The sequence below is a fragment of the Lonchura striata genome, chromosome 2 (assembly GCF_046129695.1).
Source record: "Lonchura striata isolate bLonStr1 chromosome 2, bLonStr1.mat, whole genome shotgun sequence".
NCBI lineage: Eukaryota > Metazoa > Chordata > Aves > Passeriformes > Estrildidae > Lonchura > Lonchura striata.
Genome location: NC_134604.1, coordinates 38,880,531 through 38,952,619, shown reverse-complemented (window position 1 = coordinate 38,952,619; position 72,089 = coordinate 38,880,531). Strand labels below are relative to the sequence as shown.

General features: G+C 40.2%; 1 protein-coding gene and 1 long non-coding RNA gene across 2 annotated transcripts; one reads left to right on the top strand and one right to left on the bottom strand.

Moving 5' to 3' along the window:
- The first annotated feature begins 13,681 nt into the window (after positions 1 to 13,681).
- Positions 13,682 to 16,944, top strand: LOC144248883 (uncharacterized). The gene is made up of 4 exons (XR_013342056.1): positions 13,682 to 13,744; positions 14,327 to 14,429; positions 14,556 to 14,605; positions 16,906 to 16,944. It is a non-coding gene; the product is annotated as an uncharacterized LOC144248883 (long non-coding RNA).
- A 28,446-nt stretch (positions 16,945 to 45,390) lies between these two features.
- Positions 45,391 to 71,400, bottom strand: MTNR1B (melatonin receptor 1B). The gene is made up of 2 exons (XM_021544992.3): positions 71,147 to 71,400; positions 45,391 to 50,636 (listed from the first exon to the last, which is right to left on the bottom strand). Exons 1-2 carry the CDS (start codon positions 71,361 to 71,363, stop codon positions 49,768 to 49,770), a joined length of 1,086 nt encoding a protein of 361 aa, XP_021400667.1. The 5' UTR covers positions 71,364 to 71,400; the 3' UTR covers positions 45,391 to 49,767.
- Positions 71,401 to 72,089: the final 689 nt, after the last annotated feature.

The window sequence follows — 72,089 nt, the reverse complement described above, 5'->3', positions numbered from 1 at the left end:
TCAGAACAATAAAGTGCTGATGAGCCATAGAAAATACAACTAACACTGAGAGCCAGAAACAAAACATATTTATAAAAACATATGACTTTGACAAATGATTACTTGATCTGGTTCTGAAAATCCAACACCTACCCTTAAAAGATGCTTTAAATGCCCAATTCCTACACTTTGCCAATATAGAAGTCATTAAAAAGGAAAGGGCAGCCAAAATTGGGGTTGCGGGTTTTGGACTGTATTTTTTCCAGAAAATGTAATCGCAGACTGAGGACAAAAATTTTCTAAATATTACAGGAGGAAGAAATTAATGCCTTAAGCTGTAGGAAATTTGGACATAAATATCTTGTCTTGTGTGTAGCATTCATCTGCATTGGGTCCAGGTTTCTGTAGCCTCAATTGGAACTGGAACACTACAGAGATGTGAAGCTTCAGCATGACCGTATGCTTTGGGATAATCGCTGGCACCATGTGTAAGGCTGCAGCCTTTTTTAGTCCAGAATAAACCACAAGCTCAGGATAAGACTGATTTAGAGCGTAAAGGACTGTGAAATATTTGCTTTGTTCTCTGGTGACTGGGGTTATAAGAAGACTTTAATTGATTAAGACCTCTTTAATTGCTGAATAAGCAAAGAACAAAAATATTATCTCTTCCCAGAGGAGAGCGCAGCTGTTGCCTGCATACCTTTAATTCTTTACTTATTGTGAGGTAGATGTTTTTAAAAATTACCCTGCACAGGTATTTCAGATGTCTCTTAAATATTCTTATTAAATGACTAATCTATTTCAAGTAATCTCATATATTAGTTTATCTTGGTAGATTTCCTACACCCTTCAGCTTTCCTTTCTGGGGACATACATCAAGAAAAAAAGTCCTGAATATCTGAAATTTGGGCTAGAATTAACTTGTATGATACACTGCAGAAATATGCTTTAGATAAGGGGAAAATATCCAAGAATTAAGTCTAGGTTTCTGTATATGTGGTATTTACTCTCCATCCTGCTCTAAGCATTGAGGTATGGAAACTCAAAGAATGGTAATTTTTAAGAAAGTCTACATTGAAAATACAATTTTCATTTCAATCACTGTCCTGCTCCAGATATAATTGGCTTTAAAATTCTTGTTTCCTGGAATGTGGCTAGTTTTGTAGTTAAAATAATCAGGAAAATGCACATATATAATAAGAAGGAATAAATAAAAGTAGGGGAAAACTGCTGCTGCTGTACTGCTGTCAGAATATAGCCATAGAAATTTCACAGGTAGTTATTATTGCATTTTACATTCTGTTGGAATGAGATAGTTTTGAAATTATAATGACGCTCAGATAGTAAAACTGTGTAGAGCTCCAGCTTTTTTAAAGCAGGTAGTAATCTTCCCTTCACTCTCATGGTGTTTGCAAAGTTGATCAACCCTCCCAGAACAAACCACTGGAAAAAGCTTGTCTTTCACATTGGCTCATTTTCAGTGTGGCCACCACTCTGGATGGTGCAATGGGAGGAGCAAAGGATAAAGGAGGGATAGGGAGTGTGTAGGACAGAGGAAATTTCAGAATAAATATGTCTAAAATAAGAATTTATTGCTGGTGTGATTGAAATATTAACAGTCTAATCCAAGAAGGAAATAATAGTTCAGACTAAATAATTACATAAGAAAGAAAAATGATTCAATGCAGAAAAACTTCAATAATAATATAATAATGATAACTATACAATTACAATTATTGTTCTCACCCTGTTTTGTTTTTAGACCCCTTCTGCCTCACTCTTTCCCTGCTCCTCTGGGTCCTAGGTTTGGTGGTTTTTCTTTAGTGGTTGGTGGTGAAGGGGGAGCTTTAGCCCACTACCAGTGTCTGGAAGAGCAGGATGTTCATGGTGGTATTTTCCTCTCCTCCATTTCAAGACACACATGGGGCCACATTTATGTATTTGCTAACATGTTTTTACACTTTACTCTTTTTAAATTGCTCTGCAGCTCCACGTTATATCTGAATATACAATATATGATGCATTTTATATATATTAGAAGTACTCACTCTTTGTTCTCTCTGTTACCCCTAAAGCCAGGTTTGGCTGGCTCCAGCTTGTCTACCTTGTGCAGGTTGCAGAGGTCAAGGAAAGCTTATCTAGAGCAAGCCCTTCCTCTGAGGCTTAAAGAGCTCAGTCCAAAGCTTTTGCTTTCTTAGTGACAATGGCAATACTGTATTACAGGTTTGCATGGTAATAACCTGTCCATTTTCTGCAGTCCATTTCCCTTGTGCAGCCTTCAGTTATAGAATTAGGGATGTTTGAAGACACATCCTGCCCACCCTTTTAGTATCCCCCTGTGGGTCTGTTGTGAATTTCCTTTGTAAGAAATCTTTGTATCAGACATAATTCCAGAGAAGAAAGAAATCTTTCTGAGAAAGAGGACTTAAACCAGTCTTTATCTTTGTTCCTTAGATCTCCCAAATTAACCATGTGCTCTGTCTCTTAACGACCAACTGAAAAAAAAAAGGAAGAAAGGGAATTCACTATGCTTGTCACATACGACAAAATCCATAGAAAGGACAATCTTCTTAAATGTCTGTAGGAGATCAAGCACATGAAGGTGTTCATGTGGTTGGAATATTATCCGAACTAGTTGGCAGGGGAACACTAATAAATCAGATTAGACAGGTAAACCTATTGTTCCTGTAATTTCAAATTAAATTATCTTTCTTTCTGTCTGTTGAAGGTGTTTCAAGATGTCCAGTGGTGAGTCACTTCATCTCAACCACCAACCCAAAGAAGAGGAAAGACAAAATGCAGATGAAAGGGAGCACAGCTTAAAAAGGGCCTGCGAGTATTGAGCAGGGTTTATGTGATAAGCCCTCATAAATATATCTTTATTGTAGAATGATTCTCATAGAATAGTCTAGTTTGGGGAGAAAATTGTCAAGTTCAACTGTAAAATTATGCTGAGTTTTATTATTTCATTATGCCTGTGGTCATCTCTCAGGGAAGCCTATACTAATTCCAGCACTGGAATCTTGTTCCTGCACTACCAGCAGAGCTGGGCTGTCCTGATGGTGTGGGCTCCAGGGCTGGCTGTGCACACACACACGGGACAGGGGGCACCACCCCACCCACTCATGACTGACCCTGTTCTCCCACCACTTCCCCCCCTGGATGCTGGCAGCCAGACAGCCATTCCTCTGGCATCCTGCAACAGCTCAGTACTGCCAGCTTTACCTAAATAACTTGTGTCCTAACTTTACTTGAGTATTTTATTAAAGATGGCTTTAAAAAAAGCACAGGGTTGTCTATAGGAAGAAAGGGACCCAAATCAGGAAAGTGTCTTGGGTAGCGGCACTTCCTCTCCAAAATGTCTTTTCTTGTACACTGGTGGAAGGAAAGTGCTGTGAGACTGTGACCTGGCCCTGAGGAGGTTTGCAATCTCCCTCTCTGCCAAGCTTCTGTGAGCTTTTCTTCTTGGGACTGATTCTGGCTGAAAGGCAACTGCACTATTTATCCCACCAGCAACATTAGGGTACTAATGTTCTTTAAGCCTCAAACCATGGAGGTAAGCACATGATGGAAGTTCCTTCATAAACAGAATTTGTTGGAGGAGACAAGATGTAGTTAGCAGCTAAGGAGTTGTATAAAGGAGTATGTAACAGGCTATGTCCTGACAGCAAGCATCTCTCAATGGTTGTGCATCTCAGGGAGGCCTGGAATAGAGGGATCCCAGCCTGCACAGTTATTATGATCAGATAATTCAAAAGCCTGAGAAGAAATGTGAATCAAGAGGGTGGATAAAAAAACTAGGGGCTAATACACAAGAATCAATACACTATTGGTATGCAAGTGATGAAAAATACTAAACTATCATCTTACTTTTGTCTACAATTAAGAAAAATATCAAGGCTGATTTTGTGCTGTCTTTAGAAGCTTGGTACTCTGTGGATGGTCCCAGTAGAACTTAGGGTGCAAATTTCAGAAGAAAATGCATTTCTGGAACGAGGTGAAAAAGGATTTTGAGGGATAAAAGAGCAAAAAAAAAAAAAAAATCATAGAATTGATTACTTCTGATGCTCTGAGAATAATAAATACATTCTCTAATCAAGAGTAGAGTAATTCCAGTGCACAGAACTAATCTGTTCATTAAGCAGAATGAAATCTAACAATCACTAAGAGATTCAGGTGATGACTGGGAGCAAACCCTGCTGCTTTCTTTGGGCTACACCAGTGAATAGTGGCAAACAATACTGGTGATGGGATGCACTGTTAGAATCAGGGAACTTTACATACAGCAGGTTTGTGAGAGCAGGTTTTTTTTTTTTGCCATGTGTTAATATGAAAATTCCTATGTTCTTACACAATACCCAGTGACTATGGTGGAAGTTTGATAGCAGTATCCTGTTACTTGCACATCTAAATTCTTTCAAGTCATGGTAACAGTCAGGTGGAATGGCCTATGCCACTTCAGGTGTCTATTTTCCTGCATGAAACCAATTACGTGCAGCAGAGAACCACCATGTGACCCACAAAAATCATGAGGAGGCATTAATTGGAGTTTTTTCTTGCTATTTCAATTAGCCTACTTAATTCTGAATGCTGCATGGAGAGTGTGCTGGGATAGCATCAAACACAGCATTTGCAAAACTGCGCTTTATGTTCGGCTGTGTGAATGAAATGCAAGATTGAATGAATGGGATTGCCTCTAGGCTGGATAATTATTGCAGCACTGTTTATGGCATTCAGTGAAACAAGATTGTATTTAGATGACATTTTGGCTCTGGCAGGGTATCTCTAGGGGACACAGAATAACAGCCATTGCAGTGGGGTGTATTTCTCTATACTGCTTGCTGATACAATCCCTAAGTGTGATTCTATTACATCCATTAGAACAACTTCTACTGGTGTAACAGGTGAAGGATGAATCCATGCAAGTAAAAGACTCAGTTGGTATTGTCTCTTCAAGCTTTTCAAGAAGTCTTTTTTCTTCAAGCTTTTGAGAAGCTAGCATCCAAAGTCTATGCCTTCTTTTGTTAACAGTTAAGTGCTCTGACTTTTATCTATGTAGTCAAAATCTGGCTCCTGATTACTTGTGAATGTAAATTGTTCCTTGATGGTAAGTTACTAGGAAATTCTTTTATTAATTACCAGTGGCCTAACTCATTCCCCTTCCTCAGTGGGAACCCTTGCATTTGGCTGTAGTGAATTTTTACCATATAATTTGAAAATCAAACATGAATGGATGAGAAAAAGCAGATATATTTTCCCTATTAACAGGATTTAGCAGTTAGGTATTAAAGTAATCGATACTTTAATCTTTCATTTATATTATTATAATCTTTACAATGATCTCTGAGGTGAAAAAAAAAAGAATATAAATATAAATGTCTTTTTCTTCAGGAAATAATTTGTTTTCTCTTTGTCTGTGCATATGTAGTGAACAGCCCCCCTCCTGCTCATGATAGAGGGCTCAGAGTTTTTGCCTCTGAAATGAGGTATTTTAATGCCAGATTTTTTAAAAGGCTGGGAATTTGGGGTGCTGAATTTCTTGAAAATCTGACTTTACAGTTTCTATAAAAGTGTTCATGGCCTTAGTTGACTCAGCTTATTTTTTGAGTTCTTGCCAACTGCTAGAATGGAGTAGTTGAAAACTCATTTTCTAAATTACCCCTTTTTAAAGGCTGCCCAAACCACCAGGAATTTTGTCTCTGTTATTGATTTCTTTAAAATGAACTTAATGAGTCTAACTCTGGTGTTCAAAGGAAGTCATTAATTAGCCAATGTTTTAACATAAAACGATCAGTGGATTGAAGAGGATAGAAATGCAATTAACTATTGATCGCTGGGATTAGGATGTGGTAAACCACGGGAGGCTTCTAGCCTGCTTCCTATTGAAAAGCCTTGGCTGAGAGGAAGCTTGGACAGACTATTTCCAGAACGCTGTCTGCCGAGGGGAAAACACTGTCTCCTGGGAACCAGCAGTATGTCCGTTCTGTTTGTTTGTTTGTTTGTTTTGTTTTGTTTTGTTTTTCATCTGGGATAACATTCTTCATTATCCTAGCTCACGCTTCTTCAGAATGTCTCGAAAGGAGGAATTCTCAGGCTGTGATTTTGATCCTCCGGTTGTCCCAGGTGCCGCGCTCCCCGCCGGAGCCGGGCGTGTCCCCAGGTGTCCGTGTGTGACACCGGGGCGCGTTCCACGGTCGCCGTGCCCCGCCGGGCGCCGGCCAGCCCCCAGGGCTGGCTCTGCTCGGACCTCGCCTCTCGGATCTGCCGATCCCCTCCTCGCCCGGGGCTGTGTGTGCTGGGCCCAGCCCAGCCCGAGCCCAGCCATGGTGCTGGCGGACCTGCACAGCGCGGCCGCCAGCGCGGACCTGGCCCGGCTGCGGCAGCACTGGTGGCTGAACAAACACCGCATCAATGGCTACAACCGGGACAAGCAGTAAGGACAAACAGCAGGCCCTCCGCCTGTTCAGAATTGTCAAAATTATCTGAGTCGGGGTAGGGTTTTTTTATGTATGTATTTGCTGCTTTCAAACCTAAGCAGCAAGAAAGGAGACAATCAGTGGAACAGCAGCTAGCATCCCTTAGCCAAGGACATCCTGGAACTAACAAGCATTAAAGATGTAGTAAATCAAGATATTGTCTCAGTAGAACAGACAGCAGAAGCATCTCTTAGTGAAGGACATCTGTAAAGGCTGTTGTAAATCAAGATGTTGATGCATTTCTATGTCTATACATTGCCAGTTTGGCAAAAGACTCAAGGTCTGTGTATACCATAGATGTATTTTCTTCATTATAGTACTGAAAACCACACCTACAGGTTAAAAAGACCAAGTGAAGGCCCCTCCCCTAAGCATGCATAGAAGTTAGCTGTGGTTATGTAACTTGTGTGGAAACTATTAACCAGTCATGGTAGAGAGGCAGTACTAGGGAAGCTGTTAATTCTGAACTTCTATGTATTAATAATAGCATGGAAAGACTAGTGGGGTGTGCTTTATTTATATATTTATATTTATATAATATATTTATATGTTTATGTCAACTCATTGAGCACTCAGGCACGTGTAACTCTGAAACACATAATCCATGTCTCTCACAAGTGTGTAATTATTGACTTGCTGCACACCAGGTAACAAACCCAATATTGCAGAGAACACACCCACCCTGTCTGGAAGAGCCAGCCAAGGCCAGAATTGTGCCTGGCAGCAGGGTCAGCCCCAGAGCACCAACCTTACAGGAGCCCTGCCTGAGCTGTAATAGGAGACAGTGAAAGCTCCACTCTGCTCTGGCTTGCCCTGCCCTGCTCTGGAGCCTGGGCCCTGTACTTGATCATCTTTTTGTCCCATCCCTGTTTATCCAAGTCAGGCTGGATGGGGCTCTGAGCAACTTGGTCCAGTGGAAAGTGTCCCTGCCCATGGCAGGGGTTGGAATTAGATGGTCTTTAAGATCCCTTCCATCCCAAACCATATTAAGATTTGATGATTCTGTGGGGCTCATCAGCTTCCTTTCCAGGTGCCAGACTGAGCGGCGTGGTTTAGCAGGGCATGGATTCACAGAAAGCCAGAACAGCCTTCCTAATGCTGTCAGAAGTCCCATCCCATCAGTCTCTGGGACAAAACTGATGTAGGACTGATGGGGGGGAGGGGGGGTTCTCAGGGGCTCACACTGGTTCTGCACTGTCTGTAGATTTAAACAGCCTCCATTGCTAAGCAGTGTTTACCCTAAGTCAAGGGCATTTTCAGTGTCTCATGCTCTGCCAGTGAGAAAGTACACAGAAAGCTGGAGGGAGCTTAGCCAGGTCAACATTCTGAAATGGGATTTGGCATCAGTCAGTGGGTTGTGAGCAACTGTATTGTACATCACAGTTTTTTCTTGGGATTTTTTATTTGCTATTATTATTATAATATTTATTTTATTTAAATTTTTTCTATTTATCAATCTGATATAATTTAATTGTTATTTTAAGTCTTAATTTTGATTCTTCTCCCTGTTCCACTGTGGTGGAGAGGGAGAGGATGTGAACGAGTGGCTGCATGGTGCTTCTTTGCCATCCAGACTTAAACCAGGACAACAGTATATGTTTAATTTCTAGGACTCCTCTGCATCTTGCTTGTATAAATGGCCATGCAGATGTTGTTCAGTTTCTGGTAGAAAAGAAGTGCAAGCTAAACCCTTGTGACAGACTGGATAAATCACCACTAATAAAGGTATGCAGAAGGGGTATACATTCTCTAATCTTTGAAGACGCTCATACTTTCCAGTGTTGGGAAGGTGTGGGAGTTCTGACAGTGAGAAACACAGATGCTGGAAGTTATTTCTACTTTGTTTCTTGTTTCCAGGCAGTAGAGCACCAGCACAGGGACTGTGCAGCTATTCTGCTGGAACATGGTGCCAACCAGGACCACAGGGCTGTAAACGGTAACACCGCCCTTCACTTTGCTGTCATGGCTTCTAGCAAATCTCTAGTGAAGCTGTTACTTGAGCATGGTGCAGATATTGATGCTAAGAATAAAGTAAGCTTGGACTTTGGGTAAAGCTGCTCTTCCCAGGTCGACTTGCTCATCTTCTCTCTGTTATTCTAAGAGAGATGTTTTCTCCTTTTAGTGGGGATACACTCCGCTTACTCTTGCAACCGTTGAAAACCGTGAAGAAATGGTCAAGCTCCTTCTTCAAAAAGGAGCTAATGTGAATGCTCAGGACAAAGTTTATAGGTAAAGGGTTTGTGAAAAGTGCACATGGGGCTCCTTAGCCCTGTTTGATTTGGATTGATGGGAGACATAAGAATGAACTTTGAAAAAGGACCAGGAATCACCCAGAAGTATTTCCTGTGTGGCTTGTGAAAGCAGTCCTGGGCTCAGTTGCCACTTTCTTCAGGGGGTGATTTCCACACTGAGGACTGCAAGAAAGCTCTCTGCCATGACACACGCCCACATGTGCGTGTACATGCAGGTGCACAGGCCCTGCATCTGCTCTGGGCAGGTGGCTGTCAAGGAGACCTCCCGAGGTCCCACATACCTGAATTTTCTAACATTTGTAGGCATTTGGCTGTCCCTCCACTCTGCCTGTAGGAGAGGGGAAATGAATTGTTTAAGGAGAAAAGAGGAATTAAAGTATTGGCTTTGTTTTGTTAAAGAATTGGCAGTGTTTGCAAAAGCTGACATATTTACTCTTATCTCTTGGATGCCCTAGGACCCCTCTTACAGTTGCTACTTCTTCTGGGAATAAGAAAGTAATACAACTCCTTCTTCAACATGGTGCTGTTTTTCTTGAGCCAGACAAAGAACTCTACCCATGTCAATCTTTCACCAAAATGGTTCAAGATGATCTGTGAGTGTTTTACACCATTGTTAAAACAACCACATTCTCCTAATGTCTGGGCTGATGTACCTCCCTTTTTGGTAACAGCAGTAGGGTTTAATGAGGCGCTGAGAGCTTTGTAGAAGCTGAGCTCAGTGATGTCACCTCTTTCCATGTCAAGAGTAGATTTAGAAGTTGAGGAAAACTTTGTCCCTTCCCCTGAGTTGTCTGAGAATTCACCTGTGTGCTTCCAAGTTACACCACATTGGCAGCAACTACTTGCCTTTTGTTTCAGAGGGGATCTAACTGATATCCCCTGTGTGCTTTACTAGGTTGAGGAAAAAAAGCCCTCTTTCACAGTGATGGTAGCCAAGGGATGGGTGAATGGCCTGCATTATTCCTTATGCCTTTCCTAGCTCTAAACAATTCCCCATTAACTCATGCCACTGGATCTTGACTTCATTTTTTTCTTCCCCTGCCCTTCTGGCAGTCTTTATCAATGGGAAGCAGGAAAGAAGGGAGCTTGTGTAAACTGTGGTGTAAAAACCCTTTTAGGGATAAAGCATGTTTGAAGATTGTTCTTACAATATGTGGCACTCATTCCTTCCCTCCAGGCTTCTGGAACAATATAAATGTCATGATAATGCACTATTCTGTACAGCAACCTCGACCTGGAGAACATGTTTAATTTGTTTTCTTATTTTATTGTTCTTATTTCCTGTTTATTGAACAAACCCAAGCCCCAGTCAACTCAGGCTTGTTAGAAGACAACACAGGTCTTGGAATGCAAGCACAATATTTGTTGGCCTGTTGATAACCCACTTGAGAGCTTTCTAAATTCTGAGGTCCTCAGGCTAACCATGGGAATTTCTGAAGGCCTTCAAAGTGAGGACCTGGACTGAGGAGACTTCAAACCATCTTGCTGTGGAAAGTAGCTGCACCATTAGCATAACATCTAGCTGAGGTAGAGGCTTTGGTGATGTCAGTCTGCTAGGAAGCTTGTTAAATTCATTGGCTTTTGAAATGGAGAAGGGATTTATCAGATGAGACTGTAGGCAGACTGTAGCAGGGATGAGTTACTCCACAGATAAGACTAGGCACCTGTATTGTCGGCATGCCTGTAATGAGGATTTCAGTCTCCATTACTCTGGGACTGCAGTACGTTCTTTGTGTGTGTGACCCTTTAGCAGTTTAGTTCTGTGTGTGTGTGTGACCCTCTAGTCTATGAATATGGGTAGAATGGAGCATGCATGGCTTTTACTCTTCCTGCAGAGAGTGCATGGAAGTCTGGGGGGATTTTACCTAATGCATCTTCTTCCTTTCTATATTTAGCATTGCTAATGAGCAAATTGAGAGTTCCTGCTATGAGACAACTCCTGTCATTCCCTTGGAAACAGCTGCCTTGGCAGAGTCATGTAAGACACTTGTCTATCAAAGAGGTCATGAGAAAAATTACCGTGGCCTGTAGCAGAATGATACCAAATCAATGGAAAGCTGGTCGGGGGGATGGGTCAAAGATCTGGAAAATAAACACTCAAGGCAACAATGTGCTTCTTATCTTATTTCTTAGGTGATGTCCCAAAAGTAGAAGCAGCAGAAAAGAAAAGCAATGGTCCAGCTGCAGACCAAAATAAAGTGTCTAGGTGCTCTAATAGAGTGCAGCCCTACAGAGGTAATTTCAGAGGGACTAGATGGTTAACTTCAGAAGCCTCCATGGAATGAAGCAAGTGGAGAAAAGCAGAGTGAAATAAGCACTCACAGAAATTATGCATTTCTTAACTTTTGTTAGGAGAGTACAAAGCAGAAGGAGCAGAGAAAAAGGAAGACAAATACTCCCTCTGCAATCCTGAGGTACCTTCTCTGAGGGAGGCAATGGGGTTCCTCTGACTCCCTGGATTCTGGGTTTGTTTGCTGCTTTTGTCACACACTCGTAACTTGACCTTGACATGCTGCTGCTTCAGACAAGCTGTTCAGCTGGGACTGGGACAAAGTGGGGGTCCAGCTTATGTCCTGGGTCTCCTTGCAGCTGGCCTTCAAGTGGGATTTCTAGTATAGCACAGAGCAGTGAAGCTCACTGTTGGTTACACTCCTCTGAAAACTGAAAGGCTTGCACTGTGAGGATTGCTGTTTTTCCATTACACATCTCGCTTCCCTAGATGCATGCAGTATCAGCTGGTTTCTATATGATCTACAGTCTGGAGATTAATTCCTTCTGCCTAGGTTCTCTCCAGACTGAGCAGGTGGACTTGGTCCTGTTTTGAAAACAATGCTCAGCAGTGATCTAAATGCACTGGCTGTGCATGCCCTTTCTGTCCTTTCCATCACCTTATCCCTCTCCTTAGGCCTGCTGGCTGAAGCGAAGGATTTGAGCAGGGAAGTGGGTGTGGATTTTGCCTGTGCCAGTTGTTATGTGTGTCTTTTAAATTACACAGACTGATCCTAAAGGTCGAGGGAAAGTGCGGGCCAGAGCGTGGCGTCTTGCTGCAAAGAGCACCAGGTTGGATGCGCGCTCTGCTGCAGTGGAACACAGCAAAGGTAATTTCAGAGGGACTAAATGGTTACCTTTGTAAGCCTCTCTGCAGTGAAACAGGAGAAAAGCAGAGTAAAGTAAGCATCCACAGAAATGACATGCTACTTATCTTTCTTAGGTGTCTTGCCAGCAGCAGCACCAGTAGAAGCAGAAAAGGAAGACTGTGATTCCTCCTGGGATTCTGAGGTACCTTCTCTGAGGGAGGCAGTGGTGTTCCTCTGGCTCATGTGCTTCTGAACTCATTCTACTTTGATGCTGCTTCTGCCACGCCCTCCTTACTTGGACTTTAACCAGCTGCTGCTTCAGATAGTCTTTTCAGTTGGGACTGGGACAAAGTGAGGTCCACTAAAGTCTGGGGCCTCCTTGTGGCTGATCCCCAAGCTGGATTTCTAGGACAAAGAAGTAATTGTTCCTTCTGCTTACAGTCCTCTGAAGTCCTAAAAGACTGGCATTGTGAGAGCTGCTTTTTCCCTCCTCGCAAATCTCTTTTGTGAATTGTCAATGTTAAATGGTTGTGTATGACCCACAGTTTAGGATTTATTTCTTCTGCCTAGGTTCTTTCTAGCTTGGGCAGGTAGACTTTGTCTCTTTTTAAAAATCCTGCTCAACAACAGTGATGGCTCAACACTGGCTTTGTTTGCCCTTTTTGTTCTTTTCATCACCTCATCCATCTCCTTAGACGTGTTGGCTGAATCAGAAGATTTGAGCATAGAACTGGGTGCACAAGTCACCTGTGCTACTTCTTATGTGTTTTTTTTTAAATCACACAGCCTTTTTCTGCAATTGTAGAAGACGTGTTTGCCAGTGGGCGGCGTCCTGCTGCAGACCACAAAGGAGTGGGTGTGCGCTCTCTTGCAGCAGAGCGCAGCAAAGGTAATTTCAAAAGGACTACATGGTTACCTTTGTAAGCTTCAGTGAAGTGAATCAGATTTGGAAGAGCTTTGACAAGTCTCTTATCTTTTCTTAGGAGTCTTGCAACCAGCAGAAAAATCAGGAGAGGATGATAATTCTTCTTGGGATTCTGAGGTACCTTTTCTGAGTGAGACAGTGAGGTCCCTCTAAATAACTGGCTTCTGGACTCATTTTCCTTTGCTGCTGCTTTTGTCACACACTCATACCTTAGACTTTGATGACATTCTGCTGCTGCAGACACGCTGTTCAGATGGGACTAGAACAAACTGAGGTCAAGCTAATGTCCTGGGCATCCTTGTGGCTGATGTCCAATCTAGATTTGCAGTAAGGATAATGTAGTAAAGTTCCATGTTTGTTACAATCCTGTGAAAACTGTGCAAGGCTGGCATTGTGAGGATTCATTTTTCCATCAAACATCTCTCTTCTGTACATGCAGTTAACATCAACTGGATTCCCATATGACCTACAGTCTATAGATTTATTTCTTTTGCCTACATTCTCTGTGGCATGGGCAGGTGTACTTGGTTTCATTTTAAAAACTCTGCTCAATAGAGATGCTGGATATGCTTGCTGTGTTTGCCCTTTTTGTTCTCTCTATCACCTGATCCCTCTTGTTAAGCCTCTTGGCTGAAGCACAGCCTTTGAGTGTGAATGTGGGTGGAGAAGCAGCCTGTGCCAGTCCTCACGTGTGTCTTTTAAATTACGCAGACTGATTCTGAAGGTGAAGGGAAAGTGTTGGCTGCTGTCCAGCTTGCTGCTGCAAAGGGCAACAGGTCGGATGTGTGCTCTGCTGCAGTGTTACACAGCAAAGGTAATTCCAGAGGGACTAAATGGTTACTTTTGTAAGCCTCTCCAGAGTGAATCAGATGCAGAAAAGCAGAGTAAAATAAACACTCATAACTATTGTGTGATTATCTATTCTTAGGGGTCTTGAAACAAACATGGAAAAAAGCAAAAAAGGAAGACAGCATATTGCAGCCAGGAGGGAGGGAAGAAAAACAGGAATACAATGATCTTCCCTGGGATTCTGAGGTATCTTCTCTGAGGAAGAAAGTGGGGGTCCCTCTGACTCACCGGCTTCTGGGCTCACTTTTCCTTTGCTGCTGCTTCTGCCGTACGTTCATAACGTGGACCTGGACATGCTGCTGCTCCAGACAAGCTGTTCAGACGGGACTGGGACAAACTGAGGTCCAGTTAATGATCTGGGCCTCCTTACAGCTGAACTCCATGTGGGATTTTTAAGGCAAATAAGTAAAACTTCCTTCTAGTTACAGTTCTCTGAAGTCCTAGAAGGCTGGCATAGTGAGAATCTTTTTCTCCCACCTCACAGATCTCTTCTGTGGATCCAGTCAATGTCAAATGGTTGTGGATGACCCACAATTTCTGTTTCTTATGCCTAGGTTCTCTCAAGCTTGGGCAGGAGGACTTTGTCTTGTTTTGAAAGATCTACTCAAGAGAGATGCTGAATATGCTGATGTGTTTGCCCTTGTTGTTCTTTCCTTTACCCGATCCCTCTCTTGTTAGGCCTCTTGCCTGAAGCAGAAGCTTTAAGGGTGGAAGAGGGTGTGGAAGCAGCCTGTGGCAGTTCTCATATGTGTCTTTTAATATATGCAGACTGATTCTGAAGGTCGAAGGAAAGTGTTGGCAGATGTGCAGCTTCCAGCTGCAGACCGAAACAGAGTGGGTGTGAGCTCTGCTGCAGTGGAGCATGGCAAAGGTAATTTCAGAGGGTCTACATGGTTACCTTTGTAGGCCTCTCTGGAGCGGATCAGTTTTGGAAAAGCAAAGTGAAAGAAGCACTCACAGCAGCAACTCTCTTACTTTTTTTTCTTTCTCTTATCAGCTGAAGGAGCAGAACAGAAGAAACATTATATCTCCACGTCTGAGAATAAGGTACTCAGCTCTCTTCCTGAGCTCTTACACTACCCTTGGCAGAAGTCATGTTTCTTCATGCTCTCTACTTGAAGGCAGTGTTGATGCTGCCGAGGATTCATTTCCCAGCTTTTTATCTTTTTTCTTGCTTGCTTAGCTCCCTGCATTACAGGGAGAAGATCTTCAGCTAAAGGTTGAATCTTCAACTCAAACAGATTCTGAGCAGGACAAACAAGTGACTCTTAGAGACAGATGTAATATCCCTAAATAGAACCTATCAGTGTAAGCACATGTGTTCTTGCTAGTGAGAATATTTTGAAATAGTGCTGAGAGGAAGTAATTAATCTGGACCTGAGTTGTAATTTAGACCTAATTTCATATGCATTTGAAGCAGAAGGGCTGCAAAAAGAGGCTGCTTGAAGTCCCATTCAGCTTCATTTTTAACACATCCAGGGATGAGCACAACTCCTCTGGACAACCTGGTTCAGTGTTCCATCACAATACTTGGAAAATTTTCCTCCTTATATCTAATCTAAATCTACTGTCTTTTAATTTTAAACCATTGCCCCTTGACCTGATACTACAATCCTTGGTAAATATATCTCTCATTTTTTTTATGTCAAAAGGGTGCAATAAGATCTGCTCAGAGCCTGCTTTTTCCCAAACTGAAATATCCCAGATCCCCCAACCTTTTTCCATGGGAGAGGTGTTCCAGGCCTATGAATGTCTTTGTGGACCTCATCTGGCCTCCTTTCACAGGTCCATGTCTGCCTTGTGCTGGGGGTCTCAGAAGGTGACACAATACTTTAGGTAGGGTGTCACAAGAGCAGAGTAGAAAAAGATAATCACCTCCCTCAACCTGCTGGTCAGCCAATATGTAGACCAATCTAATGATGTAATTTCATCAGTAAAAGCATTCTTGTTGTCATGTTCACACTGATTTATGCACACTTATGAAACACCATTTTCCTAGCCATTAGCCAGGCAGAAGCTTGGTAAAATTCTCAAAAAGGACTCCCTGGAAGGAGCTCCACTTTGAACTGTGAAGATCAACAGCAGGAAGGAACAGAAACTGCTGTTGGAGAAACTGGAAAGGTGTAAAATTGGGGTGTGGAAAATGCCAGTTTCTTGGCAGGGTCCCAAGCCTTCTTTGTAGTAAACAGAGCAGGGAACTGACTGTTCCTTAAGATTTTGTGTAGTGGGGTGGTGCAGGGGAAGGAACAGCACTGCTGCCTTTGATGTTTGCCTGTTGACATCAATTGAAGTAACAGTGGAGGGCTGCACTGAGGTGGTCTTAGTACACTGTACAACTTTGCAACAGGAGTAAGTTGAGTGACAAATAACTGACTCAACTTGTTTTATATAAGTCTGGCGACTACAATTAAAGAAACCACTAGTTGTGATGTCACTATGTCCTTAATGGGAGAAGGACGTGTATTCCTTTCAAAAAGCTGCTTCCCAAGCTTCATGAAGCACACAGAATTTGCTTCTCCTCTGTGGTTTCATAAAGTGGACTGTGTGTTGACAGAGAAAGAATAGGCCTGTTGGAGGGTTGTGCTGATGTTTTGTAGTATTTCTTCCTGCCATCACCATTGCAATGGTGTTGTAAAGTCACTTTAGTAAGAGGAGTAGTTTCTAATCACAGTAGCCAGGAGGGGGCATGGCTAGGGTCCTGAGGTTATTCTGTACCACCTCAGGTCATTGTCAAGGACAGAGGATGGAGGAAGCAGAGTGGGGTGGGGAGAGGGGGGAGGGAATGCAGTGAATGGGGAAGGGGAAAGGGAAGGGAGTCTATTCCCTTGTGGTTGAATAAGTGTGGAGAGGTTGGGTAACACTGATGCTGAGCATTTTCATATGGATCTCTTGAACACTCTTCTTATGAATATTGTTGCTGTTACTGTTTTCTTATCTCATTGCTGTCTGCAGTAAATTGTTCTTAACTGAACTCATGATCTTTATCTTTTGTGTCCCCACTTCTCCTCTCCTTCCTGTCACAGGGGTGAAGGGGAAAAGAAGGAGGGAGCAAAGGAGCAGCAGTGTGATTTGGAGAGTCTCAGTGGGAGCACAAATTTGGGGAATAGAATTCCTGAACTGTAACACCAGAACAGACTACAAAGTCTGTTCAGAGTCCTTGAGAGAGGAGAGGAGAAGTGTTGTGCCAGTCTTTAGGAAACACTCCAGGGAATCAGTGTAGGAGATGGTTTTCTATAAAAGATGAAGAAGTAGCACAGGTTTTGAAAGTTAACATCAGAGACAAAGCACTCTACTATTTTTTAATATATAAAAGCTTTCTATTGGGGATTGTTCTTGTGGTTTGACAGCTCAAGGACCTGAAAGAACCTCTTAACAAGAAGGAATATTATGCTGACTCAGGGAAGAATGCCCAAAAGGGGAAGGTAATAACAATTTTGAGGAACATGCAAGGCATCCTGGTTGATTCTTTTGATTCGTCAGCTGCAGCTATCCCCCAGCTGGAAGAACGCATTCAACGGTAAGACAGTGGAGCAAGGCCTCACTTTGTGTGATTCTGTGAAAGCAACAGGGCTGTCTTCTTGCATCCCAGTGAGATACTAATACACGATTTTCTAAGATGCTATTGTTTTAGATGTGTTCTTTCAAGCTGTTCCTTTGGGATATGTTCTCTTGTGGACTTTGTGCTAAGGCCTGTACTTTTTTTCAGGCTCCAAATGCAAATGGCAAGGCTGGAAACCACAATCCAGCAACAAGCCAAGACTATTGAAGTCTTTGAGACGATCCAGCAATCTCTTACCTCAGTAAGCTATTCAGAGCCTTCCCTGTTCATAACCCATAGAGCCTAGTTCCATATTCATGTGGGAAAATTTAAAAATTTTCAGGTTTTCCTAGAGGGAGTCTAGGAGAGATCAGATCATATAACTAGATAACCTGAAAGACCCAATAATATTCTAGAAGAATGGGAGTGGGGGTACATATTGGAAGGAAGATATGTAGTAGGTGGTTTGGGAAGTTTGTACATTCTTATTATCTCAGCCAATGGGGAAAAAGAAGGGCAATATGCAGTGGGAGTTTAGGATAAAAGGAGACTGGATCCTCCAAAAGCTCAAGAGACCCCACAGAGGTATGGGTCACTAGACTCTCCCTTTATTCAAATAAAGTTTCTTTTTTGCAGGATTCCTCTGTGGACACAGGTCTTTGTCACCATGATTTTCCACACACTATCAAAAACTGTTTTGGAGAGAAGTTAGCAAAGCAAGCCAATCCCTGAGGCTGGGTCACCCTGCAAGTTTTTCCACCATTTTGGGTGTCTCTTTGTTGCCATGAGATTTGTGAAATTTAGCAATTGTCTATCTAGTGATTACTTCTGGTTATTTTTTGCCTGTTGCTGTTTTGCTTGTCAATAAATTGTTATCTATTCTCTTATATCTACTTGTATTTGTTCCTTATGTGGAAATGGACTGGATGGAACTAAGGGGACGTAACTCATTTTACAGTGTTCACCTCTAAACTGTCTTAAATCAAGATATATTTTTTAGAACTACCCTGGGAAGATGGTTATTGATGTTCTTCTTGGTAGATAGCTTTTCTGGATGGCTTTTCAGAAGCCTTTGTCTGTTGCACCAACAAACAGCAAAAAGTAACAGAAGTCTTGTTAAAGAAAATTATACCCAGATTTGGGGTACCACTGGGCCTGTCTTCAGACAATTTCATTCTGTAGCTGAAAGAGTTTGAAGTTTATGCAAAGTGCTTGGGAGTTACATGGAATTTCCACACTCCTTAGAGATCTCAGTCCAGTGGAAAAGTAGAAAGGATGAACTGGGACTTGAAATGGCAAATAAGTAATAATTGTCAAGAAACCTCACTAAGATGGCCTCAGGCTTTTTCTTTAGTCTTATTAAGAATTAGAACACAGCCTAGATCTAAAGAAATATTAAGTCCTTATGAAACTATTTAAGGCAGACTGTATCAAACGAACTATCTCAGGAGAAAGCCGTGTGGTAGGAAATAGTAATTTAAAAGAGTATGCATTATCTTTGGGAAAAGAGGTCTCAGTTTTGTATAGGTTTGTTGTTTAGCATCCTCAACAACCTTGGACATTCAGGTACATCTTCATCAACCCAGGGATTAGGAATATGTCCACATGGGGAATGATGAACCACTTAAGGAAAAGTGGAAAGGACCATTCCAAGTTCTCCTGGATACCCACATGGCTGTGAAAACTGTTGGCTGAGCCTCCTGCATTCACTACCCCTGGACAAAAACCAGCCCCAAACTGGGAAACACTTCATTGGGCTGTTCAGCAGACAGCAAATCCTTTACTGATAAGACTGCAATGAAATATTTAATAAACTGTACTTTAGATCAAGTGGATTATTTTGATGGTTATAGAGTGCATGATAGTGTTTATCTGAAATTAAAAGTTAATGAAGATCATATTTCTATACTTTGTAGAATAGTAGCTCAAAGGGATATAGCTTCTTCTGGAGAAATGGGAACCTCATAGTATATTTAGTTAAAGGATTTAGAAAAATGTGCAAATAATATCACCACCTGTATACCTATCACCGAGTCAGTGAGCCAGACAATTCCCTGAGGAATTACAACACACTGCAGAGACTAATCAGCTAAACAAAATTCTGCAGGAATTTGGGAATTAGTCACTGAAGGGTTAGCTACACTTCTTGAGGCCTTAATCTTTATTATAATTATCACAGTCATTATCAAAATTTGTTTAGGATCAATTCAGTGTCAGACATGAATTGAAAGTAATATATGGAAGTAGAGAGAGAAAACCTCTCTCTTTCCCAAAATGGGAAATTGGCATAAATGCTCAAGAGCCAGGAATATAGTCAATTGAAAAAGCAAAGCTGGAATACAAGATCACTAAAAGTACTCCTTGGTAGGATTGGCTTACCTCATGGCTAACAGATCTTAGATGGCTTAGAAAATTTTTTATAACATGTTGGAATTGTTGCAATTTAGACCAAGCTTTAATCTCAGCTTCAAAAAAATTTAAAATACTTAAATATTCAGTGTTTCATAAAAGAATGGGCTGAAAGTGGAAGAAAGTATGTTTGTACCTAGTCAGTAAACTCTTACACATGGACTTTGAAAAAGTTTGTAGTATTTAATAACCCTGCAACTATCTAGATGTAGACTACTTGGACTGAAACCTTCTATTTAATTATTTTTCTGTAGCTCCAGATTGGCATGTGTAATAGCTGCTCTAGAGACTTATTACAGAAACCGTGTAAAGACATAATGAGGTCAAAGAATTGGAAATTTTTGAAGCGTTCACCTGAACTTTAAATGCTAACCTTACTTCTCCTCTCCTTTGCATGCTGCTTTGGCTGCAGGGCTGTGTCCTCCTTTTAGTTCATAGGGGGAATAGATAAAAGCATTGCTATCTTAATTGCTGCGTCATGTTTTGGTAAGAGCATTGCCAAGAGACTCTTGAGAGGAGTCCCTAGAAAAGACATATTATGGTTCAGTTGCTGTCTAATTGATGCCATCTCTGTGTGTGGAGCCACTTGGTTAGTCTCCATTTCCTGTCATGTAGCAAGTCGTTTTGCCAAGAGCTAAGGAAATTGAATATTTTTGGATTTGTTATTCCAGCAGCAATCCTTAGGTTAGGGATAAACATGTGAGGGGTTGTGACAGGGTGTTAAAAACTTAGTTATCTTTTGGCTTTTTCAAAACTGCAAAGCCAAAATCTTACTTCAACAGCAATACTAGCACAGTTATTCTGGAAGAGAGAAGCAACTTAAGACACCAAAGTATATCTCCTGCTTCTACTGTCCATTTGAAAATAGCTCCACTCTGAAGTACACCTAACGGCACACTACCTGCTTTGAAACTTAGTCTTCCAAAGCTCATCAAACTTTTTCTCCTAATGATAAAAAACAACAACCAAATTCTTACAGAACGAAATATCAAAAAATGAAGATTACACTGATAGCAATTTGGTGCGCAATGTCAGTAATTTACAGCTGTGATTGAAATGTATTTATGATAGAACATTTCTGAAAATTTTAGCTGCCGTATTTCAAACAGGGCTTCAAAACTCCCCGTCCAAGCACTTCCTCCGGTGATCTCTTTATCTCCATGCTGTTTCTTGGGTTTGTTGTTTTTGTGGCAAATGCTCCCTCTTCCCCCCATAGCCAAAGTGCCTGATTGTCTCCAAGTCATCAAACACAGGAGACCGTTTGTTGTAGTGCTGCCATTCTCTTCAAACATAACCAGTTATTTTCCTTTTCCACAGCTGGAATTTGCCCTCGGCTGAGGGATTTTAAACTTAACTGCCTTGCTGGCTAAACATTATGATTCAAACAGCAAAAGAGCTGTAATGATTTAATGCCTGAATATTTATTTCAAAGTCGTGCTGATTTCTGGTCAGAGAAAGACAGATACACAGCTTAAAGTGACTGCAGGAGGAAGGCTGCTTTAATGAAGAAAACTAACACTAATGACAGAGTTTTGGGCTTACACACTAGTATGTTTGTACTCAGATTCTTATTTTGAGGTTTGTAGGCTGTCTGTGCCTTGTTCAAATAGGCCCTGCATTTGTTAATATTCATATATGCAGCACATGCATTTCTACGGCCTATATTTAACTAGCAATATTTATGCAAAGCAATTTCACACGTTAAACCACAAATTAATTTGGTCTTTAATTGTGGAACTGCTGTAAAACAACACATTTCACCATTGCTTGGGTCTGTCGGAGCGAACTGTGACACTCAGAAGACAAAAGGAGCAGATGGCAGCTTCTTGCGGCTGAGCTGCCGACAGCGCGATCCACTAGAGCCCGTCGTCAATATGATGTGCAGGTGAGGACCTGGTACAACAGGGGGCTGTGGGATCCTTTCTGGCTTTCTTTACTTCTTTGCTTTTCCCTACTTTTTTATAGTTCCTCCTTACTGTCTTCCTTGGTAGAAAATGAAAGTGAGTTATCATTTCAATCACCAACATACAACCTTGTTTGTATCTTAATCTTGTTGCGGGTATATTCAAATTCCTTGCACACCCTGTGTTCATGGTTCAGGATGCATTCCTGGATTAAGACATGAGCCTTTCTCTTGCTAGTATACCCATTTCAATAACTGATGTTACCACTGTGTGTGGCGTCATTCATATAATGATCTTAAAACATGTTAAGGTCATTAAATGACATACCTTATCTAGCAGTAAGTATGTAAGGGAGTAAAATGTGTTCTCATTATTCATATGGATTAAGTAAAGAACAGGGGGATTAAGCTATGCTATCCATAAAAGCAGCATGGGAACTAGCCATAAAATCTGGCAATCCTGTTTCTCCTCATCCCAGCTGCACATGATGCTCACTTTCACGCATTAAAACATGGACCAATGTATAGATCCCATTCTTCCTCCACAGTTTCCAATAATGAGAAAAGATAATCTGACTTCTATGCTGTTTCTTAGCTGATTGAAAAATTCTATGAGGGAAATAACCTATTAGTGTTTTTAGACAGAATCTCAGAGCGGTTTTGTTTGGAAGGGATCTCCGGAGGGTACCAGGTTCAACACCCCTGCTCAGGCAAGCACCTAGAACCAATTGTCTCAGACCATGTCTAGACATTTTTTTACTACCTCCAATCATGGATATTTCACTCCCTGGCCAATCTGTGCCAGTGCTGACAAGAACAAAGTTTTTCCCGGTGTTCAAAGGGAACCTTCTACATTTCAGTTTGTTCTCATTGGTTTTAGACCTGGCACTGAAAAGAGTGTGGCTGCATTTTGTTGTTCCTCTCCAGGTGCAGGACTTTGTACTTCTCCTTGCTGAACTTCATGAAGTTCTTGTCAGTCTGTTTCTCCATCCTGTTGACATCCAGCATTGAGAAAGCATCCAACCATATTCCTGTGAAACACTATTGTGGGATGATGTTAAATTTAATGGACTCATGGGGGAGCATTTAACAATCTGTAGACAAAGTTAGCTACATGGCACAAGACCATCTTAGCAGCATGGAAGTTGGATGTTCGTGAGTTGTATAGAATTAATGGTCTAAGACTCACTAAAAAGAAAAAAAGCATGAAATCACAGCTAGGTACGAAGTAAGAATGCTAAAGGGGAATTGGAAGCTGGAGAAGAGTTTTAGCACAGGAACAAGAGCTGAGGTACTCCAGCTCTGCTACAATGCAGTAAAACAAGGACAAGCTTCAAGACTCATATAAATAAATGGCAGCCAAAAATACTCACAGCCCAGATGGCAAGGCAGAGGCAAATCTCTTTTCCAGCATTCTCCCTGTACCTTCATTTTGGTTTTCTTTGCTGGATTTTTTTAAGAGAGGAAGAAATGAGGAAATAGCATTTAGAAGGCAATTTTGAGATATCCATTATTGTTCTGTTGCTAGGATTAACTGGAACACATAAAACCGACTCAAAATGACCAGTGTAGAGACTTGCACTCCAATGGGTCACTCCTCAAAATGAATATACAATTCCATCAGCTCCAAATGGTGTAAGGTATGGAAAATACATGCAGAAATTGCAGGTGAAGCCATCATTAAAAGGTACATAACTATATGTATATCTGTTAAGGGGAAGAAGGAGAGTATGGTATGATGGGGTACAAAGGAGGGCACGCTTGCATGAGACTGTATTTTGGAATAATTTATGGGATTGGATGACTGTGGTCCTTTAATTTTGGTAACCAGCCAGTGCTTGGTGAGATCTGTTGGTGCAGGTGTTTTTTATTGGAAAGACTTTTCCACTACGAACAACAATAATAATTTGCTTCCATACACTGTGAAGTTTAATGAGTGAAGGTGGAGTTTATGTCCTCACCATCTAGGAACAATGGCAATATATGGCAAAATGAGCAAAGGAATAGATTTTAATGTCATGAACACTCTCTCTGCTCACTTTAGTGTCCTGATCAATGCCCCTGCTGAAGATGTTGATGTGACTTTTTGTAATAGGAACTCCTGTGGCTTCTATGGAGGAGCCCTTACTGACTTAGCCAGTTGGCAGCTCTCAGCAGTCCTGAATTCTGATGGTACTCGATGCTCCTTTACTTTTGCCCATTAAGTAATAAGATACAAAGTGGAAAATCCAGGCAGAGTAGTTTTCTTTAGTAATGTTTGGTCACAGTGGTGATTGTTGTGCAGTGGGCTGTGACCCACAGCTGAGAAAGCCTTAGGCAGGAAGTGAACATGATCAGCATGGTCTTGCAGCGAGTGAGGGAAAATCCTGTAACAAACATTTGCATTGGCACCGAGTACAAAAAGTAGAGACCAGCCTGTAATGAGGACAGAGTTAGAATCCAGCAGTTTCGGACTGTTTGATTTCTGCTGTTTGTGAGTAATGTTGGTGGCAGTATGTGAGGCTGACAGAAGCTGAGGTGCAAGGTTGAGCATCTCAGCTGTACTGCAGGAGGGAAGGCACAATTTTATTGTTTGCTTTGAAGACAGATCGTGTGCAAAGTAGTAACTTCACTTGTGGATACAGTCAAGTGTGACAAGAAAAGTAAAATGACATTTTTGTTTTGAAGAATCTAGGCTGCTTGTCCTCAGGAAAAGAGAATAATAGGATGATGCTGACTATTATTTCTGGTGTCAGACTTCTAGTCTGCCAACTCCTGGAGTTGAATCAGATCCAAAGACACTATCTTTTGGCAGCTGAAGCATAGGTATTCCTTAATAATCTGTTACACAGAATACTTTTAAGATCCATGGAAATAATTGGAATTTTTTTCCTTTTTCTTCATGTGATACTTGACTACTATTGGAATTTATTATTTTTTTTTAAACTCAAAAGTGAAATTGTGTAAATTCTGAGAGCTGAAAGACAGAAGGTTCTTTGCAGAAGCCAAAAGGGTTTACAGCTGCAATATTCTGAATCTCATTATTTTTAAAACTCTGTGTTTGGGAAATTTCCCCTGTGATTTTTTTATATGATGATTGGTCAGACACTTCATGCTGCTGACTAGTAGCATCTGAAATCTAAACTAGAAACAAAGACCTGAATTTTAGGATGAGCTGAGGAAACTGAACGAGTTAGCACGTATGATAAGAAAGGCCCTTCCATCATCAGGTCTGCCTGCCAGAACTTCTCACTGCTGGCCAAGCAGCTAAGCTACCCTTTACTACAAATGCAATACCTTATTTTAAGTTTTTATTCCCTTTTAAATATCATCATTGTAACATGATATCCTTGTTTTGTGGGATGTCTGTTGAGAGATTTTTATGGCAGTAGTGTGGTTTAACCCCAGCTGGTAACTGAGCTCCACACACACTTTCTCTCAGTCCCCTGCCATGATGGCATGGGGAAGAGAATTCAAAGAGTAAAAGCTAAAAAATCCATGGGTTGAGATAAAGACAGTTTAATAGGTAAGCAAAGGTTGTGCACACAAGCAAAGCAGAAAAAAAAAAAAAATCATTCACTGTTTCCCATGGGCAGGCAGGTGTTCAGCCATCTCCAGGACAGCAGGGCTCCATCACACATAATTGTGACTTGGAAAGCCACACACAATCAATCCAATTGTCCTCCCATCCTTATTCTCTCCTCAGATTTTTCTGTGAGCATGACACCTTACGGTATGGAATATCCATTGGGTCAGTTTGGGTCAACTGTCCCAGCTGTGTCCCCTCCTGACTCCTTGTGTACTCCTGACCTTCTCTCTAGTGGACTGGGATGAGAAGCAGAAAAGGCCCTGAGCCTGTGTGAGCACTGAATTAAAATATCCCAGTACCATCAGTACTGTTTCCAGCACACGTCCAAAACACAGCCCCATACAAATTATTGTGAAGAAAGTTAACTCTATCCAAGCCAAAACCGGCACACATGTGAAGATTTGCAAATTAAACTGAATAAAGGATACTGAGTATAAAATGAGTCAGATTAATCTGTTTTATCCCTGACACAGAAGAAATACTCTATCAAAGATGCTGCTCTCTGCAGCTTCTCTCTTTTCTGAGCTAAGGGACTGTCATCTAGTATTCCTGTCCTAAATGGGTTTCCATTGTCCTCCCTATTTGTCTTTCCAGACAAAGCTATCTACTTCCCTGTGTACTTGGAAATATAAGATACTAGTTTTGGTCATATCAGACTAGCAGTCTAGTTTCACAACAAAGTGGGTTATCAGAATTTAGCTAGGCTGGAGATCTAATCTTAATCTGATATTTAAATGCAAGTTGAGGTCATTGAGGCCATATTAACTGAAAACAAAAGGCAGAAAAATCATCAAGACCTCTGTGATGTGAAGCTGATAAATTTTAATGGCCCTTCAGTGAGTTCAAGCATCTTTTATAGGGGATTTAACATTTCACAATAATTGCATCCTTATGAAATAGAAATAACAGTGGATGGCTTGCAGGGGAGTGATGACGATGATTTTTCATTTCATGATGTAGAAGAAAATGAACCTTTCCTGAGTGTGTTCTTTCAGTCATAGTCAGAGAGTTTTATATTGTTTTATTGTCAATTGTTGTATTTTTTTTTTTTTTGTAGTAGTAGTAGGTTATTTATATTATGGAGACAAAAAGGTTGATTTTAAGGTTAATAAATGTTACATTATTTAAAAGAAAATAAAATTATAATAGCAGAGAAATACGTTTTAGAATTTTATTTTTGTGTGACTGTGATGGTTTTGGCCGGGGTAGAGTTGATTTCCTTCACAGTGGCTACCATGATGAAATAACTGGATAAGAACTTTTACCAGATATATTTGGGTATATTCCCTCTTGCTCACTGTTTTTGAGGCTTAGGACATGTTCCCAGATTGGGACACCAAGTTGCTCCTATTTATTTCTGAATTCTCCAGTTTGGCTGTAGGGCTTAGCTCATGTCTGGATCACTTTCCTGGTCACCCCATGCCTGTGGGTGGAACACTGGGTTTCTTGTGACCAGTGGAATCTGTCAGTAGAAGGTAAATGTGCTCACAGCAGTGAGCCCAGTGTTCATCAGGAGGCCAGGGTAATACCAGCTGTCTTCTGCCTACAGAAAAGATATCTTGTTTATTTTTGCAGTTTTTAGCTTATGGCCTCTGTGCTCTTGACAGATGTCAGCATGTGGACATGGCTTTCATGTTTTACAAATCTTCCACAATTTGAATAGCCTAATGACTTTCTGTTTTCTACTTTTATGAAAACTTGTTCTGGCAGTTTTGGTCCTCTTTTGCTCGACTGATGCACTGGCCCTGAAGGCACCTGTCCCTATAATTTCCATACATGATGTTAAGCATTTACATGGCTTGAAGCCATAACCTTTTTCTCTTGTACCCCTTTAGACTTTAGACAAAATCCACACAGGTGCAGAGCCCCATGGTGTTGAGTGCTCTACAAATGTGATACCAAAACAAGTTGCAGTCTCCTGAACTGAATGCTAAGGAAGAAGACAGCTGACATTCATGCTAGGGAAGAAGGGAGCTGAACCTGGACTACACTGTCCATTTGAGGGGTCTCTCGTGCATAACAAAGATCAACAAACTGGGGAGAACACTGTGAAGGACCACTAGCATGGAGATGTGCTCAGTTTATGAGAACTGGGTATGTTTAGTTTGGAGCAAAGGAAGCTGAAGGCTTGACTTAGTTGCAGTTCTTCACTGTCATAATGAGAAAAGTGAAGAAGATGAAACCATTATTTCCTTGGATGTGAGCAGTGAAAGGAGAGGAAGCAATGTTGCAAAAGTTGTGACAAGGGAAAGTGAACTAGTATAAGTTAAAAATGCTCAGCATGAGGGTTGTGTGGCATTAGGATGTCTTCTGAGAGAAATCAAGGGACATCTATCACTGGAAAAATTCAAAACTCATTTGATGAGGCTATGCGTGACTCCAGATGAGCTCCAGCAGAGCTCAAATATATATAGCTAGAAATATCTAGTATTAGGATATTTCTATAATTCTTTGACAAATTATGTCTTTTGCAGAAATTATGAAGAAGATCACATTGCTATTACTGAAAATAATGGAAGCAATGCTGTATCCTCAAAGTGACCCTGGAAGTGTCACTAACAACGAGATAGCTCAGAATTCTAACTGGGTTGCAAAAATAAGGATTGTACCCCAGTGATCAGTGGAAAACATCCAGTGCTAAAGGGGAACCAGAACATGATACATCCAGTAGTGTGTTTAGAGGACCATAAAAAACCAAAACCAAACTGTTTTCTTGCTGGGTGCTTAAAGGTAAACACTTTCCAGACCAAAAAATATATGTACAGTACTGCATATATTATGAGGCCATGAAAACCCTAGTTTTCATGGATACATGTTAATACCACCAAAATGCCACAAGGGATTGATGGGTTAAGCCTCTGCCACACAAAATAATAAAACTACAAGTTTTGTATGACAGGTTATGAATTTCTGGTTCTTCCCTTGCTAATAGCAATATCCCAGAGACACCATCTCCTGTAAGCATAGTCATGTCCTGAGTGACCACCATTAATTTGTAGGTCTGCTGTCAGTAATTAAATTGCCTCTTTGGCAAGAACTCAGTGTAGCCAGGAACCACACGTTTGTAAGGCTGCTGTGGGCTTCTACCATTTATAGCGAGGAGTAAAAAAAGTACATTGCAAATAGGGAGCTTTGTAGCAGCAAGAATAATGTAGCTTTAAATTATGCCTTTACCTCTGAATAATTTCAGAGAGATAAAGGTTTTCAAATAATAGAAATGAGATTATTTGGTTTTATACTGCAAGCAGTTTGGTGCTCTCAATATGTGTTGCTTGATGCATTAACCATACAAAGATGTTTTTTTGACTAACAGAAGTGGAAGCAGAAAAGAAGCTGACTTTGAAAAATCCCTTTCATCAACACTCTGGCTTCTTGACACAACTGAATTCTTGTCACAATCCACTGAAATTGTCATGTTACCTATGGAAGTGTAGCACCTTTCTGCAACAGAGCACATTAACCGCATGGGAAAATTGAGCCGGAGTTGTTAATTGGAATTGGTTTTGGCTAGGAACAAAGTAAAAAACAATGCTACTCTTGTAATGAAGTAATGGTTTTAGCAGATTACAGTGATAAAGATTTGGCTGATGAAGTACTTACTGGGTTGTTATATTAGAATTTAGTACCACTGACTTTTAAAATACATTGTTCAATAAGTATAATCTGGAAGAAGGTTGGGAGGTCAAAATATAACACATATAAAATAAATTATAAAAGGATATGAAGGAATAAAATTAGCAAAGACTGTATTTTCTTATTTTCTGAGCAATCTGATCTAGTGGAAGATTCCCTGCCCAACAGGAAGTTGAAACTAGATGATCTTTAAAGTTCCTTCCAACACAAATCATTCTATAATTCTGTTTCTTAATTTTTAGCTTCACTTTCATCATTCAAAACTTGTCAAATTTTGCAAATCCTGCTTAATTTTAGTTTCTAGATGGATTTTTTTTTTAATTGAGACATTTCAAAAATAACATGGTAGTAAAATAAGAGAAAATACCTATTTATATGTCATCTCTTCCATTGCACACTCAGGGACAGCTTGCATGACAGGTTGAAAGTGAACTCAGTTGGGCAACCCATGCTGCCAAAGGGGCAGAGATCTAGTAGAGTGTATGAGTAAATTTCTATTATTACTAAATTTCTCTTCTAGAAAATAACTCTTCTAGTTCCTAAGCCTCTGTCAGAGTCATCATGTCAGTATTGTGAGGGGAAAAGCTCTGCCCAGACTCCCAGAGACTCCTGGAGATGCACTGGAGAGTACTTGGGAGGTGAAATATTACTGAAAGTTGCTGAGGTACATTCAGACTCTTGGTCAAGGCATAATTCTGCTTTTTCTCCTGAGCCCTGCTAATGTTCCTACACTAATCCAAACTGACTGTGAGATAGTGGAAGGAAAATTGAAGGACTGGGGACTTCCATCTGTTCCTCCAGTGAAGGGACAAAGCACATCCACATAAAAATGTATCCAATTGACAAAGCCATGGATAAGCAGATGGTGCTGTCAGGAGGGCTTTCACTTCTTCATCCAAGGATATTTCATGAGTCACTCTTTGACTGATGGCAGAGTTTAGAATATGTGAAAGAGGAAGAGAAATTTTGAAGATTATTTTGTAAATCTGTTGAGTTTTAAACCAGGAGCAAGAGTAGCAATGGACAGTGTACTACAGATGAGTAGAGACTCAAGCTGACTTGCTGACTTGGACAAAGGCCAAGAAACTAGAAGAGATATTTTCTTTTACAGAATATAGAACTATCAAAGGGGATTATAAAATAGCCTGCCAAAAATTTTAGGTTTCTGTATATGATGAAAACCATGGAGAATACATCTGTAAACCTGAAATTATTCATGCAGAGGATAAGAATGTGATATAATTTACAGAACAGACTTGGAGAGAAAATTCACATAATTGGCATATTGATTAAAGGTATTAATTTAAAGGGTATAATGTGTTCATGGACAAAAGGAAGGAAGTGTTCCTTGCATATCAAAGATGTAGGCTCGATCTGAGATCTCCAATGTAGTAGGAAGTGAGTCATGCTGAAAATCTCTGGGTAGAGATGAAAGGGAAAAAAATACACACAGAAAAAGTGGGTCACTAAACGAAGAGTGTGGATGAGACTTTGTGAGAAAAAGCCAATCAACCATAACATAAATCTCATGATAGTGAAAATCACAGAATAAGCTGAGTTAGAAGGTACCCAAAAGGATCATCAAGTCCAATTTCTGGCCCTACCCAGGGCATCCCCAAGAGTCACACCATGTGCCTGAAAGCATTGTCCAAGCACTTCTCTGTCAGGCTTGGTGCTGTGACGATTTCTCTGAGGAGCTTGCTCAATACCCAGACAGCCTCTGGGTGATGAACCTTTTCTTGATATTCAACCTAAACCTCTCCTGACACAGCTTCAGGCACCACAATGTAAGAAAGACATTAAGCCATTAGAGAGTGACCAAAAGAGGGCAACAAAGACAGTGAGGGGTCTTGAGGGGAAGCCATAGAAGCCAAGAAGAGAATGAGGTCACTTGATCTGTTCAGCTTGGAGGAGGCTGACAGGAGACCTCATTGCAGTTTGCAACTTCTTTGTGAGGGGAAGAGGAGGGACAGGCACTGATCTCTTCCCTTTGGTGATGAGTGACAGGACCCAAGGGCCATCCCTTGGCCTCTGCATGGCAGCTGTGTGCTAGAAGAGCTCAGGGACCACTGCATGTGTCAGCATTCTCTTCTTGCAGTCTTCAAGTATTGCTCATACTATACAGCAGATTGTGAGCACCCAAGACTGCACAGTTGTCATCATGATAGGATCTGGAGTCTGCCTTCATTGTGGCATCTAATTTCTTACTAAACAGTTTGATCTTCAAGATATCCTGAGCTATTTATGAGATGTTGTTCACAGTTCAAGGATCTGCAGGTGTTTCTTCAAACAGTCTTATTTCTACTCAACTCCACAGGATTGCTGAAGACAGCATGATTCTGTCTGACTGACTTAGAAAATGTGTACAACAAACTCAGACCATGGCATAACAGTTTCCCTCTCTTTATAATTGTGTTGTGGTTTGACCCCAAGTGGCACCTAAACCCCACACATCCTCTCGCTCACTTTCCTCACATTGAGTTGTGGGAGAGAATTGGAGGAGCAAAAGTGATTGAGATAGAGTTGAGATAAAGGGAGTTTAATAGTTGAAGTAAAAGCTACACACACAAGAAAAACAACTTGAGGAATTCATTCACCCGTTCCTATGGCAGGCATGTTTTCAGCCATCTCCAGGACAGCAGAGCTCCATCATGCACAACATCAACCTGGGAAGACAAACATCATCATTCCAAATGCCTTCCCCTTCCTTCTTCTCATCCACACAGCTTTATATACTGTGTATAATGCCACATGGTCTGGAATATCCCTTTCAGCTGGGATCAGCTTTGTCCCCACCCAACTCCTTGTGCACCCCTACTCTCATTGCTGGTCGGGTGGGGTGAGAAGCAGAAAATACTCTAAATCTGTGTGAGCTCTTCTGAGCAGTAACTAAAATATCTCTATGTTATCAACACTGATTCCAGTACAAATGCAAAATTTACTGCCTTCAAAGTCAAAGAATGTTCATTGTTTGGGGGAAAAAATGATGCAACAAAGGAACAGAGGAAAGTCTCCAATTCACATTTTCAAATCCCCCCAAAAATTTTGTGGAAGTGTATGTTTAGAAAAGATGGACTGGGCCAATAAGTTAACAGTAGATTCCTGAATTTAGCTTTTTTGAGTGCATGAGGTAATGTAATATGTTGTGTAGGAAATGAAGAGAATTTCTCAATATTCAGGCAAATCTTGACCATGCTGAATGTACTGAAAAGAAAATTTCAAGCACTGGTTAAAAGATTATTCCAGAAGGTGATTTAAAAATTTTTTAGACAAGTGTCCAAGATATTCCTAAATTTATCTTCACATATCTCACACGCCTTATGGTACTGGTTTTGTCTCCTTACTCCACGAGTGGAACCCTTTTTTATACCCTGATTCATCCCCTTCCTTCACACCTTTTTTCACTCTTAATGTTCCAAATGATGATTCCAGTGTGTTAGGCTAAATGATTCTAGTGATATAGTTCAATCTGTCAAGCAAAAGGATGCAATAATTAAGGTTTGGTCTAACTTAATAGTTCTCATGAGTTCAAGTTAAAAAAGGGATATAGGAAAGAAAATGGAAAATCACACACTGACTGAATTCTTAATCATCTCTGGTGTACAAAAATACCCCAGAAAGAATTACTTTTTATCACATTCCTGGCTAAATGAAGCACATTCTAATATTCTAATTACAATATTAAGCAAAGTTATAATGATGAAAGGTCAAAGTAATCAAGAACTATCTTTACTCACAGTATGTGCTACCCGTTCTTACACAAAGAGCTGTCCCTGCCAGCACTCATCCCTTGCTGCCTGTGATAAGGAAATAAAGCAATTGTTTTTGAACGGAAGTAAGATCAAGTGACATATGACTAATGAAGATATTAACACTTGCACAGGGAGCACTAAGCAGAATGCAAAGGCTTTTCATTTTGGCTTTCTTCCTTGTAAAACTTTGGGTTCTCATTCACAGTATATAGACTGTGTCTGCAAGCTGAAACTTGCTGAATTGGACTGGCAGAGTCCCAGCCTTAGTTCCTTGGGGTCTGGAAAATTTCAGTTCCATCACAGAATAAAGTGTCAGTGAGGTAATGAAATAAATCTACTCTTTGCATGTCAGCTGTGGTTTGATTGCTGACATTGATTACCTGTATGTGCCAATTCCTCTGGGCTGGGAAGTTCAGAGCTGTGACATCTTGCAGATTTGCAGCCTGGTCTCAGCAAGAACAGCCCTTCTGATCAACTATACATTTGCTCTTAGAGCCTGGTTCAAGATCTGAGCTCTGTCTTTAACTTGATGCCAGAGAGGGAAACAAGAGCTGTGACTCCTTCTTTGCCAATTGCACCACTAACAGTTGAGGCTGAAACAACATCGTCCTCTTGTCCATAAAACTCTTTTGTATCCAGTGTGCTCATTTGTGAGCCAGGACTTGCTTTACAATGTTCTGGAAACTTTATGTACACTCTGGTCTTAACCAAATCATAACAATCATGATTTACAACCCAATCTCTCCCATAAAAAGGTGGACAGTAAAAAAGAGAAATATTCACTGTAGACGGAAGATCTCAGTTGACAGCTTTTTCATTGGTGAATGAAAAGTGAGAAGCTGAGTTGACCTAATTTGCTTCAATGATAATGATCTGTTAGCTCCTTACTGAGGGCACCTCTAGAGGTTTAGGGTAAAATGAAACTTTTTATCCTGGAAGATAGTATGAAAGTCTGACTTATATTTAGTATTTAGCATCTAAATGAGGCAGAACTACACAAGAGGTGCTCCACCAAACAAGGATTTGGTTGCATCAGAGGCATCATGGAGTAAACTGGTCATTAGTAATGTCCAGAAACTGAAGCATTAGAGAGAATTTCCATGAGTTTAAGCAGTGTATTGAAATTTGCTGTGTTTTCTTACTATACCAAAAGTTTTTTGACTGAAAACCAATAGAAAAATAGGAGGTACACCTTTAATGGTCACCCATGGCTTGGGCTGTACTCTAAGCTGAGCTTTTCTTGCATTAAAAACTGTTTTTTCTTTATTTTCCTTGAATTATTTAAATGAAATTGAAATTTTACTTGTACCTTTACCCAAGTCCACATCCAAGACATTTGAAAATTGTGAAGATGTTCCAACAGCATATAATGATATTTACCTGCTTTTGCACTTCCGATCATCAAGCAGAAGTGCCTTGTTGGAGGACAAGTTGCCACAAACCAGAAGGACTCCAGTCTGTGTGGAAGGCACCTAAAAGGCTTTTATTATTCTTGCTATGAATTCAAATTCCAATTATCCTTTTTAAAGTTCTTATCCTTGAAGAAGGAGACTAAAAGCAGATTGTTCTGTGTAATTTCATACCACATCTGTTATCCGTGTGTGTCCAGGGCTTTGTAGAGATTTGCTGGAATCATTCTTCATTGAGCTACTCAAGCTGACTCTGAACCTTCATTTTCCAGCAGAAGTGCTTGTGGAACTGCTTTCTAATGTAATTGATTAGGCACAATCTACCTTCTCTTAGGTAGTAGATCTTTTTTAGTCTTAGTTGTATTGAATTAATTCTGCCAAGGAACAATTACACGAGACAGTTATGCCATTGGATGTGAGGAGCAATGACCAGCCTTGGGCATAAGCTAGGGACAGAAAAATTTTCATCTGAGTCAGTCGCAACCAAAGACAGGATATGTGATGCCAGTCTTGTGGTATTTTGAATACAAGTCATGAATCGAGACCTTTGTCCAAAAGAGCCTACTACTGAGAGCACAGCAAGGTTTCAAATTAACTTTTAGTCATCAATACTGGAATGTCAGGAATGAGTGACAGTCAGGATTTAATCTAGCCTAACAGGTAGTTGAAAGGGAGAAGATGAATGATAAAAGCCTCATGCCCAACTTTAAGATAGTTCCCTTCTTGGTAATAGTGGAGATATTTCCCTTAGTTATTTTGGGAACCATTCTTTTTTCTTCTTTAAAGAGCTGACATTGTATTAAATTATATGTCAAGTCCTCCACAGATCAGCTCTGCCCACCACTGACAACCAAGTTGAATTTATTAAGCTTTTAGCCTGTGTTATGTTTCTCAACCTTGGGAATTGTTTCTTTTGGATGTGAATTTTCAGCTGGAGGTCTCTGCATTACTAGATACTAAAGATTTCTAAATGGCCCAAAAATGTAAGTCAGTTCTCACTTAGCTGAATCAAGTCTGTAATCTTGTTGGAAAATGTTTTAGAGGTTTGAGATTCTATAGTAGGAAAAAGAAAACCCAGCGACATGCTTTAAGTTGCACTATTATTATTGAAAATCAATTTAATTAATCACTTTAATTGCTTTAAGTCATCTTCCTATTAATGTAGTTCCTGGACTGCTAGGTGTTTGTATTAAAGACATTTGTGTAAAATAAAGCTGAAAAAACACTCATTATCTGAGCTGTTTTTTGCAAGAAAAGTAGTGTTTTGGGAATATGGAAAAAGTTGAAAATCATGTTAAACAGATCCTTAGTCTCGAGGCATGTAGCGACCACTCTCGAAACTAACTCTGATGTGGCCTGTGGAATTAACCTTTGATTTTTAAATCTCCAGGAACCACTACAACACAGCAGTGTAAATGAGAGGTTTCACTCTTTGATGTAGTTTTTCCTTAATGATTTTGCAAAGATACATTAATGTTGCTAATTAATGAAACTCAGTCTTTCATTATTAATGTCACAAAGCTTTAAGATCCTAAGTATTTTCCTTGATTTTTGCATGTCAAATGCCTACCTGATTTAGCTTGATTCCTGGCTAGATTCCCCACAGAAATCCTCCTTATTCTGTGGTAGAGCAGCCCCTCTGAGTCAGGAGGGAGAGGCAACAGGGAGAGCTGCCCACAGCTCCACACACAGTATGATTCAGATCTTTGTGGGGGTGTCTCTAAGTGCTGTGTAAAAGGCTCTTGCCTCCATCATGATGACATAATACAGGGTTTTAACTTACCAACTGTGGATGTGCTCTATTTGTTTCCAAACGAATAGTGAACAGACTGCAGATACTATAAATATTCTATGTAGTTACTCAATAAACCCAAAGGGCTGTAAATAAAAAGGACCTTTCTGAATTACTGAGTAAATAGTAATTTTGCAAAGCCCTTTTACCCCAGCAGACCTCAATTAGAACTGCAGACTATGGCAGGAAACATTTAATTACTTTCCAGAGGATTCTGTGATTCTGGTTATATTGGCTACACCTCCCTATTATTCCTGTGCAACACCTACTCTTTTGATGAGTTTTAGTCTTGGTTTTGTTTCTGGTTTTGATAAAAAGAAACAAACAACTCTAGGAGGATCCTTGCTGCCTATTCACCAGTCCTTCTTGCTGACCAAAAAATTTGCTGTTCCTTAACTCCTTGTTTTCAGGACTAGGTATGGTGCTTACACTGCAGTGGGATTAGATCTGACATCAGCTGAAGTCACTGGCAATAAGTTTAAGTCATAAATTAAGACATCAAAATGAAAATTAACATTTATGAGCCAAGTGTCTAAGCTCTTGTTATGACAGCTCCACTCATAGAACCCATGTAGCACTGAATGCAAATTGTCTGACCAGACACAAGAGGTCCAACAGATCAGGCTATGCAAAGGCATTTTCAATCATCTGAAATGCCCCAGAGTTTCTTGAAATCTGCACATTTCCCACAGGTCCTTGCTTATACATGCCTTCAAATATAGCTTCAGATATCTCAGGTATGATCCCACTACCATTTGTATGTTATGGATTTATAGGAACATGATTCTAGATTTATCTATTTGACTGAAATTTCTCTTCATCTGTGGAGGAAAACTGAACCTGATACTTCATATCCAGTACACTGGGCGACTGTTTAAATGAGGGACTATAGGGGAACAAAAATTAAGCTAAAATTAGTGAATCTACTCTCTGCATCTTGAAGACCTCATGAAACTCATTATGCAGCTTAAAAATGTGGCCTTGTAGCAACAAGGAGGTGCTCCCTGGAAATCTGTAAGACCCTGCACACCCATGTGTGAATGAATGCTAGGTGGCCTAATATGCCCAATATGTAGTTTAATCCACTAGCAAAAAGACATTGGCATGACATCTTATGCACAGGAGTCAGGTAAATCTAAACTCTCATTGTGTTCCTGGATGCTCCAGAACCCAGACAGTTAGATGAAGAACGTGTAGTATGTATAACAACTGTGCCCTTGTAGCTGATCCCTGAATACAGGGAGAAATGTGGAGCAACTTTAGATATCCTATACTTCTCTTGCTTGTTTCTTTCGACTCCAGGAAGAAGGGGTTTGAAATTTTGTGGCTGCACTGATAGAAGAAAATAGTAAACAATGGACAGAATTGGCACCTGGAATTTTTTTTTTTTTTTTTTTTTTTTGATTTTACGCTGGTCAAGAGAATTCCTTCTCCTTTCACCAAGACATGAAATCTCAGTATATTTTTACTTAACCTCTTATTTACTTAAAATATAAATTTGTTGCAGATCAGATACCATATAGTAGCCACATATGATGAAAAATGAAATTTGTAATGTGAAGACTCCCTCCTACACCAAAAGGCAACGTCCCTATTTTCATTGGCAGTTTGAACCTCACTGGGAGTGTATATGTATGTATATCTTGCATAAATGTATCAATTGTACAGATAGATGGCTACTGCAGCATGGAATGAGGCTTCTATCTTTTTTTTGTATCTGCATGGGAGATTTAAATGGTCTTTTCCAAGTGCCCTTAAATGCCATGCAGCCTGAGAATGACTGTCCTCTATTTCAATGCAGCTATTCAGTTAACAACTCAGGTATGTTTTCCTCTGCCAGAGCCCTTGCCTTGCTCTATTCTCTCTGTAATTATGGAGACTTGTATCTGTGTAATCTAGAGGAAATGTCATTCCAACATGAAAATCTTCATTGTGGAGTCTGGAAATCATGCAGCAGTTTAGCAGTTTGAAGTTTAGAAAGTAGCACATTAACATTTAAATGAAGTGTTAAAATAATAGGCTGCTACTGAAGTTCAAAGCTGAGGATGTGAATTTTTTTAAAAGGGCACTTTGCTTCATGGACTTTTGAAAACCCTAAGTTAAATCTTGCAGCCAGTGTCAATCCGGTAAACATAAATGAAAAGGGCTATGAGAAGAATTACAGGGACTCCATAGCAAGCTATGCAATGTTACCTGGAATGAGATCATCTGGGAAAAAAAAAAATCTCTTAGGCTTAGTTTACTCATCCTTTCAAAATAAGCTAATTTAACACTTGGATGACCAGGGAAGCCTGAGTAAAATCTGAAACATTTCTCTCTACATGAAGAGAGAGCCAGTATTCTTCCATCAGCTCCTGTCTCTGAAGAACCATAGGAAATGATTCAGCCCTTATTGCTGTCACATCTCATATAGCAGAGGAGAAATATGGATGCTACCAGCAATATTTTTTTCCCTAAAGAGCACTTGGGTGCCTGCTTCTTCTTATCCTGGCGCTTCACACTTAGATAAAGAGGTCTACCAGTAGGCGTAAAGGCAAAAGAAACCAGATACAAAGTATGAGGTGGTAAAAATCCTGCTTATCAACTGTTTCCTTCTAAGAGATTCTCAAAAATAAATTTTCTTAATTTTTAAATACTTTGTGTTAAAATTTATCCAACTAAAACTACCAAGACACTGCTTAAATGCAACAGACAAGTGAGCTGTGAGCCACTTGGAAAATAGGAATGTGTTAACTACTTGTGGCCTAATGAGAGATCGTGCTTACTGCTTACCCTCCAAAAGCACACACACCTTTTACAATACAGAAATCCTAATGAAATAATGAGTATCTAAATACAAAAAAGGCCTTTAAAAGGAACTAATATTTATGATATTAAAGGAACATATTTTTAACACATATATGGATTTTTAAAACATAAATAGGCAGTGAATTTTGGGGAAGAATACACTAAACTTCTTTCCATGTATTTCTGATGAGAGGTAAAATAGTTTAAAATGTCATTTGCATCACAGAGCTGGCCCATTTCTGCCAATTTAAGTGAAAATTTTATCATAAATCTAAGAAAATAGGGAAATTTCAAGTAAATTTTCCCACTTCCTGGAATAAACTGAAGATTGGTATGTCTTGATTTCTTAAATATATCCCTCCTATAGGATCACAGTGGGTTTGCAAATTTGGAGTTTGTATGTGCATGTGTGGTATTGCATGTTCACACAAATCTGTAGCTGATACTTTTAACGTATTTTTAAAAATGTGCTGCCACCATACCAAAATCTCCCAGCAGCTGGGCAGGCTGGGTCTTCCTTCACCCACATGTATGGGCAGTACAGAACTGGTAAGGAGCACAGATTCCAAAAGGACTCAGGTTCCTTGGAATTGTAAGGAATTAGGAACCACACATGGTGGAGCCACTGTCCTCTCCCTCTGTTTCAACATGGCCCATAAATGCTGAGGCTATGGAGTGTCCCTGGGGTTTGGGTGGGAACAAACCCCAGGACCTTAGTAGAGCAAATCCAGAAAGCCAGAACTGAAAGCTGACAGAACTCCTGGATTCTTGTCACCTTAAGGTCATGAGGTGGTTTGTTCTAAACTTGGAACATCTAGGTGGTTTGTTCTAAACTTGGAACATCAATACTTGCAAGACATCAGACCAAGCCTTTCTGCTTTGAATCTTCCACAGAGCCATAAAAAATACTGCTTGTTTTAGCTTTGTATCATTAAACTATAAGACATCCCATTCAAACTACTTACAAGAAGTATCATCTAGGAAAAAAGAAAAACAATATACAATCATAGAATAGTCCATGAAGAGAAAGTGACCTTAAATATCATCTCATTCCAAAATACTCCTGTTTTATTCTGATTGTGTAAAACCCCTGTGGTTTAATCACTAGTCTCATGATAACTGAGTGTTTTCTTCAGTATCCAGTCTTACAATACAAGTGCTAGTGGCAACATTAGAGCAGGAGGGAAGCAAATATTGCTAATAGAGCCATTGAGGAATCCTGAGCCTACTGAACCATTTTCAGAGAACATGGTTTTGCAGATATCTGCCTGTGTCCCAGAGGAAGTTATAAGAATTTCAACAGTGCCTGTATTTGCATACATGTTGGGAACTGAGGTCCTTTCCAGAGATCTTTACTCCAAGGAGCAGAAATACTTCCTTTGTTGGACCATTTGCATCACAGCAGCACACAACACATTCAACCTCACAACCAGTATAGTCTGGCTTTTTAGTTGAATCTGTATTTGTTAAAGCACTATGATTTGTAGTGTCAGCAGATCTTTTGGATCAAGGGAAAAAATCCAGGGTAGAAAATATGCTTACCTGGGTTTCATTTTCAGGAAGTCAGGTAGGACATGTTATGCTCCAGGGATCCCTACTGCTCTGGAGAGTGTTGGGTGTAGGCAAGTAATCACATGCATGGTGTGTGAAATCTAGGAGGTTCTCGTACCATGGATTGAATTTTACAAGTGTCCTGATGCCTTTCATGATTTTTATTCATATTCATTCCATGAATAAAAAGTATAAGATGTTTAAAATCTCTTAATTAGACAGGTTTTTTTGGAATGAATTTGAGTAACAAAGACATATTATTCAATAAGATCAGCAACAAAAAAAAGCTGTGGTATCTGCACATTGTCCCACTTTCTGCATACTGGCCTAAGGACAGACAGAATGTATAATGATTTGCATGCATATTCTTTGGTGATTCCTGCAACTTCAGATGCCATTCATTTACAAACTATGAAGAAGAACTCACTATTTCTGATACCTTTTTAAAATAAATAGTTGTATGCAGTTGAGAGAACCACATTCAAATTTACTGTAAAATTCCTTCCTAGTCCTAAGAAAATGAGCATGTAAGGGAGAATCTATCAGGATAAAAAGGACATGGGATCATATCCTTGTTGTAACAAAGCCCTCTGAGGTGGCATAGGGGTGGGGCACAGAACTAAATGCATCAGTAGGACATCAAATTCTTTCAAATAACACCATTTTTAATTCGAAAGTTTCAGTTCACTTAATGTAATTCTTTTTGCATTGGAAAAGCTAAGATAATGGCAGAAGTTGTTCAAGAAGCAAGGGTATCTGTATGCTCTTCTCCCCAAAAAGTGATACTTGAGGCCACCTAGTTCCTTGAATGTATGCCATTTGAGAGGTGGTCACCATATACAGGATGTGATGATGTTGTTTGAGGTTTTTTTGCAGTTTTATTTTTTAATTGTTCTCCACACAAACTCTATATACACAAAGCACTTTGTTAGAGGTGACTTGAAGGCCCTACCAACTTGTGATCTATACCAGAATGGGCTGTTAGGGCCATTGTATTCACTTTTTTTTTTTATGTCCAAGCCAAGACTATTCAGATCAATCCCTGAAATAGATTTTTTGATAGTTTGTATCTGCTAATTGCATAAAATACTCTAAAATACTGAATATCTGCTTGAAATTTAGCAGCAGAATGGCTTTCATGGTGTTGCAGTGACACCCAATTTAAGAACAGTGCTACTTCAGGGCAAAGGGAAAAAACTTTGGTATACTATGCTTAATGATCTAATCTTGCTTGAAATTCCAATTTCCTGATGTGCTATTGTGTAAAGTGCTTAGACTAAAACTAATTAACCCTTGCAGGAACCTAATTCTATGAATATAAAATTTTCATTAATTTCCAGTGACATAGTAATTGAAGCATGACAAAAAGGCTGCAGTTGATTAAATACTGAACTAGGGTTTACTATTTGGAAAGCATTGGGATCACTAGCTCTTTACTTTATGGATTAAAATTCATAAATTAAGGCACGTGGGGTTGGTGAATTCATTAAAGCATGAAAAATTTAGGTTAAATTTCAAAAGTTATATATATGTCATACACTTCTTTTAAATATTTCTAGTTCATTGCCTTTTAAACAAAGTGAATTATAAAGGAAACAGAAAATACGTTTGCAGTATTTACTCTGACTAAGCAACTTTTGACAAGGATACTGTAACACTAAGAGAGACAACTGCTTGAACTAGACTGATGAAATGGACTTTCAGCAAAATTCTGCTTGAGAGTAGTGAAAAAGAGCAGAATAGTATTGAAAGTGAGCAGAATATGATAATAACATTTTCCATGTCAAAAATATTCTTTAGCTGTCCCTAGATTGCTAATGAAATATAGGGGTAAAAACAATCGCAAAGCCTGCTCTTTCTTTTTGATTGATTGATTTCTTCACAAAAATATGTCCTTCTCAGCTTGCTCTAGCATTTGATCAAAATGTCATTGCTGAGCAATGTTAAATGACTTGCCAGCACAGTCTCTCTCACCCTGGGCTGTGCATTCAGTTTGGATCATCAAGATTAGCTTGTGCCAGCTCACCTCAAGTCACTCAAAATAGTTTTTCCTTCTCCCAGCCACCATCTCGGGCTGCTGCAAATGGAATGGAAAGGGAAAGGCTTCTTCAGGCTCTGGAACACGGAGATTGACATTGAATTTGTGCAGTAATCACCTTCACAGAGCACATAAAGACTTGGAGTAACCAAGGTGAAGGGCAATTAGCACAATATCTATGAACACTTTGGTGTTAAAGGAAGGGTAAGAATGCTGGGTACCCACTTATCAGTGGGGCAGGGAGCTTAGTGAAAAGCTACAAGGAAAAGACTGATGCACTCATTGCCATTTTCATCTCAGTTTTTTCACTGGAAGGTTTGTCTTCTGGGCTCCCAGGCCTTCTTGCAAGATCCAGGGGAGCAAACCAGTACCCACAGCAGAGGAAGAAAGTTAGGCATCATTTAAGCCTCTTGTGCATACTGGAGTCCACAGAACTGGATGGGATGCATCTAAGCTTGCTAATGATATTGCGATGCCCCACTACAGCATTTGTGGGATGTCATGGCAACTATGGACGCTCCTCAGAACTGGAAAAGGCAGATGTCACATAGTTTTTAAGAAGGGTAAGAAGGTGAGCTCAGGGGACTACAGACTAGGCAGTCTCACCTAAGTCTCTAGGAAGATGGTGGGGCAAATAGATTCATAATTCATTCTAAACTCAAAAATAGATGAGAAGGAGATTAAGAGCAGCCAGCACAGGTTTATCATAGAATCATAGAACCATAGAGTGTCCTGGGTTGGAAGGGACCCTAAAGATCGTCTAGTTTCACCCCACTGGGACACCTTGCACTGGATCAGGTTGCTCAAAGTCCTATCCAACCTGGCCTTGAACATCTCCAGGCATGGGACATCCACAGGTTTTCTGGGCAACCTGTTCCAGTGCCTCCTACAGCAAAGATTTTTTTTCCCCCTAAAATCTAGTCTAAACCTAGTATCTTTCAATTTGAACTCATTCCCTTTGTGTTGTCACTACTTGTAAATAGTCTTGCCTCATCTTTTCTGTAAGTTCCCTCAACATACAGAAAGGCCACACTGAGGTTATCCTGAAGCCTTCTCTTTTCCAGGCTTTACTTATTTTTCCAGGTTCGGCAAGTGGAAATCATACCTGACCTTCCTCCCTGCCTTCTGTGAACAGGTAATGGGTGCTGTGGCCAAGAGAAAGCATGTGGATGTTGTGCACATTGATTTTAATGAGGTCTTTGACACAGTCTCCCAAAGTCTCCTTATTGAATTTGGAAGATAAGGGCTGTATAGGCAGACAAAAGGGTGGGTGTGGAACTGGCTCAGCTGGTGAACCCAAAGAGATGCGATTAGTGGTGCAAAGTCCAGCTACTGGCCAGTAACTAATGGGGTCCCTCAGCAGTCAATAATGGAACCAATCCCACTTAAAGTCTTCAGTAACAACCCAGGTGATGGGATAGAGTGCATCCTTAGTAAGTTTGTAGACAACAACAAGTTGGAGAAAGCAGTCAACATCCTGGAGGGGAGGGCTGCCACTTAGAGGGACCTGGACAAGTTATATATTACAAGGAAAATCATGAAGCTCCATAAAAGCAAGATACTGCTCTTATGTATGATGGAATAGCACCATGGAACACTAGAGGCTGGGGCTCAGCCATCTTGGAAACAGCTCTGGAGAAAGGGATGTGGGGCTCCTTTGTGGGCAAGAAGCACACCATAAGCCAGCAGCATGTGTTTGCAGCAGGGGGCTGCATTAGGAACGGGGTCACCAGCAGTGCAAGGGAAGTGATCTATGTTGCTCAGTGATTTTAAGACCACATCTAGGACAGTGTGTCCTCTTCTGGAATCTAAAGTACAAGATTGATATTGATATACTGCAGTGAGCCCAGTAGAGACCATAAAGCTGATAAAGGACATGGAGAATATGCCCTATGAGAAAAGGCTGAGAAATCTGGATTTGTTCATCTTGGAGAAGAGAAACTGAAGGGCAGACCATGCTGCTGTCCACAACTATCTGATTAGAAAATGATAGAGCTAGAGTCTTCTTGAGGGCACACAGTGATAGGATAGGAGGCAATAGGAGCAGGTTGCAAGGTGGGATTCCAAATAGAAATTAGGGGGGGAAAACCCCATGAGGATGATCAAATATTGATGCAGGATGTCCAGAAATGTTGTGTAGTCTCCATCCTTGGGCATGTACAAAATTGACCGGACATGGACCTGAACAACTTGATCAGTTTAGGTCTGTTTTGAGCAGGGCATAAGACAATTTGAATTCTGGAGATCCCTCCCAGCCTAAGTCATGATTCTGGAATTCTGGTAGTATTCTTGAGATTGTGAGGGAAAATTTCTATCTGCTCATATACTGATTGCCACAGAGATATGAACATTTCAAACCAGAGGTAGTCTTTATTTTAAAGTCCCTTAACAGTTTTGAGGTGTGTTTTCTGAGTAGTCAGGCAGGCTCTGTTTTGTGGGCAAAGGAAAAAGCATTTAAATTTGCAATTGTGCCATCTTCCATGTTTTGCCCTGACACCATCCAGTGTGTATCTTCAGTGTCCTATGGAGACTTCTGAAAATCAAGAATTGGAAAGTGCATTGCCTTGAAACAGGACTGCGTAATTCAGTTGTTGCAAAGCCTTTTGGATTTTTGTTCCCAGGATGTCATGATTATGCTTATGCTAAATACAGGCAAACTGGTTATTTGCCAAAATAAATTTAAAATTTTAGTCACATTAATTGATTTCACAGGCTTCTTTTTTTTCCTCCTTTTTTTTTTTTTCTTCCTTGAACAAACCTCACTGTTCGTTAGTTTGTAAAACAAACACATCTGGCATCAACAGACCTAATTTATAATTGCCTGTACTGTCAATTCACATGCATTTAGTTGATTTTATCACATGACTGTAGGTAAAGGGAACGTCAGTAGGTTTACAGAAGAGTAAAATTAGTTGGTACATATTTCAGACATAAATTATTATTTTTTAAAATGCTGTTATTGTGGCTAGCTCTACTTCATTCTCCCAAAGAGGAATTCTCCCTTTCAAGGCTTCATTCTGCAGCCACTGAACTATTTGGAGCTTTGCTTGTGCAATGCCCTGAGATTAACTTCTGTAAGTGAATCACAGCAATATTCCATAGGATCTTCCCAGCTATCCACAAGGAATAAAACCCCCAGGGCTGAACACAATAGTCTCTACAGTTAGTGAATGGGATAGTTCCACCTCTGTGACTGAGTCCGGGGGGTCACAGAGTGCATCACCTCCAGGTTCAACCTCCAACTCCAGTTAAATTAGGAGTACCCAATTTTTCACAGCTCCTTCATTCTCTTAACCCGGACTAATTTTATGCCTTGGAAGTATTTATAAATATAGACTGAAAAAATTATCTTATTAGATTATTTTCTCAGATGAAGACAAGAAAATGAAAAGGAATCAGTTGTGTGTCCTTAGCTGACATTCATAGTGGTCTCACTGCATGCTCATTGTAACTTGAGGTAAAATATTGATTTATTATTATAGATAATAATGATGTGCAAGATCCAGTTAAACTAACAACATTTCAATAGATGACTGAAAATAAATTGTCTTCCTCATTTTCCATTAACTCTGTAAACATCTTTAAGTGCAACAAATTGTTCAGATGACCAAAATTGTTTTATATACATATTAATAAATATATACAATCTTCCATAAATATTTATTCATTGGCAAATTCCCAGACTGGTGCAATTCATTAAAATACAATTGGGAAATGAAAGCAATAAGTTTTATCCAAGTATGTTCTTAAAGGAAGAAGTGGAGAGACAGAAACATATTTCTGCTACTAGAATGAGCCAGGCAGAATTATTCCATTCAGTCAATAATTTAGTGAGAAATCTCATGAAAGTCAAAAGTAATAGGACTGTGCCTTTAGTTTTAATTCTTCCTTGAGAGTGATATTTTCACTAGCACAGAGAGACAGGATAAGACTAATGCATTGTTTCAGTCTCACTTAGACTTTACCAGACCTCCACTTCTCTCTTTACTGGAACAGAATTTACAATTGGTCTTCACCCATCTACTTGGGAGTAAGCATTTTTCTAATCTGAAATGTATTGTAAGAACAATTCTAGAATACATTTACTTCTTTTAATTAACAGAAAATACAGCATTTTTTAATCAAGGTAACACTAAAAGTTTGAAAACACTCCACATTTTCTGGAAACAGACTTTTTCCCTGAGGCCCTAGTGTTTCCTCCACTAGTTACCTTGTGCAGGATACAGGGTCTACCTGACTTATTTCCTCTTTTTTCTTAAAGTGCCTATATCAGATATGCTGGTGTAAATACTTTTATATAACAAAAGTAATAATTTCCTCAAAGATGCATAAATCTTTTCAGAGTTGATATGTTCTTCCTGACTATACTTTCAAATCATGCTATAACCACATCAACTCTCTTAATAGTGCATTTATACAGTTTTCCTTCAAACTTAACTTTGGGGAAATGGATTTTGAATTAAAGTAAGAAAAGGGGGAAAACTAATTTAAGGCTTCTGATGTAGGTAGAAATATACATTACTACACAAAGAAATTTCACCATTGAGAGCTGCATTTAGTCATCTAAATATAATTTTTTGCATTTGATTGACTTACAGGAAAATTTAAATTTTATGGATTTGATTGATTTCCAGGTCAACTCAAATGCAGTATTTTGCAGTAATACATGGTATAAAACTTATATTAACAGGCATGGGTTATTTTCCATACATCAGGACTCAACAAGTAGCAGTACCTGTCACAATAATAGCAAAGTTGAATTTACAATTACCATGCAGTGCGGGGACCCCTTTCAGGTAATGCTGTGGTAGTAAAATCCACACCTAATAGTTTAGCACTGTGCCAAAAATGTTCCATTGCTTGTGAGGAAAGATCCAATTTTGGAACAGTTCTCTCTGTGACGATGGTGAAACACTGGCATGGGTTGCCTGGAGAAGTTGTGGATTCTCCATCCCTGGAAGTGCTCAGGGCCAGGCTGGATGGGGCCTTGAGCACCCTGGTCTAGTGGAAGGTGTCCCTGACCATGTCAGAGTGGCTGAAACGAAGGGATCTTTTTAGTCTCTTCCAACCCAGGCCATTCCATGACTCAGTGAATCGATTCAGTTGTGTGAGCTTCATTTAGGATAGTTGGGAACATATCAGAACAAGGATTCTGAAAGTGACATTTAATTTTTAACGAGCAGATAAAATTTGTAAAATGACTTTATACAAATGTTAAGTCTGCTCCTCATGAGTATTGAGAGTGATAGCAGCTCATTTTTGTGGCCAAATAAATGGTTCCAACATTTAAATTTATTTTATGGAGCTAACCTGATAATTTTGGGTTATTCTGACTCATTCCAGTGAGAGATAAACCAAGGTCTATCAACTTATTTCTAATAATAATTCATCTATAAGTCAGACAACCAATTTTGACTTTCAAGTCACAATTTTGACTACTCAGAAGTCAGAAAAAGCAGGCCTGTCAGTAATCAAAATTTATATCCTCTTCTACAAGTTTCAGAGACTCCTGAAGCTCCTTATTTACTCTGGGGGAAATTTTACATGTAGATATACATGAATATTGATTTTTTTGTTCTATATCTTGCTGTGGACATCATGGAAAAAGACAATACATATCAAAATTGTTTCAGACTTACAAAACTATGCTTCAGGTAAAACCTAGTTATTAATGATTACTACTTTTACCCACAATACTTTTATTTTCTGCCATGAGGTTATATTTGTCCTATCTCTTCATTACCCACATGCACAAAATTTTCAGCTTCTTAGCTCACCAGTGTATGAATCTGAGGGTGCTGGCCTTCTGAGATTATCAGAAATCACGTGAAGAACATGAAAGCAGCTAAAATAATAATCACATTCGTTACTTTGCTGTACTTTAAAAAGGTTTTTGGCAAGCTAATAGAACATTTAAAATACCGTGATTCTTTGATAATCTTCTATCACTTTAGCAACATAAGGGTGATGTTTAATACATCTTTATGGCTTCAGGAGTATGTTTGCTGTACAAATTAATATTACTGCAGAAATAATTTTTATAATATCCAGGTCAGGAAACCCAAACTGGAATGTAATAGCAACCTGCATTCCTCATTGTCCCATTTCAATACTTGACATGGATTTACCAGAAATCTAGCTCCTCTATCCTGTACAGCACTGCTAAGAAATGCTAAGAGTAATGTGCATGTCAAGCCTAATGATAAAATAAACTCATTGACTGTGTGCTTGTGCACAGATCCCTAGTCTGATTTAGAGATAGTACAACCACATTGTGTAAATTACTATGATGCTCTGGAGTATAACCCAAATTGTAATCTGATCTGCACAGTCACTGTTACAATTTGTTACCTGGAAAAGCAGAAATCCAGCTGGAAGTTGAGCTGAGTTTAAAAATAAAGTGGAAAACAATTTTTTATTTTATGAAATGCAAATATGAAGTGTAGGTAAATTATTTATGGAATTAAGATGACCTGTCCTTGCCTGAAATGTGTGTGTGAGCAACCTGATCTTTTTTATAGTCAGTGAAGGTATTGTTACTGAGTTCTGCTGATCAGCTCCCCTGATCAATAAAGATATTTGTTTCAAAAGAAAAGGAATAATTTCCTATGACTCTAAGAACTACTGTATTTAGAAAATGGATTGTTTGCAAACATCTACACTGGGTTTATCCCAAATTAAGCAAGATAAATCCCTCTCTAAAATTAGGTCTTTGAACTATTAATCAAAGCTGCTTTTAAAGTCACTAAAAGGAGACCAGCACCTCCACAAAGCAATTAATCTTATCCTTGGAAGTGTGTTTATCATCACAGATGGAAGGAAACATGTGTTCACTACAGGGAACCTTGAAGGTAGTCGCAGGTTACACACCAGCGGTGGGTTTTGTTTGAGATTCAATGTAGACATGTGAGTCAAGTATAGCAGCTACCATTATACTCAAAGGGGCTTCTTCTTTTGGTCTAGCATCATTTGAGATGATCTAGGATATCCTGTCTAGTGTCCAGTTGCCACTCCAGATGATCACAGGTCATATGCTGTAATTTCCAGTCTGTCACAAATGTGTAAGGCCTGCTAAAGTGCATCAAATGACATTTTATATAGATATTTTAGTAAATAAATGAAGTTCAATGAAATTTCAATCTTTTCTAAAGGAAGAATATTGTGTAAGGTAAATCTGTGAGAAATCAACCAATCTGCCACAAAATTAACCATGAAAGATGAAGGAAGTAGACACAGTATATTCCCATTCTCAATGTATCTAAGTATGAAGAACATGTGAGTAAAGTCTCTAATGTTAATATTTTCTTTTACACAAATATTCTTCTCTCCAGTTTACAAATTTGGATTCAAAGTCATCATTACTGCCACCAGTACATGCACAGAAATGCAGTGTTTGGCTTATGTGTGAAAAATACAGTGTCTTCTCACCCTCTGTTCTGACAGAGAAGGGAGGAAAATACCACTCCAGAGCTTTGATGAGCTGCTGAACACATAGACTCACTACATCTTCAAAGAAATGAATCCTGATCTTATATAAAGAATGCAAAACTCTCGCTGAAGTAAAAAAATACCTTGTTCATGTGTTTGGAAGCAGGATTCAGCTCTCAGAACTAAATCAGCTTGCACCCACCTGCTCTGAAACACGTTTTCAATTAATATCTTTTATAAATCACTAATCCAGAGCAATGTGCTTTACTATGAAGACAGTATTCCAGTCATAAAGTGTGATCCAAGTGGAAACTCCCCAGAATTAAGCAGGAATGACCAGAACATTACAATTACGATCTTGGTTTTCTCCATGACAAACTCTTGTATTGACTATTACACATTTAAATGGTTTCAGTTTTCATTTGGTTATTGTTGTTTAAAGCTGGAGAAGGCTTGCTCTTCTGGCCATCAGTTCCTCCTTTGGATGTGTCCTGGAAGAAAAGCCTTGGCATCCACAGTGACATTAAAATTCGTTTATATTCATTCCGAAAATTCTGATTAAGAAGACCATATATTATTGCATTAAGGCAGCTGTTGAAATAGGCCATTAAGTAACTTATAATGAATAGCCATTCAGGAACTTTTGGTGCCATTTCCGTAGGATCAATGGCTACAGCCAGTCCAATGAAGTTTAGAGGTGCCCAGCAAAAGGCAAAAATCACAAAAACAACAAACATGGTAAGAAAGTTTCTGAAGTCACTTGGCTTCAATCTTGGCTTTGTTTCTGACTTGACTCGTCTTCGAACTTGAAGCACTAAAACCCAAATTCGAAGGTAGCAGAAGCTGACAATGGTGATAGGGACGATGAAGTGAATGACCACAACAGCTATTGTATAGTAGGAGCTTGCAGTTTGGACAAACGTGCATGAATAGATGCGTGGATCATACTTCAAAGAGCCAACAAAAAAATTTGGCACAGTTGCAATTACTGTTAATATCCAGACTAAGGAGACATACAACATTGTATTCCAACAGCTGTACACTTTGTCATAGGCAAAGCTATGACATATGTAGCAATATCTGTTTATTGCAATTGCAGTGATGTTGAAAATAGAGCCTATTACACTTAGTCCCATCACAAAGCCACTCGCTTTACAGTGCGTTTCACCCAGTGTCCATCCATTGTGGAAAATAGCTAAGAGCACCAGTGGGTATGGATACAAGGCCACCACCAGATCAGCCAAAGCTAGGCTCACCACAAATGCATTACCTGGAAGGAAAGAAAAATACAGAAGCATAAGTCTGAAAGCAAGCATAGCTGTAAAGAAGAAGAAAAGTGTTGCATTATTTTGGATGTCTGCAATGCTAAATTATTGGTGATGTCAGCAAGCAGCTGGTATATAGGACCAACAGGGAAATGACTTTGCAATGCAACTTGGAACACCACGGAAATATCTGCAGCAACAGGATGTTTCAAATCTTCTGTTGGTGACTGGATTATATCCTCCTTGCTCTTTTTATCTTTAATAAACATAGCCATCAGTGAGCCATTGTGTAAGCACATGTTGAGTTGTTTAAGTGCAGCTAACTCCACAGCTGGATTGATAAAATTAAAAAAAGTCTAAATTGTGCCAGATAAGTAAGCCATTATGCCATTCTAACCTATCACTGGAATGCTAACGGGATTCACAAGCATAAAGGAGAAGGATATACAAAGACTAGGTCTATAGGTATTGGAAGGATGTGTTGTTTTATGTATACTCTGCTGCACAATACTCTGTAGAATAGATATTTTCTGCATGAATGGCCTAGCCATACTGCAGTTATTTATGGATTGTCTAAGGAAAAGTGAATTGTCTTCACCACCCTCTGCAGAAAGTCATATTTAATTATACAAAGAAAAATTCCATTCATGCAAAAGGAGGTATTAATATTTTCTGTTGATGATATTCAGGGAATATCATCGGTTGAGCCCTATCTTCTCTCTTTAACCAGTGTTCTTTTTCATCAGTTTGAAATTTCTGACATTGTATCTAAGGGGTTTTTTTTAAATTATTGAGATAGGAAACTATATTCCTGAAAAATGTTCTTGAGGAACTTCACTCTAGAAGATAGAGGTACTGAGGTACTAACTTTGAATTCTTGGCATTTAGGTAAAATAAAATGTATATGGTTTGTAAGGTTTTGTATATGACTTGCATTCTCTTTTTCTTTCCTGGAAGTCCTTGACTGCATGAACTGATGGAAAAATCCAAGCAATTTCAAAAATTGTGCAATGGAACAAAATCCTTTTTTGAAAAGAGCGGTTAGGTGCTCCATTCTACAAATTCGGAGGTTACTAGTCCTCAACTAACAAAGCAGTTCTCTATGTCATATTAAGAATGGCATTAACTGGAATTCATAAAGGTAACAACCATGTAGAAATATGCTCATAAAAAATGACAGGATTCCACATCTACTCTGTTTTCTCTACCTGCTTTACACCTGTAGTTTCCTGAATTAAGGAATGGGGAGCTGTCTTTCTCCCATACACTTTAGGGGACCACCATGCACAACAGCAAGTAAACTCAATGGAAATCAGGATTATCCATCTGTACCCTCAGAAATATAGCCCATCTCAAGAACGGTGTGCAACTTCTTTTAGATAGTTCCTTGTTATATATTTAGTATCCTGTTTTATATCTTTTAAAAAGCTACACAAGTCTTTCCATAGCTGCAGCTGGATGATTTGTGAGGAAAGACTGAACAAATTAGGGAGATGATTGAGTGGGTCATGATAACTTCAAATAAGTAAAGCAGGAAGGATATCACCCATTCCTATGATTGTTGCAAATCGAAGCAAGCTTCAGGCACAACAAGGAAGTTTCAAAGTAGACACAGAAAAAAATTTTAATGGCAAGAAGAAGGAAGAGTGGGAACAACTTGGCTGGAGTCTGCTATTGAAGATTGTAAGAAAATAGAAAACAAGTCAGTATTGACCTAGATAAAGCTGATCCCTTTGTGCAGCAAGGATGAGATGACTGTGAAGGCCTTTTGTAGCCATGTGGTAAACAGGACAAAAAACAAAACTAACAAAAGAACGGAGGTGTCTTTATCAGAATATATTTACATCTTGGCAAAAAGAATTTCTCTTATTTTTTTTCATTGCTGTATCTGACATTAGAAGATAGAGAAGTCAGAAGCTGGAAGTTGGAAGATAGGAATGAAGGAAAAAAGGACAGAAAGAAGGAAGGAAAAAAGACTCTTTCTTCTGTTTTAGAATGCCTTTTGGAGAAAGAGAACTTAGTCTAGTGTGTGCACTAAGATTAATTTCAACTCTAAGGCCTTCCATCATCAGCTTCTACCCAAAATGTAATTGTTCCGTTGAAATAGAGTGGGCATTGATCTCTTTCAATCGCATTTGGAAATAAACTGTAAAGTACATTTAGCAAGATATTTTCAAAGTTCTGAGTGCAATTTAGGTCTTCTTGAAAATTCCAGGTGCAATGAATAAGTAGAGTGAGCAAGGAACTTGTCAAAAACTTAATTTACTAGTTTACAACTGAGAAGAAAAATGGTCCAATATCTATAAAGACCTCAGGTGATTTGTCACTTCTATGGCTTTTTACAGGGTTGAATGTTCCCACTGTGCACTGCAAAGTAAGGTCCAATGGTATTTTTCTGTCTTTGTGGATGACTGCAGAATTAGGTTTAATGTTTATTACTGCAAAGAATAATCTACAGAAGTAGAGAGAAACTTTCCTAATTCATAAAACATAAAGAATTGACATTTTGAGAAATCAAAGGTCTTAGGCATAGTCTATATGCTTGGAGAAAGTAAATATTCCTTGACACAACTAACCCAGGGCTTTTAGAGTAGCCTAAATTACATTCATAATGTAACTAAAGAGGTAACTTTCTGATGCTTGTAACAAAACAGAAAGCACAGAATTTTCATCTATCTGGAATTATTATAATTGCTTCTGGAATTTACTTGATTGACTTTGTTCTCAGATTATAGTTTCATTAGAGAGTGAGGTATGTTCATTTATTCACTGGAGTGGAGAGACCTCTTAATTACAAGCAGTAGCTACTGAAAGCCAAATGTCTTGCCAGGTATTCAAAAATATGATCATCTGTGCTGTTTTAAACACTGATAGTCCTATGCATAAAAAAGAAAATGAGTTCTGATATTGACTTTGGATGAAACAGAACTAGATAGGTGTTTCATGACACATTCCTGCATATTGGTTTACTTGCTACAACTAACAGGAGAAAGAGAACTGTCACATCCTCTTGTAATCTTGATATGACTTGATGTTGTAGGAATTTACTTGCAGAACAAACTTTTTGATACGGCCAAAACTTTTAAGGGCTAAGCATCTGCCTTCTGAAAAGATAACTGACTTTTAATTTCTCTACTAAAAACAGAAGCAATTGTAATGAGAAACTATTTTTTTCAAGGTTTTTCTTCTGTCTTTGGTTTTAAACTGATGAAAATGCTTAATTATATATGATGGTGTTGGTTGTTTTTTTTTTGGTTTTTTTTTTTTTTTTGGTAGTGTTTTGGTTGTTGCACATTTGTTTAACAAGTTTTTCTATGTTGCATACAGACATTACCCTCTTAGATCTATGGCATCAGCAGCAGGTGGAGCAGAGAATTAAATCTTTCACATATTGACATTTGAATTCCCTGTGACAGTACAAGCCAAGACCTAGGGTAAGTTTTGATTCATTGAGACATGTTAATTTGGTATAATGTTCAACAGTGTGTTGCTAACAGAAGGTGTAACATAATGCTCCAAATAAATGCCAGATGGGTGTTTGTTTTCTTTGAATATGACAGTTTAAAGGCAGTGATATGCTCTTTTGCAGTTATGTTTCATTATTTCAGATATTACTGAGGTATACTGCAGACTTTGATATAAGGGAAAGGGACAGGAAATAGATTTCCACTAGAACAGCATATTTTAAATTTTAGAGCCTTCCTGCCCTCCAGCAGATCAACACTCCCATCCAATTTAGTGTTGTCTGCAAACAGACTGAGGAGGCACTCGGTCCCCTTGTTTAGATCACTGACAAAGATATTAAACAGGACTGGCCTGAAGAAGAATGCCAGACTCACAAGAACAAATCTTAGCATGTAAAAAGGACTAAGCTAAGTGACTTGCAGACTGTGTTCTTGTCCCTACATCTGCAACTATGAGTTAATGCTGGAAGCTACATTGGCAGGAGGTGAATTTTAAGCCTATTGGGCAGATCTCTCAGTTGTCGACACAGGCACTGATTTATTGAAAGGACGTATCTAAGCTGCGCTGCTGTTTCTGAGATCATGATCTTGGCATGCTTGCATGCTAGACATGAATGTAACCCACAACAAAACCTCCCCTTCTTCTGCATGCTCACTCTTCTTCTCCCTCTGGTTAAATATGGGAGCTCTAGTCCTTGCTGCGAGTTTGCTGCCCTGAGTTTGCCAATAGACTGCAGGTGCAGAAGTGCTGTGCTGTTGAAAGCCGAGTGAAAAGGCCCGAGGTTTGTAATGCCTGGGCACAGTTTGGCTCCGCTGGCGCTGCTGGCACGGCGGTGACGCTCTGTTGCCACCTAGCGCGGGAGCCAGGGCAGAGATGCAGCCAGCGCATCACCGAGCAGGGCGGCAGCAACGCGCCCCGGGCCGTCTCTTCCGAAGCAAAATGCTGATCGCTAATCAGATACTCCCTCTGCGGGGTGATAAATACTTTCCTGGGCTTCTGATACTTTCTGGGATTGCAGGAACTTTCCCACTACTGGGTATTTTCAGAGAGAAAAGGGGGAGCAGAAGAGGCAGGCTCAACTACTAGAAATTTCGCTGTTGCCTAGTGGTTAGGACAATTCCATGATAGAAGAACCCTTTGAAAAAGACTTGAGTTTATGTCTCCCGTAGTCCCCAGAGAGTGCCCTACTCACCAGCCCTGTTGCTCTTCTGGGGTTAGCGTGCTTGCCTCTTTCTAGGTTATGTTCAAGAATTTCAGCCTAGAATCAGAATACACAGGTTACCACTTGTACTGTAGAGTGTTTGTTATCAGTATGCTCATCCAGAAAGAAGTTTAAAAATCCTCCTTATGATTTAACAGATGGAAAACTGAAATAGGTGCAGAAACTCTCCAAGACACTGATCACGAACCTTGCTCTTACTTTTCTCTATTAGATAATACCACCTCTGTTAGGCATCCTCTGGGAAAAGTGGCAGCACTGGTCCAGCTTTCTTCTCCCAGACAACATCATAGTGGCCTACTGATGCTGAGAGATGGAGCACATAGAAAAGCTGGAGCTATTTCATAAGGCTGGTTGTATTAAAAGCAAACAAAAGTTGCTGTATTAGATAGTAAATCCTTAACAGATTCTGCAGATGGAAAAAATTTTACTTGTGTTCAAGGCAAGACTAGAAAAGTACTTGTAAGAGTACTTTTATTTGAAGTACTACATTTGAAAGTACTACTTATTTATTTGAAGTACTACATTTGAAAGTTACTTAACAAACATACCATACTAGATCTAGGAACTTCTCTGAGATGGAAGGAATCACAAGTTGTAGTAATATAGAACCCCCAACATGCAGGGTTCTCATGCTTTGTTCTCTTTTTTTCCTCAGTACCTGTTTCCATCTACTGCTAAAGACAGAGTATGAGTCTAGCTGTGCCTCGTTCTGTGTGTCCAGCCATCTGAAACTGAGCTGCATTTTTCAGCAGGCTTAAAGGAGATCCCTTGTATCCATGTCCTAACAATGAAGTCAGGCTCTTGCCTTGAGGATAGTGTAGGATGGAAAAGGCCCATGTTGTTGCTGAGAGAATCATAGGCTTGCAGAATCATAGAATGTTTGAGTTGGAAGAGATCTTAAGCATCTTCTTGTTCCAACCCCCCCAGCCATGGGCAGGGACACCTGCCACTGGATCAGATTGTTCAGTGCTCCATCCAGCCTGGCCCTGAATATTTCCAGGGTTTGGACATCCATATTTTCTCTAGGCAACCTATGCCAGTGTCTCACCACCCTCACAGTAAAGAATCTCTTACCAATATCTAATCTGAGTCTACCCTCTTTAGTTTAAAATCGCCCCTTTTTCAGTTTAGAGGTCACACCAGGAGTGAAGCCAAGACATTCACTCTGAGGCTTAGCACCATGGCACCAGTGGCAGCCCCGCCTCAGAACCTTGTGCTCCGATTGCTGAGCACAACCACTAAACAACAAAACCAGACTGTTTTTCCACTGGTTCCTGAAATAAGCCCTGTTTTCTGTATCTGCCCATACATATCAGCTTAATTGTCTTCTCTTGAAGTAATCACAGCTGTTGATTGCTTCAAACAAGAAAGAATAGGCAACCTACTTGTACAACTGCAAGTATGAAAACTCGTTTACTGCTGACAAAGGGGCTAACATGAAAAGCTGTAAAATACAACAGGTGCAATCTAGTTAGATCCTATAAAGAGCTGGGTGACCTATAATTTTTAATAACTTTTTATTCAGTGTCTCAGCATTATATTGCATGTCATAGAAAAAAAGGTGAAATACGTAGCATTTTATAGGATGTTGCTTTGTTAAGGAAACCAAGAAAAACCTGCCCCAAAACTTGTTCGAGATCAACTACAAAAGACTGAAATGTGGAACCAAACAAAGGAAGGATATTTCACTTCCAAAACCTCTGCAAAAAAACTTCATTATGCCCTGACAGATTTTAATTTATATTGGGTGAAACAGTAGTTTGTTCCATCACCTTTATTATTACTTTCATCCTTGCTACTGTATCTAAACCATATTTGTGTCAAAGGAAATTATGCTGGGTTTTTTCTTTATTACTGCAACAAAACATTGCTCAAGTCCTTAGAATAACTTAACTTCCACCTTCTTTTATGTAAAAGACAGGAAATTGAAAAATGAAAATAATTTCGTTCAACATAAAACCGTGTTTTGTTTTGTTAAGCTGTTTGGTTTGTGTTTTGTTCTATTTTAATATTTGCTAGCAGATGAGTTGAATTAAAAAAAAACCAAACCAACAAATCTCTAACATTAAATAGTTATATTTTAAAATACAAGGCTTAAGATATTACTGAAGATACTCAGGCTATCAGGCTGATATACGAAGTGAATAAAATTTGGGACTATTGGAGACTATGGGACACAATCAGGAGCAATTTTTCAAGAGATTTGATTAGCCATGATAAGGTGCATCTTGTAGTTTAGGCCTGCAGACCATCTTAAACAGCCCAGAACTCTTTGACCAGTGTAAATGTTGGGATCTCCACTTACAGAACCTAAGTCATGCAAGTGGCAGTCTCCTCAGTGCTTTACTCAACTGCTCCATAGGGCTGCAGGTGAAGGACTTGTAGCCTGTGACAGCTACCAAGACAAGTACGTGCAAAGCATATACATGTCAAGTGGTTCCATCTGCTAAAGGAAACCAAATCTAAGCCCATTATTCCTCCTATGTACTTTTGGGTGTTCCCATGCTCAACTCCCAGACACAGTGGAGGATCCTGGATTTTTATAAAATGGACCTGATATGCTGCAGTAAATAGAGTACATGGAACATCTAATTGGAAAACATTTATGTTGTCAAGTTGCCAGTGCTTCTAAACAACCTATGGAATCTCTTCTTTATAATCTTCTTTTCTTCTCTTGTTTCCTGTTTCATCAAGGAAGAAAATAGATGATACTCAACGAGAATGGCCATTATAACCTTTCAGCAAGGAAAAGCCTTACCCTTTCTTTTCTGAGCTTTTGGAAGGCCTCATTACTGTACATGCATAGGGAGATTAATATCTTCAGAAGCTGTTGCCAGTCTCTGCCATCTGCTTCTTTTGGAAACAAGGTCTTAAAGCAAAGTACAGTGACATGATTCATCTTATAATGATACTCACAGGTTTTTAAACAGCATGTGAACAGATGAATAAATAAAATGCTTTTACAGAAGATGATTGTGTATTCTCTTCTGAAGTATTAGCTGCTTTGTGTTCCAACTCAATACAGACAAAGTGTGTAATGATCATCTGCTGAATCAAGGTCTTTTCTGAGAGACAGTAGAAGCCTTGAAAAATGACAAGACAACAACTCTATTGTGGCTGGGCCTGCAAACCATGATATTGCCGAGATAGGTAAATGAGGGGTGACAGGCATGCAACCAATACAGCTATAGAATCATGAAAGTTGGAATTGATCTCTGGAGTTCATCTAATCCAACCCTCCCATTCAAAAAGTGATAAACTACAGTGGGTTGTTCAGGGCCATGTCCAGTCAGCCTTTCACTGTCTACAGCCACAGAGACTCAACAACTGCTCAGGTTGACCTGTTCCAGTAAGGAATCAGTGTACAGGATATTTTCTGTTTTCACTAGGGAATAGAGGCAAGATGCTGTCAATTTTGCAATAGATGAGGGGTCTACTTGATCTACTAATAGAAGAGGGAACTTAAGATCATACCTGTTACTGTGGATGCAGAGACCAGGCATAGTCATTAACAATAAGCTAGACTTGTTTGTCAGAAGAAGAGGCCCCAGTACAGAGTAGAATAGATGGGGCTTTGTTTTTCTTATACTTCTGCTTCTAAATTCTTTGTGATGGCAGAATTTTTTGAACAATCTTCGACTGGACAAAGTGGTCTGAGCCAAACAGGGAACCTGTACCAAGATACATCACCAGACCAGTAAATCTACAGACAGGTAAAGGTACAGAACTCTGGTGGGGTGGAGCGTGGAGTGTGGTAAGGGCTGCATAGAAAGAAGCAGGAGGCAGCAGCTCCTAGCAAAATCATTTTCAGAAAGCAATTTCCACTGTCTTTAGCAAGGCTAGAATGTTCCTCCTCACCTACTAGGTTCAGCTTACACTGGCTGCAGAATCCTGTTCCATAATCTCCTCTGATGACCTTTGAGCACTGTGAACTGACTGCAACCAGCCCCTCAGACTAGCTCTTTGTGGCAGTTCTGGCTAGTTCACCCCAGTGAGCAACCTAGTGGCCTGTGACCCCAAAGAGAGATGTGGGTGACTTCTGTCTGCCTAACCTACTGAGTCACATCTCTTTTACTCCATGAATACATTTGCAAACTGGAGCGAACCAATATAGTTTTTACTAAGCCAAGCTCAAATGGAAATCACTATATTTTTTCTTTAATGTATATATTCTTATGTAGTGTGTATATATATATATATATATATATATATATATATATACACACTACATGAGAATGTTTGTTCACCTACTTCACTATTGTGTTTGCCCTCCATAAGCAGAGCAGATATTCTTGCTTCATCTTTAACCAGGAAGCTGGCTGCACAGCAAGTTTTACAGTCTTTATGGTCCTAGCATACCAGGTGTTTCATAAGAGTGACTAAAGAAGATTGTATTGGTTTTAGATTATCCAACCAAAGGTATAATTACAGAACCTCAAATTAGTTACCTTTTCTTCTACTTTGAAATAACAGATGTCCAGTGCTGCAATTAGACTCTGGATTGTGTAGTTGAGGTTTCATACCCAGCACCATAAGCACAGGTAAAATCGTACAAACTCTTTCAACCCACTTACCAGTAGATCAATTTTTCTAGGCAAGTCAGTATGGTTACACCATCCTTTTACAAAGCCTGCCTCAACATCTGATTAATATTTTACATATTTTGCTTCTAATGACTGCAAAGGGAAGAATTAAAAAAGAAAGGAAAATCTTGCTTAATATGAAAACTGATTCAGAAAGTAATCTTTTGTCTATGGGCTCTAACCCCACCTGTGAATCTAATAACAAGTACTTTTGCAGTCACTTTAAAAATATCTCAGGGAGACTTCTTGTCCTTGAGTAGGAGTGCTCTAAATTTCCACAGCACAACACTTTCTGACACTATACTTTATGCCAGTAAAACACCTGGAGTATAATGTTGTACTATCTGACTTGTGGCAGGGAAGTTTGAATTTGAAATATTCTTTCTGTCATAACTGCTAACATAACAAGACAAAGGCATAGAAAGATACCAGTCCCCTATTAATCAAATTTTTTCCTCTCTAACAATCCAAAAATTACTGTGCATTCCAGTGAGTAACAACTGATTTCAAGCAAGCGGGTTGAAATGTTTAGTCTCTTGAATATATTTCCAAGACTCTTAAGAACCTTAAGAGGCAATTCACAGAAAGGAGGGATGGACAACTCCCAGTTGGCACATAGTGACTATGCCATTTGCATGTCTTTACTTGTCTTGAAGAAAAGTAGCAGGTTTTAATAAAACAGCCTTTTATTTGTCAGTAGAAAATCTGATTAGAGTTGACTACTTCTAAGAACATATTTTATAAGTCCTAAGGATCACAACTCCAATGAGTTTCACCATAGACAGAATCTGTGCAGAATGGGCACTTGAATGAACACTTTTTTTCATTAAACTTGTGTGGATAATATTCAAAAAGTAGGCTATTTTTACTTGAATAAAAAGTAGGACATAAAAATACCTAGATTGATTATTACATATATTCATAGGTGACAGCCATCTCACAAAAGGTTCTTTTCCCTATTTGCACTCAAATGAAATGATGTGAATACTTGAATTATTTGGAAAAATTAAACTGTCTTTAGAATGAGAGGACACTGAGAATTTTGGCAGTATTGCAGCACATCATAGAGACATGAGGATGCCACTTATTGCTTCCTGTCTTCTTTGCAGTGATATATTTTACAATTTGCTGTTAGTTCTAAACTTACAATTAGTTAACATAATTATATTTACAAGGGCTGGGATACCAAGTGGATATATTTCTTGTTAGTCAGACTATTAGTTCCAAGAGCTGCATGTGCTATCTTCTGACAGCAATTATTGCCTACATGGAGCAAATACAGCAATATAAACCAATAGGTAAGCAGATGTTGTTCTATAGCAAAAAGATGACAGTATTAATGGAACAGTCATATAAATTATTATCATCTTCATAAGGTGTTTAAATATTGAAACAGATCCAAGTCCATAAAACACAGCTGAAAAAAAATAGTAGGGCTGTCAGAAGGGTTATGTTTTTTCTGCAGACATAATTTAAGCAGCATTTATTACAGTGTAATCAAATACCTCTACAAATAATAAATAATTTAAAAAGAATCTCAACAATCAGGAGTTTAGTCATTTGATGAATGTGTTTAAGGTGTTTTTATCTGTTTTCATGTCAAGATGTAGCTGCCCCATATGCAGCTGGAATGTCAGGAAAACATTGACTCTGATACAGCTCAGTGCTTATCATTATGGAAATCAAAAGTAAAACAGAAGTTTCTAAAGCAGCTACTGTTGTTAGGGAGGACACACCACAGTGTTGCACACACAGTAATTTATACATGTTTCTGTGGGATTTTGCTGTCAGGAAATCCATTTTATACACTTATCAAGACGGAAAGTTAAGAAGCAGAACAACTGCTCAGATTCATTTTTAGGAAGATGAAAATTGCAATACCATTAGCATTCCTTTCTGCAAATGAAAAAATGGTTTTATCAGCTCAGGATAACATGGCTGTTTTCATATGTATTCTTGGGAACAAGGCAATGTACTTGCCAGCTTATGTCAAGATACCAATATGCACTTGTAAAGGATAACTTCTAAGAAGCCAAAATCTGAAGCATATCTGAAGGTAGTGGTACTCATAATAGATGTGAATTGGAGTAGGAGTAGAATTTACTCCTAGAGGCAGAGAACAGGTTGTCAGTGATTTAATGGAATGAGAGTAGTCTCCTATAACATCCTCAACACAATTATTAAAGTAATCTGGTGAATATATATCTGCTAAGAATAGATGAAAAAATTAGTCTTTTAAAATGAGTTGTCCTAGTGTTCTGTGGGGAGGTTTGGTCTCTTAGCTCTGGCGGATTGTACCAAAGAGCACCATGAATTGCTTCTGCTGCTCCATCCAAGAATAGAGCTTTACTGCAGAGAGGTCATTCCTCATGCAGTCAGTGAGTCTGGCAAAAGGAATGTCAGTCCAGAGTCCAGGAGAGAGCTGGCAGGAAAGGGAGTGCTCCTAAGACACACTGGAACTGCCATAATACAGCTGCTAAGAGCTCCTTCTAATTTCCTGTATCTGAGAGTACATTTATGTTGGTTATATCAAGGAGATGAAGAAAACTTATTCATGCTCTGAGCTGAAAAAAAAAAAAGAAAAGGCAAAAGCTGTGTGACTGTGTTAAACTAGGCCTTAAAGGGAGCCTGAATACAGTCTTGCAGGAAAAGCATCATACTAACAGCATCCTTTGGTTTTCCTTCCCTTGAAACATGGGTAGAGTGAACTTGTGCCAAATGAAATACATGACATAAATACACCCTTAGATTCTTCTTTACAAGTTCAGGAAAACATACTTCTGCAGCTCAAATAAATCCTTATCATTCTGTTTCCTCTAAAGATAAGCATACCAAAAGCTCCACTTATTAAGTGGAATAGGACTTAATATTACATTCTAAAATAAAAGTATCTTGGACTTGATCTTGGCAATAAAGTTCCTTTTTGCTTATCAATAAATGAAATACTTACCATACAGAATAAAAATAAATGATATTTCAGAACAAGTATAACTTGGCAATAATATATTGCTAAGTGCTTCAAAGGAAGATACAAAATACCCTATGGCTGCAGAATAACCTGCACTGAGTTGCAATTTTACCCTAAACAGCATTCCCTGTGATGTAGATTGAGAGAGAAGTTGGTGTTTTGTTTTTTTTTTTTTACTTTATGATGTTTCTGTACTCCTAAATACTTCTTTCAATCCCTCTAGGATCATAATTACCTTAAAAACTTTCTATTTCTTAAATAATTTAAAATTCTGTATCCTTCAGACTTTTTCTCTTCTAGAACAACCTTAGGTTTCCACTTTTCACTTTTTTCTAAATTTACCTGCAAGATTCACCTCCTTTGTCACAGAAATTTTCTTATTTTGCAAATTAATAATACTGGCTTTTCACTTTGCTCTTCTACTTTGGGAATTACATGTTAACAAAGTTTAGAGTTATTATTTCAGAAGTAACTTCGAAGACTTATTTTCTCATTTGCTTACTGTTTGAACCAAGTCCCACAGAAAAGAGCATGGAATTGGTGATGAACTTATTCTGTTTCCTCTCCAAGAAGAGAATAGAAGCATAATTAGAATTATGGGATGAGTCACGGGCACATGACTGAATAGTTCTAGACATTATATAGAAAGATTTGGAGTATTGATCATTTGAAGGTATTTTCTGGGGAGAGGCTTCATATCTTCATGGACAGATTTCACCTAAGCATATGGGATACCAGCTTGCAATCCAAGCTGGCAGAATGAATAAAAAGAACTTGAAGTTGAGAGATGGGAAGAGAGCTTGAGAAGAAACCATATAGTTTCTTCATTTACCACCCAGGGCAAGGGAATTTTGGCTTCAGGAAGTTGGTGGCAAAAAATATAGAAAACAGGAGCTCAATCATTGTGGAGTTCAACTAGAGTGATAATATAAAAAGCAGTAGAGTCAGTTAAAGGGTGTGAGGAACTTATAAAATAAAATAGGAGATCAAAACCCAGTGAGAAATAAAAATTAAACTTTATGGAAACAATTCTGTTAGAATGGAACTGCACCAGTGATCAGAGAAGAGAAATACCAATCAAAAGGTCTATTGTCTTCATAAGAGAAGGAGAATGAAGAGACAGATTGAGAGAGAGGCTATCCCGGTAAAAGCCAAAATTACATTGGGGAAGAGTTGTAAAGACAATGTGCAGTGAAGAATGCAGAAACCTGAAATTGGATGAGAACACCTTCCTTTTAGTAGGAAAGCACTAATGGAGACGATTTAACATCAGGACAATGCAGGCCCTCATACGTAAAGGGGAAAATAAACACAGAAATTGCAGCTGAGTTCTGGACATACACCCACAAGATTTCTTCAATTCAGAGTAAATTTGCCAATATACCTCAGCCTTTGTTTTCATAAAGAACAAAGACATCCCTGAAGAGCCTGCCATAGAAAATAAGGTTGCATTGAAAATAGATGAGATTATTTTGGTTAAATTAAATAGAAGAATAAACAAAGCAGGCATAGCTAAGAAGGGGACTTGCACATTTTGATAAATAAAAGAAGCTAATTAGGAAAGTGAAATCAACTGTATTGAGGAGCTTAGGGACTTGAATGTGGAAGAAGGTTGGCATTTCTTCATATTAAAGTAACAAAAATATTCTCTGTAACTTGCATCCAAAAGAGGGAAAAAATATAAAAAAAAGGTTCCAGATCTAGACGGAGAAGAAGTTGTTTCAGTAAGGATACTGGGGGCAAGAAGTGAGGCTAGAAGTAAAAGACAGGCCCACCAAAGAAAACTGCCAGAGAGAGCAAAAATGGATAAAATGGAAACTGACACATCCCTCAAACTTCTTTGACTTTGCAAAGACTTCTAAAATGACGAAAATGCCCTTCCAGCACAGTAAAAAATAGGAAAGGAAAGACAAGTTACTGGAGGAGGGGACCCTGAAAATTGAGTTAAAATGGCTCCTGGTTTGAAGAAAGATTTTGCTAGACTTTTTAATAAGAACAAAAATGGTGGTCTTGGGGATAAGGCAGGCTGGCAGGTGAGGAATTAGCATGTCTATAATAAAGCAAAAATATCAGAAAGATTGAATATACTTGATGGCAGGAATTTTTTAACATCTGTTATCTCAGAGATAGTGTTGTGTTCTGATAGTATTGAGAGCTACATGTGGGACCTGTAAAAAGGGGCTGAAATGCTCTCTAGTCCTCACTGCCAGTAGGGAAGTGCAGATTTCTCTCAGGCTTGAGTGATTTGATTTCCCTCAGAGCTTGGCTCCCACATGCATCCCAAAGAGTAGTGTTGCCATGACTCACTTGCAGCTGTGGTGCTCTCACACTTTACTACCCATTTCCTCCTCGTTTGCTATAGTGCTGCACAAATGCTGTTTCTTTTTGCATGAATGGCGCTCGCAATAAGTCAGAAAATCAGGGACTAATAAGAACAGTAAACCTGTTTATTCAAGGTGGGAAATTGTTGAAGAGGAAGAATGAATTGAGAAATCTTTGGGCTCTTAATCTCAGTTGTTGCCAAGACTGAAGAGACAAGCTTGGAGGGATAGGAAAATTAAAGATGCATATACAGACAAATGAAATAAAAGTCAATGTGAGCTTATACAAAGTGGCTGTACCAACTAATCTGATCATCTTTATTTAATAAAAGCTGGACTTGTACTTTCTGGATCTGGGAGGTTGCTCTAAACAGATCTAGCTTTGGAATCACCAGGGTACCACTTACAGTCTGTTGCTACCACTGTCTGGACAATGATGAAAGAAAATTGTTGGACCGGAGGGAGATAACCTACATTGAAGTAATTTTGTCTGTTTCAGAAGTATTACATCACAAAACACAAAGAGAACTAATGAAATTTTATGATAATACAAAGTTGAGAGTCTACTGATACGTGGACATGTCAAGATTTTTTTTGCTTGAGGACTAAAAGACCAGAAAGTGGATAGCGTATAATAACATGAGATATGAGGTCAGGCACTGAAGGAATAATTGTGTAACAAAAGAAAAAGAAGAGCTGCATCAGCAAATGACTGCACCAAGAACAGTCACCCATATTATGCTACCACATAAAAGGAAAATGTGGCTTCCAGGCATACCAGGTCCATTTTGTCCATCCAGGAAAGGACAGAACAGAATAGAATGTTAATATTTTCTTGAGAGTATTGGTGGTACTTCATCTGCATTACTGCAAAGACAGATTAATTTAGTTTGCATAAGTGACCTGAAAGGCTTAAAAAACACAGGAAAATAAAGAACGGTAACTTAGTTTCCTCTAAGCTACTTGAAGGAAACTAAAACTATATGACTTGTCTATGGGAAAAAAAAAAAGGTTGAGGGGTAAACATTACTCCCCATTAATATTGCACAAAAGCTCTCAACAGGTGGAGAAATGATCCATTCAAATTAAATTACAATTGTAATCCTATAAATAAAGATATCCACTCTAAGTAAGCAACTAATAATCACAAAGTTAAAATAAAGTAAAAACTAGTTTGAATCATGGTAAGAGTTAGAAGAGGTTTATTCTAAGCATTGGGTTCAATGAATTTTTGTGATTGTTGAAGCTATGTTCCCATCAATTTCTTAGCATTAAGCACCTCCAAGCTGAATGTGAGAGATAATATGAAGGCCAAACACACCCAGTCCCAGACCTAAGAATTCTGTAGATCCAGAGTTCAAGAAGTAAGGAGTACAAAAGCTGAAACCATCAGAGTGGGATTTCATTATCTACTCATCAAAATATGTTCTTGTCAGCATCACTGCTGATATTAAAGTACATTTTTTCCAAGTGGTTTCAGAGACAGGTTTATCCACTGTCATTTTGTAAGAGATGGATTCCACCACAGGAAACAACCATCCTGTACTCCAGTGGATAGGAAAAATAATAGCAGAGGAATAAAGGAGGGAAAGAGAACTGGTGTGGTCAAAGAGATTAAGAATAACTGAAAGCAGCAATTAACAATGGGGATAACTTACCTTCAGATACATCACAGAGATGTGGATCGGAGTCTATGGAAAGGGAAAGAGCATGGAGAAATACTACAAGACTTGCTTATATTGCTGAACATGTTTATTTAGTATATAGATAAGTACCAATATTATAATTCTACATGCAGGATTGTTTATTTTGTACCGATGTACATATGAGAAGCATTGTCCATCTCTAGAACCACATATACATTAGACAAAACTAAACATGCAAATACACCCATGCTCTTACAGGTAAAAGAAACATGAATTTTGGTTTAATTTGTGTTGCAACAGCACCTTGCTATTCAAATGGAAATTAGAGTCTCACTGTGCTGTGTTAGCTGTTATATATAGAAAGGAAAATAGTGGAGAGGGTGAGAAGGGCTGACAAAATGCACTAAAAATACCACTTTCCACTAATGCATTCTTTGGCAATGCACCAAGGTTAATATTAATATTCAACCAAAAGTCAAAGGGTCCCAAGTCCTCATTACTATTTGAAATGATATTGAGTTAATGCACCTAATTCTCACTTCTCACTGATTTTATGCTGGCTTTAGGGCCAATAAAGTATAAATGGTTTGCTTTATCTCTGTCCTCTGGGAGATGGCTTGCTGGTTGCCACCTTCTAGAGTGCTTCCTACCAGGTTCTTACCCCAGCCCATAATGTCACGTTTATAGCTATGGTTATACAAAAGTATCTTCAAAGTTCTTAAAAGCATCTAGTGGATTTGATTTATTTGATGGACCTTCAGGATACTTGATCATCAAACAGTGGTTGTTGAGCTCATGTAAACTTTAACACTTCAGAATTTTAGCAATGTGAAAGCTGCTGTCAACTGGGCATGTTTAATTGAAGACACACAAAATCAATAATTGTTTTTGAAAATTCAGAACACATTTGACATTTCAAAAAGAAAGGCAAGCTGATTTAATTTTATTATTTCCTCATACAAAGTTTTATTTAATTTTGTAGTGTGTTAGATGAAATTGCTCTCTTCCCAAATTAGAATGGATAAAAGCATTAATTTCTGCAAATTAAATCACTTTCAGAGATCAGAAGTTGCTCAGCCTCTCACAGAAAGACTGGGTGCAGTTATGTAAGAGAAGCATGTTGATTCATACCAATTATTCTATGCACTACTTGGAAGAGTCTTCACAGATTTTCCCCAAAACCAAATTTAAATGTGAGAAAGAGGCTTCTGTGTGATCTGAAACAATCATTCTGTTGTAAGGCTAGCAAAATTCCCATGTTTGAGGAGTCAATGAGCAATGTCCAGAAACACCAATCCTATCTATTCTTTATTTCTCTCCTACTGAACATAATAGGGTACAAGCCCAATGGCTAATAGGTCATTTTGTTTCACTCCATTCTTGCACGTCCCATTGTATAAAAGCATTAGAATATATTTACTTTTGGTCATGCTTTAATTTTAAGGACAGTAATACATAACTACATTGTTTCCAGTTATCAGAGCTCTCTGTGAAGTCTAGAACAGAAGAGTGTTGATAAATTCTGGAAAAACTGCTAAAGACCTGTATTGCTTTCTGAAGGCATGAATACTTCTTGTGCCACAGAAGTAGGCAGAACTGGTTAATTTATTCCTTATATACCTGTGACTTATTTGAAGTCCCAAACTCTCATCCAAGAAAAATCTCTCATTAGCTTCTTCAAAGGGAACTGAGTACTCATGATGTATAGTTCTTCCTTCCTTCAGACATCTAGATGTCTTCCTGTCATAACCATTCCCCTAACTTCATCTTTTTCTTCTCTGACAAGGTCTCACTCTTTTCATGCAGTTTTCCCTCACCATTTTGCTATCTACTGCATTCACTCCCCTCGCAAGTACAAACACATTGTTTCTCATTTGCTCAGAATAGAAACCTGCAAGTCCACCTGCGTTTCCTTCTTTCTTTGTCAAATTGTAAGGGCTCCCAAGTACTGCCTTAGCTCTCTGCCACTTTCCCATCCCCTCTATCACTCCATCCACATCAGTTTCCAGTCCTCTTCCACTGTGCTTCCTCCCTAAGAAATTTTACCTGAAAAGACTTCTGTAGACATTTACCAAACTATGCCCTTTCAGTTTCACCTCCAAGAGTCATGTCTCCCTGACGTAAAACAAAGAACTGGCAATTGAAAAGGTATTTAACCTTATGAAGATTATGTAGAAAGAATTCCCTGCTGTTTTTCACAGTACTTATCAAAGATAAAGAGATCTTTGGGACAGGGTCAGCGACATCCCATTAAGGATTATCGCGATTAGCAGGTATTTGAACTAGGTAAAACGACTATGTTTGGGGGTTTTTTGTTGTTGTTTTGTGGTGGTTTTTTTGGTGTATTTTTTTTCCCCAGCAGTCCCAGGGTGCCACAGAGCCACAGAATACTTTGATCAGTATCTTGAAAGTTACTCTTCTAGGCATCACTCTCTTCCAGTCCAAACCCTCCCCTTTGCTGTTGTCTGGGTGAAGGGAAAGTTTCAGAAGAGAGTCCCTCTCTTCCTCTCCCTGGAAGGGATTTGCCGGCCGCCCTCTCCAGCGAGAGCCTGTTCCCTGGGCGCTTCCTGCCCCCGGAATCCCTCGGGAACTCGCCTTCCGCCGGCACGGAGGGGGCCGGGAGGGGCCGGTGAGTCACGGCGGGTCCCGCGGGACTCCCTTCCCCAGCCCAGCCCAGCCCAGCCCAGCCCAGCCCAGCCCCGCTCCGCTGCCCCGGGGCAGCGCCCGGCGCCGCTCGGCGGCCGCGGTCCCGCTCGGGGCGCGCAGGGCTCCGGCTCCGGGCGTGCCGGCACTGCCGGCCCCGGCACGGCTCTGCTTCTCTCGGCTTGTCCCCTGGGACGGACAGACCAAGCACAAGCGCATGGACTAGCCGCGGCCACCCCCATGTCTTCCCTCGTTCAGCCAAACCACCCTTCCAGACGTTCTCAGGTGCGGTGCTGCTCGGGGCGGGGTGTGATCTCTCAGCCCCGTGTAAACGGGGCTTGCCGGCATCCCCCGCCTGCAGCTAGACGTGCAGAGATTGGGGAGAGCAAGACTTACCCCTCCATAAACTGCTTTTGCCCCTAAGCACGATTTCACTCAAAGCAAGTGCCTACTCCCCATTAGCAGGAGCTCTAGTCACCGCACGTGAAACACGACAGAGCACTTGGGAAGAGACACTGGTTGAAAAAACCCCAAACCAACACCCCCAGGAGAAACAAGCCAGTAGCTCTTCCTCCTTCCCAGTGGCAAGGGAGCACCCGCTGACACAGAGGATCGATGGCAGAACCCTCTGGTTCCGAGAACGGGGAACGTAGTGCTTCGGACTCCTGCCAGCTCCCAGCAAAGTTTGGTTATCCCGACCTGCGTGCGCATGTCAAAACGAGGGAACTCGAAGGAATGAGGAGTTCCGGGAACAGCTAAAAACTACAAGAACTATAGTAGATACACCACGGTTTCGGGGGTAGCACTTTATACTGCATCCAGCGGAGCGCAGGTGTGCCCAGCTCTGCGCATCAGGGAGCAGTCGGCTCCATCGACGCGGGGAGCCGGAGGGGCTGTAGGATCCGCACGCAGAGGGACGTGCGCCAATCAGGGCCAGAGAAGCTGGTGAGAAACTACAGAGTTTTGTAGTTTGAAACACGTTGTAAGCAGCCCGGCAGATAGGAGGAGATAAAGCCAGTAAGTTTAGCAGGTAAAAACCGCAGAGCAACATTCTAGCACACACAAGGAGAAATTAAAGGCACAATTCAAAGACAACACCCCACTTTATTTGTTACGTTCTGTCTGAAGGATATGCGATGAGGAGACAAGAAGGCGATTTTGTGAAGACTACCGTGAACTCTGATGCAGACTCCAGAGATCGGGCTGAGCCGCTTCCCCACGCATGCACAGCACCGTATCTTTAGGACTCTTGAGCAAGTTTTAAAAGCTCCTCCTTCACGCCTCCGACCACTTTGGGCACGCTTTTCGTCGCCGGATGGCACCGATTCCCCTCCTCGGGAGCTCCATAGAGACCACATAGTGCCTCATTAGAAACCACGGAACGACCTGCGCTCTCTAACGGAGGGCAGGACGGACCCCAAGGAGAGCGCAGAGGCGGTGCGCTGGGAAGGGTGACTGAGCCCCTGGGGATCCCGGCACACACTACAGGGCAAGAGCAACGGATGGGGGCTCTGGTCTCCCGCCTTCAGGAGGCGGCCCGCACGGACTCGACAAGCGGGCTGGGCTCCTCAGGACAGCTGGAAGCGAGGACCAGGATAGCGGCGGGACTCCGGGCAGTCGCTGCTCCCTGCCGCCGCCGGGGCAGGGTGCGGGGGTCAAGCCCTTACCTGAGTTCCGGAGCTTGCGGTTCTTGAAGACGGAGAGGATGACCAGGAGGTTGCCCAGGATGTCCACCACGGTGGTGAAGATCAGCACGCTGGACAGCACCGGCACCACCCAGGCGGGCCGCGGGGCGCCCGCCGCCGCCGCCTCCCGTTCCGCCAAGCCGAGCCGGCCGCGCCCGCCCGGGTCACAGCAGTTCCTCAGGGAGCCGTTCTCCAGCATCGCGGCCACCCCGTCCCGGCGCCTCCCCGCGGTGACCGGCGGCGGCCCCGCGGACTGACCGCGCGGGCGGGCGGGAACGGCTTTAAGGGGCGCGCCGGGCGCCGCTCCGCCGGGAGGGGCGTGGATGGGGCGGTACCAGAGCCCCCTCCCCTTCGCGGGCGGTGGGGGAAGCCCGGGGGCGGGCCCAGCCCCGCCTGCCGAGGGAGGGAGGAGGCGGTGGCCGGCGGGAGCGGCGGCGCGGAGCGGCGGCGGCTGCCGGGGCGGGGGCAGCCTCCGCGGGTAGCGGAGGCGGCCGCTCTCGGCCATCCCCGGTGACAGCTTGCGTGCCCGGAGAGCCGCGGGGACAGGCGAGGGCGGTGGAGAAGCCTCTGTCCCAAAGCGCTGCTCCTGCCCCAGGGCTCAGCTGCGAACATCCGCCATCCGCCGCCGGGAGAGCGCTTGTCTGGGGGTTGTTTGTGTTTTGTTCTGGGGAGTTGGTTTGATTGTTTTTTCCCTGCCCCGCGGCTCGGACCGCTGTGTTCCTGGCAGCGCAAGGCCAGCGCTCCCCCCGCCTCTCTCGCCGCCAGGCACACGGTGCGCCCAGACGAGTGTTCCTGGCACATTCCTCCCGTCGGCCTGGCAGCACATCTGAAAGGGTCGTACACTGCCTTCGCCGTGGCCTTGTGCCTCGCGTTTGAGCACAGCGGTCAGGCCGAGAATAAGGGCTAAGGGCGATAACTGCGAGCG

Excerpts from the sequence above, each read along its gene's own strand:
- MTNR1B (XM_021544992.3), bottom strand. The coding sequence starts at position 71,363 with ATGCTGGAGAACGGCTCCCTGAGGAACTGCTGTGACCCGGGCGGGCGC. Across the intron at positions 50,637-71,146 it reads CCGCAAGCTCCGGAACTCAG|GTAATGCATTTGTGGTGAGC; the intron begins GTAAGGGCTTGA and ends CTTTCCTTCCAG.